At 42.1% G+C, this 72,089-nt stretch overlaps 1 protein-coding gene across 1 annotated transcript; it reads right to left on the bottom strand.

The window, feature by feature from the left end:
• Positions 1 to 7,696: 7,696 nt before the first annotated feature.
• Positions 7,697 to 59,173, bottom strand: LOC118803163 (NACHT, LRR and PYD domains-containing protein 3-like). The gene is made up of 8 exons (XM_036563685.1): positions 59,034 to 59,173; positions 51,240 to 51,320; positions 50,485 to 51,096; positions 47,063 to 49,027; positions 30,929 to 31,102; positions 24,521 to 24,694; positions 10,698 to 10,744; positions 7,697 to 9,833 (listed from the first exon to the last, which is right to left on the bottom strand). Exons 2-8 carry the CDS (start codon positions 51,287 to 51,289, stop codon positions 9,289 to 9,291), a joined length of 3,567 nt encoding a protein of 1,188 aa, XP_036419578.1. The 5' UTR covers positions 51,290 to 51,320; positions 59,034 to 59,173; the 3' UTR covers positions 7,697 to 9,288.
• Between the last annotated feature and the right edge of the window lie 12,916 nt (positions 59,174 to 72,089).

Here is a 72,089-nt window from a genome sequence, read left to right on the forward strand (position 1 = left end):
TTAAAAATGTAAATCTAAATAAAAAAATTAAATATATTTAGTGCTTATATTGTGTATAAATACATGTGATAATATATAATAACATCCAAGCACATTGTCAGCAAAGACATCCCTGAAAAACACCCCTTATCACACAACGTTGCCCTGAGGCAACAAAAAGGAAAACTGAATTTCTGTACTTGCAAAATAAAAAAAAAAAAACTTCATATAACCTGACAAAAGGCTTCTCTATACCTTAATACAGACACATTTTTTATTTAGTTTATTTCGTTTTAAATTAGATTACTAAAGCAAATAATCTTACGTTCTTCTCACACCACGTGCTCCTGTGACCATGCGAATGAAGAGGCAGGAAAACGACACACAAAAGAAACACTGAAAGCAGCTCAAACAAAGGTTGAACTAGGAAGGTGAAATAAAAGAATGAGAGACTAAAATTCACTTCCCCTGTAAGAATGAAGGGAAGGTAGACTTTATGTTTCAGGTGTTTGCTCTTGGTGGAGCAACACCTTCTCTACAGCTCGGAGCCGTTTGTAGCTCAAGCCCTTTTTGTATTGTCAGTAGTTTTGGGGCGGTTTATTCTTTTTAGCCCTCTTTTTCTTCTTTCTTTAGTTTTGGAGCAATTTCTTTTTTCAGCCCTCTGTTCTTCTCTTTTCTTTTTATTTAAATACCCACCTGGGTTAAGTACCGTACCGGTCACCCCTCTACAAAAGTGTGACAAAGTGCTGCTGTTTGCCACAGCCTCAAGTAGAGGAGTCCACAGGTGTGTCAGGTTGGACCTAATCAGCCCAAGGTCTTCTGGGAATTGGAGTTCCCTGAACTTATGGCCACCTTGCTGCCTTCGCCCTCTGCTGGCAGCTGGCGGTGCAGGCTGGGCACTTTGCTGCCATCGCCCTCTGCTGGACCCTTACATCTGTAATGATCTCCACTGCCTACTTCCTGGTTTTTGAAGAGTCTGAGTACTGAAGGGTCAGCAGGGGAGCACCAATGATTTTTTATAACTGTCTTTTCTGTCCATTGCAGTCCGTTCCTGCCCATTCCTATCTGTTTTATAGCTGCTCCGAACCAGACTGTGATGGATGTGCGCAGGACACATATTGAGGACTGCAGTGTAGAACTAGCTTAATGTGTCTTATAATAACAATTTAAATATAATTTCCAAATGTGGACCACGCCTTGATTAGAGGAAAATGAGGAGAGGAGAGGAGCTCTGAGGAACTTAGGCTGGAGTTCTTCACAGCCTCTGCAGTTTATCCAGATTAAATAAAGTCAATTTAAAAAACTGGCATCTTGTTTGACCAAATATTTTCAGTGAATTTGTTTGCATTTATCCAAAAGCATTAATTCACTTTCTCAGTCTGCTGTGGACGAGGAAACATCCAGCACACGCTACAATTTCAGCAATAGTGCAGATTATCATGTGGAAGGCAGAGTAATTAATGGTCAGGTACTAAATATAGAAGTGCAGATTCTGTTTTCTGTTCATCCTTATATGTAATTTTAATAAAACACATTAACAGACCTTACAATGTGATCATCATAATGTAATTTAGAGACTTTGTGCTTTGTTCAGAAAGACTCGTGAGGAAAAGAGCAGGTGTCTCTCTACTTTCCTGCTAAACATCATGACTCATTAAATGTATTAATTACTGACCTTATGGGTTAATAATGCACCCACCAAATGGTTTGATGTGTTAGAGGGCAGGAAAGCACAGCATCAGGCAGGACTGCAGGACAGTGACATCACACAGCTGGAGTTACACACATCTGTTTCAGGGAAATCCTGTTTGAGTCATATAAACTTGTTTATAAACTGTTGTTGTGTGCATCTACTGTACTTGTGTAACAGATAAATAGAGTATTAATGGAGAGTTTGTCCCCCTTAGCAATGCTTTATACCCCTTAGGATCATGTGCAGCTGTTCCAGAGTGTCCCATTCTATTGGTCAGTGCTTTTCTATGGAGATTATAGCTGTGTGGGTAACTGAATGCCTGTGTCAGCAATGAGTGACCTTAAAGTAACTGAATTCACTCATTAGAAAAGGGTGTCTGTTGTTTCTGTATATATAATATAAATAAATAAATGCATATACTTATTATTTTGTGACCTTTAAACTACCGATAAAACTGGCTGGTGTACAAAAGTTATTTGAATTGTAATGTGAATCCATACAGCGATGTTAATCTTTAAAATAATAGTCTGGTATGGTGCTCGTTGTGTATCAGGCACAGCAGTGTTACTGGGGGTTTTAAACACTGTGTAACACTTAATAACCTCTTTATTAGAAACACCTATCTTGTTGGTACAGTTTAGAGACTGTACTACATTTTGTCCACACACTGGTTCAGGCAATCATCAGCTTCAGTGTTCAGTCTCTGATCTCAGAGCTGCTCTTGTCTGGATATTTTTGGGTGGTGGTCCATTCTCAGTCTAGCAGTGACTCTGATGTGTCTGATACACTCATATCAACACCACACTACTATAAGGGTCCACCCCCTGGTCAGAACCTACAAAATGCACCTATATTCACCAAATAGACAAAAGTATGTGGACACCCCTCCTAATTATTGAGTTCAAGTGTTTTAGACACACCTATCGCTAACAGGTATATAAAAAAGCACATAGCACTGCAATCTTCAAGGACAAACACTTGCAGTAGAGGGTCGTACTGAAAAGCTCAGTGAGTTTAAACACGGCACAACATAACATGCTACCTCTGCAAGTCGGTTTGTGAAATTTCTGCCTTGGTAGATCTGCCCTGACCAACTTAAAGTACTATTACGGTTAAATAGACATGTCTAGGAGCAACAACACCTCAGCCACAAAGCAGTAGACTAAACAAACTATGTGGGGCTGCTGTCTCTGGAAGCAACATCAGCACAAGAACTGAGCACCAGGAGCTTCATGAAATGGGTTTCCATGGCTGAGTAGCTGCACACAAGCCTAAGATCACTATGCGCAATGCCAAGCGTCGGCTGGAGTGGTGTAAAGTTTGGGGAAGAGCCTTTCCTGTTCCAGCATGACTGAGCCCTGGAGCACAAAGCAGCTCCATAAAGACATGGAGTGACCAGTTTGGTGTGGAGGAACTTCAGTGGCCCTCACAGAGCCCTGACCTCAACCCCACTGAACACCTTTGGGATGAACTAGAACGTCAACTGTGAGCCAGGCCCTCTCATCCAACATTATTGCCTCACCTTATAAAAGCTCTTTTGATCAAAGACACTGAAATCTTGTGGAAAGCTCCCCAGAAGAGTAGAAGCTACTATAACCACAAACAGGGGGCTAACTCCATATTAATGAGCATGATTTTGGAATGGGACGTCCAACAAGCTTAGACAGGTATGTTGGTCAGGTGTCCACATACTTTTGGCCACATTATATAGGTGTTTCTGACTAGTATGAATGTTTCATGTTGTGTTTCTATGGTTTTGTACACTCTCTTATATTTGTGTTTAAATCTAGGATATACACAATATATCATTATGAGTCATTTTATTTCACATCTATGAGAAACTGATACTTTCACTATACATGCTACATTAGCTTGTTATTTAACAGATTCATTAGAGGGGAGATCACCCTTTATTTTTGTTTCTGTTTTTTATATGGAGCTGAACAGTGGTGATGAACCTGTCAATCCTGGGGGTCCAATTACAAAGACACAGAGCTTAGTGTGGTTGATGGTATACGTCCTAAAACACAGCTGTGCTGAACAAGATCTGGAACATGTCTTTACAGTGTTTACTGTGTATTTTCCAGCTACTGTGCCTGAAACAGAGCATCTCTTTCACAAAGCTTATGGTGAATAAAGACAATATGAGCCACATATTAACTGCTCATCATGTTTGAACTTCTTGGGACCTTTACAGAGTTGCCCTTCACAGTGTGACATTTGACATATATCTTTTGATGCTGACTTGGACCAATCAGTAACTTTGCTTATTAAGTTTAGAGCAGGTAATATAACTAATGACATTCAGAAAGGAGCACCAAACCAAAGACTGAACATGAATGGTGATTTAAGTGAAGATGATCTGACTTTGTTTTCGAGTGTTGCCCCTTGCAACTGAGTTACAGGGTAGTGGTTGAAATCTTCCCTCTGAAATGGGACCCTCAAATAAAAAGAGCATCACTTCATTAAAAGCTACCAGCGCTGCTCTGTAGGCGACCCTGCCAGTCTGCAGTGACAGCAGAGGAGGGTAAAGTTCAGCTCCTCACTGCTGGGCTGAAACTCTATAACGCTGGTGTTGTGGACACAATCAAAATCAGACCCTGTAAATCATTAATGAATGTCTTTGTGTTTTTCACCATCATATCAGTAGACTGTCACTCTTTTTCAGTAGACTGGTCAGTCCTAATCTTGGGTACAGCTTGTGTTAGCTTTACTCTCACCAATCACAACACTGATATGGCTTTAACTGAAACTGTGTGTTCCCACTGTAACAGTCCCATCCTTACAGATTGAGCAACACTGAATGAAACTGTCAGACAGTAAATGTACATCATCACTAGTCTAGTCTAAGGTCACCTTGAAAATGAGAAACTGTGCTCTGATTACACCTGAGTAGACATGAATAAATCAAGAAGTACGTAAAATGTATCTATATTGTATATTTAGACCAGGTAATGATCAAAGTACTGTACATTTCCACTCATTAATTAATTCCACCCATTGATCTAATATATAGAAACGTACACTTACAGAAATACAATGTTTTGTTTTAATATAAATAAGGAAAAAGAAATTCAATGTTGCTTCAGAGTGTCATGTATTCAGCCAGCCAGACTCAGAACTACGATTCCCAGAATCCTCCACCTCATCACCTGACTCCAGGAAGATCATCCGCAGCCTATCACCGCTCTAGTTCTCCTGAATATTGATCAGTTTCACCTGTATGTTTTCTCACATGACCTGTTTTAGTTAGTATATTAGCCCGGGCTATAGTCAGGTTCAGTGCGAGGTATTGCTTTCCTAGTGAAACTACTGAGCGTTCCTTCTGGTTTGGATCTCCCGTGTTTTGACCTTGTGTTTTGACTTTGTTTCTCGTGTTCACTGATTTTCGGATTTACTGTTGCCTGGTTTGTTGGATATTCGGTTTTTGACTTTTGCCTGTGTTTTGGACTTACATACTGGTTGCATGTTACACAGAGCTGAAAAAGTTGATCTATTTAACTGCTTTACATTGTTTTAAAATTGTATCTGTGGGTCAAAAATGAGATCCTGAGATTTTAGGGAAGAATCATGACAGAAGGAGTAAAAAAGCCCTCCTAGAACTCTTAGAAATGTTTGAGTAGATTTAGAATGACTGAACAGAATGAGTTTCGCTGTAGTTGAGTAAAATGACTTGTCATTTAGTTTTTTTTACATCCACAGCACTCTGAGTACTTTAATCCTCTTTAAGCTCTGACAACCAGCTCTCAGTAGAATATAAAGCTTTAATCATCACTGATGCTCGTTGTGTGACTGTGTGTGTGTGTGTGAGTGTGTGCGTGAGAGTGTGTGCGTGTGCGAGAGAGAGGGTGTGTGTGTGCATGTGTAGAGTGTGTATGTGCGTGTGTGTGTGTGTGTAGAGTGTGTGTGTGTGTGAGTGAGTGTGTGTGTGTAGAGTATGTGTGTGTGTGTGTGAGTGTGTGCGTGAGAGTGTGTGCGTGTGCGAGAGAGAGGGTGTGTGTGTGCGTGTGTAGAGTGTGTGTGTGTGTGAGTGAGTGTGTGTGTAGAGTATGTGTGTGTGTGTGTGAGTGAGTGTGTGTGTAGAGTATGTGTGTGTGAGGAGGTTTTCAGTTCAGTCCTTGTGAGTTTAAAAACCTGATCGTTTGAGGAACAAAGCTGTTGCAGAGTCTGGCAGTGATGGCACGAATGCTCCGGTAGCTTCTGCCAGACGGCAGCAGTGAGAAAAGTCAGTGTGAGGGATGGATGGGGTCGTTCACGATGCTGGTGGCTTTGCGGATGCAGCATGTGGTGTAGATGTCCATGATGGAGGGGAGAGAGACCCTGATGATCTTCTCAGCTGTCCTCACTATGCGCTGTAGGGTCTTGTGGTCAGAGGCAGTGCAGTTCCCAAACCAGGTGATGATGCAGCTGCTCAGGATGCTCTCCACAGTCCCCCTGTAGAACATGGTGAGGATGGGAGGGGGGAGATGAGTCTTCTTCAGTCTCCGTATGAAGTAGAGGCGCTGCTGGGCTCTCTTGGTTATGGAGTTGGTGTTGAGGGACCAGGTGAGGTTCTCTGTGATGTGGACACCGAGGAATGTGCTCCTGTTGATGTTAAGTGGGGGGTGGTCATCTCGCACTAGTAATAAAAAGTAGTAGTGAGTCAGTAATAAACAGCAGTAGTAAATCAATAATAAGCAGTAGCATTTAGTAAACAGCAGTAGCAGTTAGTCAGTAATAAGTATGTCAGTAATAAGCAGTAGTCAGTAAGAAGCAGTAGTAGTAAAGCAGTAATAAGCAGGAGTAATAAGTCAGTAATATGCAGTAGTAATAAGCCAGTAATAAACAGTTAAAATAGTTGTAAGTCGTTAATAAAAAGTAGCAAGACATTAATAAGCAGTAGTAGTAAGTCAGTAATAAGCAGTGGTACTAAATGAATAATAAGAAGTATTAATAAGTCAGTAATATGCAGTAGTAATAAGCCAGTAATCAACAGTCGTAGTAAGTCAATAAAAAAGTAGTCATTCACAAGCAGCAGTAATAAGTCATTAATAAGCAGTATTAGTAAGTCAATAATGAGCAGTAGTAGTAAATCAGTAATAAGCAGTAGTCATAAGTCAGTAATATGCAATAATAATAAGTCAATAATAAACAGTAGTAATTTGTCAGTAATAAGTCTATAATAAGCAGTGGTAGTAAGTCAATAATGAGCAGATTATCTGAATCTTTTGATGATATTTTGTACCATAGATGATGAAAAGCAGAAGTTCTTTGCTAGTTTATGTTGAGAATGTTATTCTTGAATTGTTGCACTATTTACTCGTGCAGTCTTTCACAGAGTGGTGAACCCCTCCTCACCTTCACTTCTGAAACACTCAGCCTCTCTGAGATGCTCTTTATACCCAATCATGTTACTGACTTTAAACTTTAAACACATGTAAAAAATAAATAAATAAATAAATAAAATAAAATGTCTCAGATTCAATAATAGATATATTAGTAAATATAGGGTTTAAATGATTTGCACATCATTCCATTTTGTTTTTATTCACATTTTGCACAGCATCCCAACTTTTTTGGAAACGGGGTTGTATTTGATTAAACACTATGTCCTGTATGAAATATGAGTTCACACTAATACTTTCATGTATCTACTGGATTATTATATATAGCCTGAAATCCTATGGGATTAAGGGAATTTTGTTTCAGAAGTATAATTTTTCACCATACATTGTTTTACAATTTACTTATTCCTTCAAGTTGAGCGAGTTGAAGTCACATACCTTTATGAAGTGTGTACAGAAGTCATATTTCATTGTAAGCATACGCTGTTAAGCATTTTTCTGACATGAAATTAATATAAACTTTTCAAAGATGTTATTTTACAATATAGTTTTAACAAAAAATATAAAAATACATCTTCCTAATACATAATTTTTCATAGCACAGTATATTGTAAGCATTACTTGAAGCTCATCACAAATTCATATAAAGTTTTCAATTATACTTCATTAAAGCACCGCAAAACACAGAAATAAACAATCCTTATAAATGCTTTGATGCTTTACTGTGAGATTGAGAATCCAGAGTCGTGGTCACAAAACAGACAGGGATCAAATCCAATAGGCAAAGCAAGTACAAACAGATGAAGATATCACAAGGCGAACAGTCCAAAAGGGAGAGGTAAAAAGGTGTAGTAGTGCAAACAATCCAAGGGGCAAAGCAAAAGGCAGAGTCGAGAGGACAAAAGGCAGGGGTCATACACAGAATGCAAACAATACATAGAACGCTCAGTAGGTCACAAATGGATACAATACCTTACAACTACCTAAGGCTAAAGCCTGGGCTTATACACTAAACTAAATAGGTCATGTGACCAACAACACTGGTGACAAACATTAGTACTCTGGAGATCTAGAGTGCTGATTGGAGTGCATGGTCATGTCATTAGTCAGGTGATCTCCCGGAGGATTCTGGGAGATGGAGTCCGTGTGAGTGTCTGATTGTGAAGGAAAGTCGAAAGTCATGTGATCTCCCAGAGGAGTCTGGGACTCAGTGGATGTGTGACATTTAGCACAAAATTAGCACAGTTCATTAGAAGTACAGTTTGTAATAGTTTATAAAAGCAATGTTTCAGCATGTTTTGCAAGCATACTTAGAGTAGTTTTATTGCTTTTTAATCATAAAAAACACATTTGCTAAGTATATATTTTTATGAAGTATATCACCAGAACCAAATTAGCAAAGCCGAATATTTTTTCAAAGTATACTAAAATACAGATTATGTAGATAAAAGAGTAAAAATAAAGTAAATATAAAGTGAAAAAATATGTTAAAATATTGATTTTTATACACTTTATATATTCACATCCTAGTACTGGTCGTATCACAAGATTGGGGGAGACCTAGCTAAATTTGGGAGAAAATTGGGAAAAAAATATATAATAAAATTTTATTTAGATTATCGATTTCTAAATGGCACAAAGAGAAAAAATTATGTGATGTTTCCACAGAGTATGTTTTATTATTCATTATCAGTATTTAAAACACATGCACAGACACTAAAACCCAGGGAACATAAATCCATGACTGCATGATGTTGGTGTTGTGGGCGTACAATCCAGGAGCAGGACCTGTAATAATTAACACGTCTGTGTGATTTTCACCATCAATTTTCCTCTTTTTCAGTAAACCGGTCAGACCTAATCTTGGGTAAGAGTCTCTGACCAGCAACCACTAAACCATGATCATCCTTCAGCTTTAGCTGGACTGAAGAACAGTCAGCAGTGGGAGGAAGACTTTAAGGGTTTAGATGAAGTGTATATACAAAGCATATCTGCAGTGTGAGGAGGACAGAGGATGGATGACTTTTGATGTTTCAGTGTTTAGAAACATGTATCCAACTGCCTATATTAATTTATTTTTTGAATTTTATCACTTGGTCAAAAATTACCCCCAGATTTTAGGGATGGAGGATGAGATAAGGATTATAAGAGTCCAAGTATACCTGTGATGTATATTACTAATGTTATAAAGTGAACCTAAATCTAATTATATAATTTATTTACAGAAAATCTACCATGTAGTACAGTAGTGTGTGTTTCTGGAGGTTTAGTTCTACTCCAGAATTCAGGAGGTTAGTCTATCTCACACAGTCTCACTGAGTCATAATTATAAACTCTAAGCCCAGTGTAGAGCGGCTCAGTGAATGTGGTGGTGAGTGTGTGTAGGTGGGTCAGTGTGTGTGTGTCAGGGCAGACGCTGTAGAAGGACAGAGTGCCGGACTCCCAGTCCAGATACACTCCTACTCTGGTAGAAGGGTTTGGGGGGTAAGGTATGGCAGTTAACTGATTATTGTGCCTGAGAGTGTAACGGTTATTAGAGTGGATGAAAGCCCAGGACTGATTACTACTTCCAAACTGACAGTCATTACTGCCTCCTTTCCTCCTGATTCCTCTGTAGGACACAGCTACAATACCCCCCCACCTCCGGCCCCACTCAGCCTCCCAGTAACAGCGTCCAGTCAGACTCTCCGCACTCAGAGCCTGCAGACAGTCCTCAAATCTGTCTGGATGATCTGGATACGACTGATCTTCTCCCTCATTCTTCACCTTTCTGTTCCCCTCAGACAGAGAGAGGAGTCTGTTCACTGTGTTTGGATCCAGAGTGAGACGAACAGCATCTGTACACACACACACACACACACACACACACACACACACACAGACACACACACACACACACACACACACACACACATACACACACACACACACACACAGACACACAGATACACACAGACACACACACACACACACACACACAGACACACAAACACACACACAGTTACACACACACACACAGACACACACACACACACACACACACACAGACACACAAACACACACAGTTACACACACACACAGACACACACACACACACACACACACACACACAGATACACACACACACACAGACACACACAGATACACACATACACACACAGATACGCATACACAGTTACACACACACACACAGACACACACACACACACAGTTACACACACACACACACAGATACACACACACACACAAGCACACAGATACACACACACACACACACAGATACACACACAGATACGCATACACAGTTACACAGACACACACACACACACACACACAAAGACACACACAGACACACACACGCACACACACACACACACAGACACACACACAGATTGGAAGATACACAAGCAGAATGTGTGTGTATGTGTGTGTGCGTCTGTGTGTGTCTGTGTGTGTCTTTGTGTGTGTGTGTGTGTGTGTGTCTGTGTAACTGTGTATGCGTATCTGTGTGTGTATCTGTGTGTGTGTGAATGTGTGTAAATGTGTTTGTGTGAATGTAACTGTGTGTGTTTGTGTGAGAATGTAACCGTGTGTGTGTGTGTGTGGTACTGTGTGTGTGTGTGTGTGTAACTGTGTGTGTGTGTGTGTGTGTGTGTGTGTGTGTGTGTGTGTGTGTGTGTGTGTGTGTGTGTGTATCTTACATTTCTTCAGTCCTGGTTTGATCCTGTTCTCCCCTCCATGATCCACCCTGAAAAACAAAGTCAGTAATAAGCAGTAATAGTGAGTCAGTAATAAGCAGTAATAGTGAGTCAGTAATAAGCAGTAATATTGAGTCAGTAATAAACAGCAGTAGAAGTAAGTCAGTAATAAGCAGCAATAGTGAGTCAGTAATAAGCAATAGTAGTAAGTTAGTAATAACCAGTAGTAGTGAGTCAGTAATAAGCAGTAATAGTGAGTCAGCAATAAACAGTAGTAGTAAGTCAGTAATAAGCAGTAATGGTGAGTCAGTAATAAGCAGTAATAGTGAGTCAGTAATAAGCAGTAATAGTGAGTCAGTAATAAGCAGTAATGGTGAGTCAGTAATAAGCAGTAATAGTGAATCAGTAATAAGCAGTAATAGTGAGTCAGTAATAAGCAGTAATAGTGAGTCAGTAATAAGCAGTAATAGTGAGTCAGTAATAAGCAGTATTAGTAAGTCAGTAATTAGCAGTAATAGGGAGTCAGTAATAAGCAGTAATAGTGAGTCAGTGATTCCCACCAGAAGTTAAAGAACTGAATGCTTTGCTGAACTAAATGTGTTCAGAGTCAGTGAGAACATTATTAGACTGAAGTTGGTCTTCACTTATTCTTTGAAGAGAAAAATAAAATAAAATAACACAACAGTATAAAATACAGTTAAATAGCGATGCACCAATATGGAATGTTCAAACATGAAAACTGATATTGTGTCTGTCACCAATGTAAACAACCAAAATGTACTTTTTACATTTGTTTTAACTGGAAACTGTAATGCTAGGCTAGCTACCTACCAGTGTGACACTGTTAACAGTTAGTAACCAAAACTAAATTTTTAGCAGCACAGAGAACTTATATTAGCCAGCAGATAGCAACAGTAAAATACAGCTGCAAGGTTCAGGAATATAGCTAACATTAGCAATAGCTTTAAGCTTTAAACAGTTCCTGCTTTGGCAGATGGAGCAGATCAGTATATCCACATCAGTGTGTAGGACAGACCCTTTGATGGCATGAAGCTTTTCTCTCTCCATGCTGAAAACAGGATGTGAGACTGTTTATTATTTTACAGTAATGTACTATTACTTTATTAGTACTTTATTTTACAGTAAGTAACCAGTATGTAATGGGTATTTATGTGCTGATGTGTATCATACAGGGCTGTTAGCAATCAGGACCGGAGTTGACAATTATGTACAGAACACTGAGACCTTTACAGAACACTGGATATATTTTTGATTTGTGCGTCAGTTCCCCATGAATAAAGTATGTCAGGTTAACACATTTTTCTTTCAGTTTACTCTTTTTTTGGCAAGAACTGAGTTGCTACACATTTGAAACCAGTAAACTCAGCATTATTTGTATTCAGTGTTGGTGAGATGTGAGTTTTCATCTGTTTGAGGGAATTTAAAAGCTCTGCTCAGAGGTGGGACTGTATCTCATGATCAGAGAGTGGGAGCGCAGTGGGAGTTTGGGAGAGCAGAGCTGCTCTGTGTGTCTAAGGAACCTCAGGTTAAACTGCAGCCTGTTTGACTAAATTACAGTCAGTGTTTCAAATTATCCATCATCATGTTGCCGTGTGCATTTAATATTGTGCTTTATCAAATTACTGAAAACAGCCACATATCTAATCAGTGCACAAGTGTTCACCATTACCACAATAAAGACTATCTGTACTTTCATTTATCTATATATTCTACCATGTTAGGATATCATAAGCATTTTACTGTTTACACTTCACCGTACGCTTTTGTCCATAAATCACTCATAGCATTAACAGGAACAGCACAGTCTACTGATAAAGCATTTATTGTAGATTTTAATATTCATTTTGATAAAGATTCCCTGAGAAAAGCATTTGTGTCCAACTTAGTACAAGGATGTTCACACATTTGGACCATTTCAGCGTTTGAAGTGGTCTCTGATCGCTGAGTCACTTTTTTCTGAGCATATGTGAACATTTCAAATGAACTCTGATGATTTTACCTTAGTCAATGGGTGAAGCTACAGATGATGCAACATAGAATTAAATCCCCTACCTGTGGTGAAATCACTGTAGCACACAGCCTGCAGTGGTATACTGCTTTTATAAATTGCCACCAAATAATATAAAGTTTAATGACATACAATATAATAAAACACAATGTTAAATAAAAATAAACAATTGAGATAAAAGATTCCATGAACAAAGCTACTTAATGGTCTGTACCAGCTTGGCGTTACTGGAGTATTTTACAGTTGGAGGAAAAACATCAGATTCAAAACATCAGATTCTCCACCATATTTAACAGTGGAGATAAAGTTCTTTTTGCATATATCCATCTTTATATACACCAGTCCCACCTTAGGTGTTTATAATAAACTTTATTTTTTATCTTCTGACCTAGAACCCAGTTCCATTCTAAGTTCCAGTAGCATCTAGTGTGTCTAGGTGGTTTCTTCCTTCTTGCTGCTTTATCCCTGGCTTCACACTTTCTTCCTGCTCTCTGCTACCTTTTAGTTTTCGTACTCTTTTCCTTAAATATTTCATCATTTCCTTAGTTCCTGGACACTTGTCTACCATCCATCAGAACTTCAGGACTATCAACCAGTGGACAAACAACGGACTAAGGTTTCTAGGGCTTATGATGGCAGGTTCCTCATGCAGCTCCAACTGCTACAGACGTAACAAACATAAAGGACCAGAGAAATGGATTCAGCATCATCCCACTTGCACTCAAAAGGCGAGTGTTAATGTCTTCCACACATTGGCTTGAAAAGTGAATGGTATTGCTGTTGCTGAAAAAGCTACCTTAGCTAGCGCTGCTGTATCCCGTGGAAAAGGAGCAATAATGCAGCTGCAAATGCTAAGGAATCGGGGGAGGGTATTCCCAGATGGAATGGAACAAAATCAGTGAAGTTGACTGTGAACAGGGACTCAAAGCGGACAAGCAAAGACACAAGGCCTAACAAGCAGCAGCTCTAGGCTGACAGCACCGCACTGAGCACTCTGATCATGGGTGATGACACTATCAGGAACATCAGCACCAAATCAGTGCTAACATGCTGTCTTGGAATTAAATGAGGAACTTCCCAACATGCTCTCCCTGCACTGGGCAATCAATTATTTAGCATGTAGGCAAAAATCCTAAAAAAGTGAGTTCACTGACCTGTTTAATATACCTGAGAAGTTAAAAGCTCAAAGGCTCCTCAATATGTGGCTGAGGAGAACCTGAATTAAGGACTTAATTATATTGATCATTTCATTCTATTCTGAGGGTGCAGAGAATTTTTAGGCTGGACGGTGTCCAGCTAAGCAGAACTGGAGTGACCGCATTAAAGGACAACCTTCACTTTGCTCTTTATTACTCATTACTCATCTACCTTTGAAATGATACTTTAAATCATAATAGAACTTGATTGTGTTCAGTTTTATGAATATGTGCTGACCTGATAAGAAAGGAGGAGGAGTAGCTGCTTTATTTAAAGATACATTCCAGTGCAAAGACTTGATCAAAGACTTGGTAACTTGATCTCTTTTTAATTGCTTTTCATATTTTCCTTCCCAAAATCTCATTTTAATCATTTAAATTTTATTGATGTGTTTGCTGAACTAGTGTCAGTTATCTCCATTGAGTACAACTTTATCATAACATAGATAATAAATCATATCATAGATAATAAAATGGACAATAATGTCAAATAACTTTTGGTAGCACTTTACAGGTCAGCAATACGTGGGTAATAATAAGGTAATATGAAACAATAGCTGTACTAGCCCAAAAATTACATGCTATTTTTTTTAGTTGTTACTAAATAATAGGTTGGTAAATATAGGAGTAACAAGTTGGTACTAAAATGGTAAAATAAAGGCAACAAGCTATAATAACCTAAAAATTACATGGTTAAGTTGTTAATATAAGTTGTTAATGAATAATGATATATTATGTTTATAATTGAAGCGCTAACAAGCTGTTAATAACATGGTAAAGTTATGGTAATAAGTTATTCTAACCTAAAAAAATAACATGCTAATTTTCTAAATGTTAATAGATAATGAGTTACTAGTTATATTAACATATAATTACCTGCTTATTACGTTCTTTAAAGTGCTACCTAATGTTTTGTACATGATGCTTTTGGTTTCTCGCAGCATGTGAAAGAGCCTGCAGACACTTGAGGCCACTTTGTGGATCTGATTATTTCTACAAGCCTTGACATTTAATCTGTTATGGTCAAAACCTGGTCCTTTCTGATCATTTCTGTGTCTCACTCACTGATCTGGACTTTCAAATAAGCTCCGTTCCTGTTAAGGAAAGGTATATAAATGAGAACATGAGTGTTCAGTTTGTACAGTTCATAGCTATGTCACCAACCATGAGTGCAGAGTCAGTTGATGTACTGCTAGATAATTTTAAGTTTCTAATGTCATAGATGTTGTTGCGAGAGAATTCAGGAAAGCTGAACGTAAGTGAAAATAAACTAAACTTGAAATTCACTATGACCTCTATTAACAAAGTCTGTAGTTTTAACTGAGTTATGTAGCGCTAGACAGTTTCACTTCTTCACCACCTTCACTCTATTTGTCAAGGCTAACAACCTTACAATCCCCCAGAACTTCTTTCCACAGAGACTTGTAATGAATTTGCTCACTCTTTTAGTGAAAAAAATCAAACATATCAACAAAAATCAGTCAAATAATGAAAGTATGCCATTTCTACAATGGCCTAGACCTTTTTGGAACAATTTTCTTAATTGGTTCTGGTCTTATTTAGAAGGCCACAGTTACTTTGTCAACACTGGCAGTTATGGATGTGATAGGGAGGCTCTGACATGCGGAATCCCCCAGGGACACAGGTAAGACTGTGGTTTTGCGAGTGTGTACTCTATAGAGCGTAGGTGGTGATTTTGTAACTCTGTAAGACTGATCTCAGCTTGTCTGATTTCCTAAATTTTTTTTATCAAGGCACTTTATATCACCAAAAAGAAAAAACAAGTTCTAACTAGTTCTGTTTGAGCTGTAATTGCTCTGCTTGATTTTACTTGCTTTCTTTTACAGCCAATGAAACCTAAATGTAACCCATTATAGAACTATTTCCGCTCTTGGCATCTTCAGGTATGATACTCTACACCCAGTATAAAACATGCTAATATATTTTTCTAAAACATATGAATGCCTGCCACCGCCACTAGGAGCTGTGTGCTTTGATCCTTTTAGAGTTTAAGACGTTTGTAGCGTGCAGTGGTTTCTTTCAGCAGTTTCAAACTTTAATCTAAGGCCTTCTTTGTTGTAGTACCACTGCACCCTATCTCCCCCCCATGTTGAGTGTTTTTATTGACTCAAGTCAGGTCATATTGCTTCTGATTGTCCTGTGCAAACAGAGAAAACAAGCTGGTGCAGGTGAGGTTCAGAAAGAGGTGCACTGTAAAAATTATGCAAATTTTTATTAAAAAGTATATAACCTGGTTAACTTATGAACAGGCAGAACTTTCCTTTTGTGGGTCATATGCATTGTGCCAGGGCACTGACACATTGTACATGAAGGCACCTTTACATGACATTGCTTTACTGTCAGATTTGACTACTGCTATGGGGAAGTGGAAGTATGTTCAGCTTTACCGGTTAAAGGGCTGCATCTCACTTTAGAGAATGTCATAGCAGGAGGCAAAAGTGTTCTGTGCTAAAAGTGCTGGATAAGCCAAGTCATGTGTTGAGTTTAATGGGCTGGGTGAACAATGCAGCTCTAATGAAAAATGTCCTGTGTGTGTTCTTACTCAAATATACATTATCTAATGTGTTCTTGGTGAATACTTGGTCAGTTTCCAGTTAGGTTGACCCAAATCAACAAGAATTCCAGTGTTTAGCTGTAAGTGAATTCACAGTGTGCCATGAACATTTGATAAAGCTCAGCAAACTAATTTCAGCTGAGAAGTATTTGTTTTTAGTGTTTTTTGCAATGGCTTTGTAAAACATAGCTGTATGCAGTTCAGGCAGAGTGGCACCACACCTCCAAAAGTGGTGGGGCAAAATATATTGTTTCAAAAACAGTTGGCTGAGTGACACAATGCAGTTAGGCCACTGACTAAAACTACCTTTCATGTCATGCTAATGATTTGTCCTTATAAATCATTTCAGCGTTTGTTGATGGATTTTTACTGTTCTGAAATTATTTCTACTAAGGTGAGTAAAGGAATATTACATTTTAGCCATTAGTATTTAGATACCAAGTCCTTTTTTGTGTATGCTCAGTATGTTTTGATGATGGCAATACCTGTACTGCTTTGTGATTGGTTACATCTCTGACTTTGGAGCTTTGTATTTTAGATTAAAAAGATTCCCAAAAAGAGAAGAACAGAGCTGCACAGTCTTCAGTTCGTGTGCTGATAAATGCTGGATGTAGTAGAAGTTCCACTGCAGTACAGTACTTAAGTAGATTTTCATCCTGCTTCTTTTTTGTATTTCTACTCAAGATGTTTTGGGGAAGGTACTTATTTTATGAAAGTATCAGAACTTTTATAGCTTCAGTAAGTGCAGCCTTAGATAACAGTATTTGTTATACTCTGAAGAACATCAGACAGTTTTCACGCCCAGTTTATTTTCTAAAGACGCACCATGTCACACATCAACTCATGTCACTAGAAAACTCGGACTTCAGTTCCCAGAACCCTCAGGAGGATCACGTGACAACGCAACTTCCCTCCAACTCGGAAAACTCAACAGACTGCATTACCCACAATACAATGAGGAATCACATGACCTCCGAGGAGATTCCGCGCTCCTATCAGAGGTCGCGCTCACCTAAGTACTAAATGTTTGCACCTGTGTTTTGAAGCACATGACTCAGTCAGACTAGCATTTAAGCCCGGGCTTTAGTTTAGTTTGTTGGGAGGTATTGTTTCTCTACGAGCATACTGAGCGTTTTTTCCCAAGTGTTATTTGATGTACGTTGTTTGACCTTTATTTCGTTCTTTGACTTTGCCTTTTGCCTTTCCCTTTTGTACTTTTGCCTCTCTCTCCTGATCAGTGTTTTTGGACCTTTGCCTGTTTTTTGACTTTGTTTTTGCCTTGCCCCTTTTTGGACTTTGTCTGCTCGGTGATATGATCACCACCTTAGTTATAGTTTATCTTCTGGATTTGACCCACGCCTGCCTTCTGACCTTGCCTCTGCCTAGCCCGATTAAAGAACCTTTTGTCCTTTTAATCCGCGAGTGTCTGGTTTGTGACGAATCCTTACAGAATACCTCACCTAACATGCAGACGGCAGAACAAGAAGCCTTTCATAAGGCTCTCACAGAGCAAGGACAACTTCTGGGTCATCATCAGCAAGTACTATCTGGAGTAACACACTCCTTGGAGTCACTCGCTCAACAGCAGGCTGAACAACAGACTCAGTTGGCTCAGCTGGTCACCAGTGTAAAGGATTTAATGGGACAGTTACAGCATATGACCCTCACAGACCCAGTGGTAAGCCCAGTTCCCTCTCCAGCGATTGTGGAAAACTCAGGGGCATGTTTTCCTGTTAGTAAGCCTGATAAGTATGAAAGTGATTCTGATAAATTTCGGGTTTTTTTGCTACAGTGCTCTATGTTTTTTGAAAATTTCCCTCGTAGCTCAGATCAAGCACGAATTTCATTTGTGGTATCTCGCTTAGCGGGTAAGGCACTGGAATGGGCTACTGCCAGTTGGACTGATATTCATCGTCTGTCGTATGCTCAGTTCGTTACACAATTCAAAACGGTGTTCGACCATCCCTATGAAGGTTAGTGGAGAACACTTGTGCAAGCTACGTCAAGGAAATCGCTCAGTGGTTGATTACTCGCTAGAATTTAGAACTCTTGCTGCCAGTAGCAGCTGGAATGAGGCTGCACTTCTGGTTATATTTCGTCAAGGGCTAAATCCAGAGATTCTCAATGAACTGGCCAGTAAAGATGACAATTTAACACTTGATCAGCTCATCACGTTAGCGATTAAATTAGATCATTTATTACATCACCGTTCACGACCCAGACCCAGTAGAGAATACAAAAGAGCTCTCCCGCGAGGAAAAACTCCTTCTGACAACAACGATTCCTCTGAACCCATGCAATGTGACTCCTCACGGTTATCACAGGAAGAAAGGCAAGGCAGGACATCGGCTTCATGAATGCCGAGCACGGCCACAAAAACCGAATGCACCGACCCCTGGACAGCACGTGGAGTGAACTGTGTGTGGTGAGTGTGCCCACAAAGGGGTTGGTCTCTAAATCAGTATTGTTGCCTGTGATTCTGTACTGCCAACCCAATTCTCTTGTCCTTTCAGCACTGATCGACTCGGGGGCCGAAGGAAACTTTATCCACGCGAGACTGGTAGAACAACTGCAGATCCCAGTGGAGCCTCTCGAATCGAAACTGAAAGTAGTGGCCCTGGATAGCGGACCGGTCGTCGTGGGTAATATCTCCAAGATCACAACGCCGGTGGAGCTACAGACAAGTGCACTCTACAAAGAGACTCTTTCGCTCCTCGTCTTAGAACAATCTGAATTCAGTATCGTTCTAGGACTCTCTTGGTTAGAGAAGCACAACCCTATAATCTCCTGGCCCAAACATACCATTACCAAATGGTCTGATTTTTGTGTAGAAACCTGCCTCGCCCCTCCTGCCCTATCCCTGTTATCTACATCTGTAGAAAGCCCTCACGCAGAAACTGACTTTGTGATTCCCCCTGACTATATCAACCTTAAAGAGGTTTTCAGTAAGAAAAACGCCACCAAGCTACCACCTCATCGCCCATATGACTGTGCGATAGATCTAGTAGAAAACCCTGTATTTCCCAAGTCTAGAGTATACCCACTCACACAGGAAGAACAAAAAGCCCTTGATGTTTACATTCAAGAGGCCCTAGATCAGGGATTCATCAGACCTTCTACGTCCCCTATAGCGTCTAGTTTTTTCTTCATAAAGAAGAAGGATGGAGGATTGCGTCCATGTATTGATTACCGGTTCCTTTAATCAAATTTCTAAATCATATCCATATCCCCTTCCACTAGTACCCGTGGCAGTAGAACAGCTAAAAGGCGCTAAGTTTTTCACTAAATTAGATCTCCGTAGTACTTATAACTTGGTTAGAGTGAGGGAAGGAGATGAGTGGAAGACAGCATTTTTGACCACCAGGGGGCACTATGAGTACCTGGTGATGCCCTTCTGGCTCTCTATCGCCCCCTCTGTGTTCCAAGCTTTCATTAATGACACACTCAGAGACATGTTAGGACAAAATGTGATGGCATACTTGGACGATATCCTGGTTTACTCTCCTGACTTTGAGACCCATGTGAAACATGTTCGTTTAGTTCTACAAATGCTGCTAGACAACAATCTGTTTTTAAAAGCCGAAAAGTGTGAATTCCATCTACAGTCCGTATCCTTTTTGGGATACATAATAAGCCATCAGGGAGTCATCATGGATGACCAGAAAGTCAACGCCGTAACTCAATGGCCTACCCCTAGTTCTGTCAAAGAACTCCAGAGATTTTGGGGTTTTGCAAACTTTTATAGACGTTTTATCAGGAACTTTAGTAGCATTGCCGCTCCTCTGACATCCCTGCTTAAAGGTAACCCCAAGAAGATAAAATGGACCGAAGTAGCAGAACAGGCATTCCAGGCTCTCAAAGTAGCTTTCACAACTGCACCCATCCTGAAACACCCTGATCCAGAACAGCCTTTTGTGGTAGAAGTAGATGCCTCCGAAACCGGAGTTGGGGCAGTTCTATCACAGAGAACTGGAGTTCCACCTAAACTACATCCTGTTGCTTTTTATTCTCATAAGTTGTCTCCGGCAGAAAAGAATTACGGGATAGGTGATCGTGAGCTATTAGCAGTTAAGTTAGCCCTTGAAGAGTGGCGGCATTGGCTGGAAGGTGCCAACCACCCCTTTACAGTCCTTACCGACCAGAAAAACCTTGAATATCTTCGTACTGTGCAGCGAATTAATGCACGACAGGCCCGGTAGTTCCTTTTTTTTGCGAGGTTCCGTTTTAATATAACCTATAGACCAGGCTCCCGAAATACGAAGACAGACGCTTTGTCTCGAATCAACGAAGGAGAAAAGGGCGTGGCCGATGCTAAAACTCCTAAACCCATGCTGCCCCCCAACGTAACCATCTCTTCCGTACGATGGCAGATAGATGAAGACATCGAAAAGGCCCTTAGTAACCGAGCTATACCCAGTCAATGTCCACCGGACAAAATGTATGTCCCGCAAGCATTTCGCACCCAGCTTATTACTTGGGCACATTCCTCCCTCACCGCCGGGCATCCGGGAGAGACACGCACTCATAAATTGTTAGCCCAGCGTTATTGGTGGGAGTCTATGATGAAAGACATTCATTTCTTTGTTTCGTCATGTTCAACGTGTTCGCAGTGTAAAACCCCAAAGACTCTCCCAGGGAACATAACAGGGAAGTTAATGCCCTTGCCAGTACCCAACAGGCCTTGGTCCCACATAGCAGTAGATTTCGTTACAGATTTACCTGAATCACAGGGATTTACGACCATATTGACAGTGGTGGATAGGTTTTCCCGGGCTGTGAGGTTTATACCTTTCGCAGCACTACCTAGTGCCTTTCAGACTGCTCAAGCTTTATTCCAACATGTGTTTCGCATTTTGGTATTCCTGAAGATATCCTCTTGGACAGAGGCCCGCAGTTCACGTCCCAATTGTGGGCAGCTTTCTTTCAGCACCTCGGAGTTTCTGTCAGCCTGTCATCTGGTTATCATCCCCAGACGAATGGACAATGTGAACACGTGAACCAGGAACTGGGAAAATTTCTAAGGATATATTGTCACGACAATCCCTCTGATTGGGTGAAATATCTGCTATGGGCAGAACTTGCACAGAACTCACTGTTAAGCTCCACTACCGGTTTGACTCCTTTCCAGTGTGGTCAAGTTAAATAAAAATAGTAAATATAATACATTTAAATAAAGTTATCTTAACTCAGAATATGCTGAAAACAGTCTTATTCAAAATGACTGAGTTACTATCTCAACATTCATTTTTATTTTCAATTTTTCAGATTAAGTTACTACAACTTTCTGTAGTATTTAAGTTGTGTTAACATAATTCTTTCATTAAGATGTGCAGTAAGTTTTACAGTGTGGGGGCTCATGTTCAGTAAACTGGGAGTGTTGGTGCTGTCGTCCCGCTGCTCTCACTCACTCACTCAGGTTTGTTGATGGTGGAGTGGAGGGGCTGAAACTCTACCTGTCTTCTTACAGCTCTTTAAAAAGTCTTATTGTCATATATTATAAATATTAAGCATTAAAGGTAATTAAGTAGTAAACGTTTAAATTGAAGGGCTCTTAATTACAACATAAACATTAATTTAATTAATTCATTCATCTATTCTTTTTCTTCTTTATCCCAAAATAAGCTCATTAGAGTTGCATTTCTGACATAAAACAAAACCTCACACGGCCATTAGACTGACATGCTACACTGACCTGCTGGGACAGTTTATTACAGTAGCTGTTTCTGTCTGAACTAAAGGAAACTTAAAATGATGGTTCCTCGAACTGACCTCTGCACTGGACAAAATATTTAGCACTAACCTTTATACACAAACAGTACAAACTGTCTTATGAGCTATGTCTTAGCCATAATACATGTATGTCCCCTCGCTATTCTACAAAGCGCACAATAAACCCATTTACCGCCCTACAATTGGGAGAAAACCTCCCAGAACTAACAACCCTAGTCTCCACTCCATCAGACCCAATGGAGCTAGATGTATTAACTGACTATTTAAAAAATACCTTCCGATCTACTTTAGAAAATGTGGCGCCACTTAAATTCAAAAGGATAAGACAGAAAAAGCTCGCCCCATGGTACAATGATAAAACCCGTACCTTAAAACAAACAGTACGGAAACTAGAGCGGAAATGGTGATCAACCAAGCTAGAAGTGTTCCACTTTGCCTGGAAGGAAAGCCTTATAGAGTATAGAAATGCTCTCACTAAAGCTCGCTCAGCATATCTGGCCTCGCTGATCGAGAATAATAAACATAATCCTAGAGTACTGTTTAGTGTGATTTCCAGAATTACAAAAAATCAGGCAGGTATTGAACCACAAATTCCGGCAACTCTCACCAGTGATGTTTTTATGGACTTTTTAATAGTAAAATTGAAAATATTAGACAACAAATTCAACTCACAGTATTAAATCCAACTTGGCTGATGTAAAACATAACATAGTTGCAGAAGTTGCTTGAAAATTTCTACCCACTCACACAGCCAGAATTAGAGAAGATTATCTCCTCTGCAAATTGCACAACCTGCACACTTGATGCAATTCCCTCAAAATTACTCAAAGAAGTACTACCCATTATCATAAATATTCTTTTAACTGTAGTTAATAGCCTGGGCCATGTACCGAAAGCTTTTAAACTAGCAGTTATTAAACCTCTGATCAAGACACCAAACCTTGATGCTGCGTATTGTCTAATTACAGGCCTATTTCTAACCTACCATTTATATCTAAGATCTTAGAAAAAGCTGTAGCCCAACAACTTAGTTCATATCTACATAAGAACCTCATATATGAAAAATTCCAATCTGGATTCAGGCCACAGCACAGCACTGAGACAGCTCTAGTTAAGATAACAAATTATCTTCTTGCCTCTGATCAAGGCTACATATCCCTGTTGGTACTACTTGACCTCAGCACAGCTTTCGATACGATAGACCACAATATTCTCCTAGAAAGGTTAGAAAACATGGTTGGAATCACAGGGAAATTGACTTGACTTGTTTGTGTACCTAGAAAATTGTTGCTTCTTTTTATGTTCTGCCAGATAGAACCTTAAGCAGAACTCCAAGCAGAAAGTGAGTTCTCAGGAGTTCTTGGCTGGATGTCATGTCATGGAGACTTTAGTGAACAGTCCACTTTCCCTTGAACTCTTGCTAGAGTCTGTGTTTTAGGCAAGAGAAGGAGGAATCCCTGCATGGACTAACTTGTACACTTGCACCACGCTACGCTTCCTTGAGTTCCTTGCTCGTTCATACTAACTTGTCCTTACAGTCATGGACTTAATTCTTATTCTCATTGTTCTGCATGATGTGTGCATAATGACCAAAAGCAGAGCCTTTTTTAAACTGAGATACATGTTCTCCAAAACTGCAAAAGTGCCTGTGAATAACCTATGTCAAATGGTTTTCAAACTTGCGCTGATCTACAGTGCATGTGTACTAATGATGTAGCACCACTCAAACCCAGTGGTAAAGCAAAGCAGCAGTGTGTGCTCAGCTTCAAGGTGAGCGAAGCACAAAATGCTTTTCATCTGAAAGCTCCCTTACTGTCATTGCTTTGTGATTATTTTGCTATCGGGTGTCAACCAAAGTCAGATGTGTTCCCTTTTTGAATCTTGGTTCCTCGGAAAGTTTTGAGAGTTTTCCTTCAAACTGTCACCCTTGACTTGCTCACATGGGGCTTGGACCAGGATATCTGTGAAGCTGCTTTATATCAGTACTCAATATAAAAGGTGCTACACAAAGAAATTTGAATTTGAATGTATTTTGTACATGAGTCTCTTAGCAGACCACTCAGAAAAGCAGTAAAAAACACTTGAATGTGCACAGCCGGAACTGTTTAAAACCAACCATTTAAGAGCTGTAGGTTGAAATAACTCAAAGCCTAAACATCATTGGCAAAGACATGCCAGTAATGTACCGGGTTTTGAGAGTGCAAATGTTCACACACACACACACAGACACACACACACACACACACACACACACACACACACACACACACACACACACACACACACACACACACACCTGAGTTTCTCCAGTGCACAGTGTGGATCCTCCTTTATATCAGACAGCAGCTTCACTCCAGACTCTCCTGGGTGATTATAGCTCAGATCTAGTTCTCTCAGGTGGGAGGGGTTTGACTTCATAGCAGATGCCAGAGAAGAACAGCCTTCAGCTGTAACCATACAACCAGACAATCTGCAGAAAGAAAGGAAAAAGAGGGACAGATGTTATTTACATGGAACAAAAACAGATGTGGTTCAAACTGTTGATTTCACATGCTGTGAAATCAACAGTTTGATTTTACCAATCAAAGCAATTTAAAAAACATAATAGTAAAACTGACTAGGGTGGTCATTAACATTCTCAGTTGACTGTAAATCTGTCCCTTGACTAATTCATCAACATCAAATCATTCAGTAACCCCTAATGCTCTGTGGATGGGGGCTCCTCCCATTAGAATACAAATGCGTCATCATAACATAAAAGGCACTCAGTCAGAATAACTCTGAATAATAATTCAAAATAATAATCTCTAGTGACTTCTAAGGGGACAAGTGGCCGCAAACCATGCCAGAAACCAGACCCCCGCACTGTAGAGGTCCAGCATTCAGGCCTGTACTGTTCTCTTGGTGTACACTGCAGATATGTTCTCCACCCCCTTGTGGAGAACATAGTGGAGGATGACTCATCTGACTATATCACTGTTCTGCACATCTCTGTAGACCAGTGCTGATGGTTTATACCACTACACAGCTGTCCTCTCAGATGAACATTTGTCTTTGTAATAAGGGGTTTCTGCACCACAGCTTTATAATAATATCCCTCTCTGTATAGTTGTGGACAGACTGTTCTTGCCGACAGTCTGATCATGTCCTGCATTGATATTCTCAGTCAACTGAGAAACAGCTGTTCTTACATACAAGCATCAAGATTACTCATTGTACAGTTTTCCAGCGCCGTTTACCATTATGTTATTCCCACAGATTTAAATGCAGTTACTTTAAACATTGTTTACCAGATTTATCAATCATCCCTGCCCCATTGGACTTGGATGATCTTGAAAACATTACTGAAATTCTGCAATCCACACATCAGTCATCTCTTGATAAGCTCGTACCATGATACAACAAGCATACACACACAGTAAAACAAAAAGCTGGTAGTCTGGAACGTAAATGACGTATATGAAAACTAGATTGTTTCCAAACTGAATGGAAAAACAGCATCATAGAATATAAGCATACACTAAACGCAGGCAAAAAATCCTATATTTCATCACTAATTGAAAATAACAAAAATCATTCTAAGATCTTGTTCACAACTATATCCAAACTAACTGGTAATATTGAACAATTTAAAGACAATATTCAAACAACCTACAGCAGCAATGATTTTATCAGATTCTTCAATGATAAAACAGAAAATATTAGACTACAAATCCAAAATCTGCCTATAGATCTAATATCACAATATGATGGGTGCCCTGCCAGCCCAAAAGTACAGTTGCTATCTTTTAGTCTTATCCAACCAAATGAATGTCACAGTAAGTAGCTCATCCAAATCATCAACATACACTCTTGACACAGTACCCACAAAACTGCTCAAACAGGTTGTCCCCTGTGTTGTCAAACCCCTGCAGTCTATAATAAATTTGTCCCTCAATCTGGGACAAGTACCAGTCGTTAAACCCCTAATTAAAAAGCAAGATCTTGATCCCAATGTACTCACCAACTATAGACCAATTTCCAATCGCCCCTTCGTTGCTAAGATCTTACAAAAAGTGATCTCACATCAACTGTGCTCCTATCTACAAGAAAACTCTTTCCATGAGATGTTTCAGTCTGGCTTTAGACTCTTTCACAGTCCTGAAACAGCATTCACTACAGTAGTAAATGATCTCCTTGTCTCTCTCAATAGTGGCCATATTTGCATACTAGTCCTTCTAGATCTCAGTGGAGCGTTCGATATCATCAACCACAAAATCCTCCTTGATAGACTGGAAAATCTGGTTGGTATCAAAGGACAGGCTTTTCCGATCTTATCTGACAGACCATTATCAGTTTGTCAGTGTTAACAATAAACACTCTGATCACACGCTAGTAAAATATAGCGTCCCCCAAGTATCAGATTTTTCTGTAAAGCTGCTTTGTGACAACACCCGTTGTAAAAAGTTCTATATAAATAAACTTTGATTTGACTTGACTAATGAAAGCTTGGAAAATGGAAGGGGCAATAGAAAGGCCGAAAAGCATTACCAAGTACTCATAAAAGGATTTTGAAACCAACCCCTTTGTGGGAACCCTCATCACTCCACGTGCTTTCCACAAGTCGGTGCCAAAGTTTTGTGTGGACAGGCTCTGCAGTCACTGAGGAGATGACCAGCAACACCACAATACAGGAGTAGGCCTCTTGTCAGCCAACGGAGCCTTTCCTCTTTGGACAGACGTGAAGTCACACTGCATGGGTTCATCGACTGTCCATGTTCTTGTAGCCATTCTATTGTTTGTGTTTGCCACACTTAAGAGTTCATCTAGACATATAGATAGAGTTATAAGTTGATCTAATGTCAGGTCATCATCTCTACATGCCATTTCAGTCATGATATCAGAATTCAGTCCTTGACGATACATAGTCAAAAGAGCAGCCTCATTCCACCCACTACCAGCTGCCAGGGTGCGGAATTCTAATGCAACAGAGTGATTACCCTGTCGTAGCTTACACAAAAATTCTCCACTTAACTTGCCTTCATTGGGGTGATCAAAAACTCCTTCAAAAACTGAGTATGAGTGGATTCTTTGCCAGCTCGCAGTAGCCCACTCTAGTGGTCTATCGAACAAACATGAGACTAAAAATGAAATTTTAGCCTGATCTCAGCTACCTGGAGTGTTATCAAAAAAAGTAGAGCACTGCAACAAAAATCCCTGGCACTTATCTGGGTTACCATCAAATTTATCAGGTTTACTTACTGAAAACCATGAAGCCACTAGTTGTGCCAGCTGGGCTTGTTGCTCAGACTGTTGTTGAGCAAGCGACTCAAGTGAATGTGTTACCCTGTTAATACTTTCTGGTGATGACCAAGTAACTGGCACTGCTTGTTAAGAGCTTTCTGAAAAGCCTCCGTATCCGCCATCGGCATTTTCGGCTGAATAACTTGACACTTGTGGATAAAAAGAGAAAGTGAGGCTTTAATATTAGAATCACAGTCCAAAAACATGGTCAGCAAACAGGCAAAGGTAAAATCCAGAAATGTCAAAAAACACAAGAACACAAACATAACCTGGCAACCAGAGTACAAGGGGCAAAGGCAAAAAGGGCAGAAATGCCAAAAGTACCAAAATACAGTCAGAACCGGAAAAATCACAAAACAGATAAAGAACACTCAGTAGCTCTTAGGAGAAGCAATACCTTGCAACAAACTAGTCTACAAGCTCGGGCTTTATACTAACACTAATCATACAAAAACAGGTGTAACAAGTTACAGTCTCAGTTGTTGCTGTTTGCTTCAAACTGGCCACCATGGTGTCAGTTCCAGGGTATATACTCTAAATGACTGGCGCCTGGTTGCTCTGACCTCCATCATAAGCAAGTGCTTTGAGAAGTTGGTCAGATACTTTATCTGCTCCTCACTACCTGCCACTCTGGACCTGCTGCAGTTTGCTTACAGACAGAACAAATCCACTGATGATGTAATAGCCCTGCCTCTACACACTGCCCCCTCCTATCTAGACAAAAAGAACACATATGTGAGAATGCAGCTCAGCATTCAACACCATCGTGCCCTCAAGGCTCGACATTAAGCTTCGGGATCTGGGTCTGAACAGTTCTCTGTACTGCTGGATCCTAAACTTCCTGACGGGCTGACGCCAGGTGGTTAGGATGGGCAACATCACCTCCTCCTCACTGATCCTTAATACCGGAGCTCCTCAGGGCTGTATGCTCAGCCCTCTTTTGTACTCCCTGTACACCCACGACTGTTCAGCCAGACACAGCTCCAATGTCATCATCACATTTGCAGATGACACCACGATTGTAGGTCCAATCTCCAATGACAACGAGGAGGCATACAGAGAGAAGGTCAGCTTTCTGACACACTGGTGCCAGAAGAACAACCTCTCTCTAAATGTTGACAAGACCAAGGAGCTCATAGTGGACTTCAGGAAGCAAGAGAGAGTGCACACCCCCATCACTATCAATAGAGCCACTGTAGAGAGGGTCAGCAGCTTAAAATTCCTCTGTGTTCACATCTCAGAGGAGCTGACATGGAGCGAACACACCACACGGGTGGTGAAGAAGGCACAACAGGGCCTCATCCACCTCAGGTGGCTGAGGAGGTTTGGCATGAACTCCCACATCCTCAGAACCTTCTACACATGTACTATGGAGAGCATTCTAACACCTCCATCACCACCTGGTATGGGAACTGCACTGCCATGAAGCAGAAGGCTCTGCAGAGGGTGGCGCGGACAGTCCAGAACATCACCTGGGTCCTGCTCCCAAACCTCCTGGATTTAGAGCCACTGTTTGTTCTCACAGCTGTCAAACGGGAGGAGGTACAGAAGCATAAAGTCCAGAACCTGCCAGTTCCGAGACAGGGCCATCAGGCTGCTGAACAGCCTGTAGTGCTGGTGTATCAGTCTATAGGCCTTTCACTACACCTCTGAATCATCATGATGATCTCCATGGACAATCTACACCTCATCCACATCAAAATAGATTTACTCTGATCTTACTGCACCTCCAATCTAGCAAATCTATACTACACATATAAACTGATATGTTGCTGTATACATATCTTCTACCTAGGATTTCTGCACAAATATTCTATCCCCTGTGCACCCTACATCTCATTTGTTTATCTACCTCAGACTCTGCACATATCGAAATGTGTATAACAGTACATATCAGTTTCATTTCATATCTTATTACTGTACAACTGTACATTGGAAACTGCAGTACTAGTGTATATTGAGTATATGTGTATATATTTAGAGTCTTTGTTTATATATCTTATATATATTTATTTACTTATTTTGGATTTAAGTTCTACAAGAGGGCTACTGACATTTTTGCTGACATTGTAAGCTGAGTTTGGAACTCAGTATTGACTGCTACAGCCAGATGATTTCAATATGCTACATGCTTCAACATTCCACTGTCCCATTCTGTTAGTGGTGTGGCTCAGTGCTTCAAAGCTGAGCTATCATTGCACCTACACATTTCCACATCACAGTAACAGCACTTACAGTTAACCAGGGAAGACCTAATAAGGCAGAATTGTGATCAACTGACACGATGCTATCTTCTGAGAGAGCCACATTGAAAGTAACCGAGCGCTACAGCATGGCCAGTTCTACTGCGAGTGTGTGTAAGGTTATGGCTGCATACTGGATTTTATTCACTTATTAGCAATGAGAGTGTCTGAAATAGCTAAAACCACTAATTATAAGGGATGTTCACAGACACAAACAAGACTGCCAGAATCATACTTGTCCTAAAGAAATCCACGCTAGACACCTGCAATGTCACCAACTACTAACCTGCATGTCTCCTTTCCTACCTTTTAAAAATCCTTGAACGCTCTATAATCAGCTATCTCTCTTTCTTACTCAGAATCAGCTCCATGATCCCAATAAGTCTAGTGTCAAACTGACACACTGCAGTTTGGCATCATAGATAGCAGCCCTCACCTGAAGCTGAATCCCAGCAAGACTGAGCTGCTATGCCTGCATGTAAATAAAGCTCCTCACTTTGATCTCCACTGAGAACTTTTGTCATGCCATCTTCCTTTTGTAGTCCTGAAGAATCAGTTATCTTTTTAGCACATGTTGCAAACCTGACTTGGTTACACAGATTTCTGCTCTAAAACATCCAGAAGATTTGACCCCCACCCCCCAAAGAGGCTACAGCATGAACTTCCCTTGCTGTCCTCAAGCACAGACTGAAGATCATAAAACTGTTATACTCTTTTTAATTGTTACGTGCCAACAAGATTCAGACACTTGCAGTTTGAAAACACAACAGAGACTTTACTAGCAGAATCAAAGTCTAGAATCTTAGTCTTCTAATACCTCGCAACTATCTCTACCTAAAGCCAGGGCTTTTAAACTAAACTATGAAAGTCATATGACCAATGCACAGTGACATCAATATCAATGTTCTGGAGATCCAGAGCGCTGATAGGAGCGCGAGAAAAGGTCAGGAGTCATGTGATTCCCCAGAGAAATCTGGGTAATGGAGTCCAAGTTAGGTCCCGAGTGTGAGGGAAGCACAGCAGTCATGTGATCTCCCAGAGGTTTCTCTGAAAGCTCGACGGATGCGTGACATTAACTGAACCTTTTGTCACCATTTTGTTATCTATGCATTTCTGAATGTTATGGAATGTCAGATCTTACTAATTTTAGTTTAATGTCTAATTTATACAGTACTTACCTGAGTATCTCCAGTTTACAGTGCGAACTCTTCAGTCCAACAGAGAGCACTTGCACACCTGAATCCTGCAGGTCATTGTTACTGAGGTCTAGTTCTTTCAGGGAGGAATTTGCTGATTGAAGAGCAGAGCAAAGAGTCTCACAGGATTTCTTTGTGAGATTACAGTGAACTAGTCTGCAAAGGAATAACAAACACAGCACAAAGAACAGTTAAAATGGGGCTTAAGAGATCCAGTGTCACAGGAGTTAAGTGGTTTTCTTTAATGACTTAATCTCTGGGTTTTGAATCTGGCCAAATGTCAAACTCAGCAGTAAACACACTATGCAACACAAAATTTCCAGTGCAGTAATGAATTTATTCATGAAAACACCACACTTTTGATTACAACACCCATCTGCTCATACCATTGTAGCAGTTCAATGTCCTAGGTATAACCTGAACTAAACAACCATGTTAATCTAATGTATTTTAATGATCCATGTTCCCCACCTGCTTGGGTACCAAAATGGACACACTACACAAAGGAAATGATTAAAAATAAGAGCTACAGATAAAGTATCCTGGTAGAAATTTAGCAGCAATACAAAACAATTACCACAGTTAAAAGGAGAAACCATGATAGAAAAGATTGTTCTGTCAGTCCACATTGGCTTGTTCAGGTGGTCTTTTAACAGACCAGTGTTTTGTAATTAATCATTATTAATACATGCAAACATTGGGAGAGGGGTGGTACTGTCAGATATCCTATATGCGTTCTATTAATCTTGACCATTACTTGTCATTACCTGTGTAATGAAACTCTTTTCATCAGAATCAGAATCAGAATCAAGCTTTATTGGCCAGGTATGCTTACGCATACAAGGAATTTGGTTTTGGTTACAGGAGCTCACAGTGCACAGTATCAGACAGACATTTACATGTAGTGAATAAAATAAAATAAATATAAAATATAACAAAATAAAATAAAATAAAATAAAACATGCATTCCTACCATCACTCACTCAAACACACACACACAGTCATACCTGTAAACCTTACATTGTGCAAAATATGGGTCTAAAGTTAAAGTGCTGAGTGCAGCAGCAGTTAAAGGGTGTAAAGAAAGAGAAAGGGATCAGTGAAGTAACAGTCCGATAAGTGGCGTAATAAGGCAGGTAAGTAAGATGCTAGAATAAAACACTGGTTTGAGGCGGCAGTTCCACAGGATGGAGTTGACTCAGATACTACAGTGGTGTGAAAAAGTGTTTGCCCCCTTCCTGATTTCTTATTCTTTTGCATGTTTGTCACACTTAAATGTTTCAGATCACCAAACAATTTTAAATATTAGACAAAGACAACACAAGTAAACACAAAATGCAGTTTATAAATGAAGGTCTTTATTATTAAGGGAAAAAGAAATCCAAACCTACAGGGACCTGTGTGAAAAAGTGATTGCCCCCTAAACCTAATAACTGGTTGGGCCACCCTTAGCAGCAACAACTGCAATCAAGCGTTTGCGATAACTGGCAATGAGTCTTTTACAGTGCTGTGGAGCAAATTGGGCCCACTCATCTTTGCAGAATTGTTGTAATTCAGCCACATTGGAGGGTTTCCGAGCATGAACCGCCTTTTTGAGGTCATGCCACAGCATCTCAATCGGCTTCAGGGCAGGACTTTGACTAGGCCACTCCAAAGTCTTAATTTTATTTTTCTTAAGCCATTCAGAGGTGGACTTGCTGGTGTGTTTTGGATCATTGTCCTGCTGCAGAAACCAAGTGCGCTTCAGCTCGAGGTCACGAACAGATGACCGGACATTCTCCTTCAGGATTTTTGAGTAGACAGCAGAATTCATGGTTCCATTTACCACAGCAAGTCTTCCAGGTCTTGAAGCAGCAAAACAGCCCCAGACCATCACACTACCACCACCATATTTTACTGTTGGTAGGATGTTCCTTTTCTGAAATGCTATGTTACTTCTACGCCAGATGTAATGGGACATACGCCAGATGTAATGGGACATACACCTTCCAAAAACTTTTGTCTCTGCAGTAAAAACCTCACACCTCCAACTGCAGCATCTGCCTCTCCAGCCCCTGTTACCTTATTACCCTGTGTGGTGTTGATGTGTGTGTTACTCAGTGGTCTGGTGGACCCACCGCATTATTGTTATTTAAATCAATGCAGCCATAACAGTTTATGTAAAAATACCAGATGTTTAAAATATCACAAGTGTCCAGCGTATGGTTCTCCTTTAGCAGCTGTAGCCAGTCAGCAGCCTGTCCATGCTGTCCACCCTCACACACACACACACACACACACACAGACACTCTCACACAAACAGCAGGCCATGTAGGAGGAGAACAGAGTGAAGGACACAGCACCTGACATGACGCACTGAACACTCTCTCGTGAGACCCTGTGCGAGAATCAAGATGGTGGCTCCCTGCTGCTAGTCAACCAGCCAAACAAAGCTAGCTCCTAAAAAAAAAGTTCTGAAAGTGATACATTTACTTATCAACTTGTCGTCCTGGAATCCCTCGAGGAATACATCAACCACCACTACTACAACGTTGTCATCATGAATAAGGACAAAAAAGAAGATAAAACCAAAGGTAAACAACTCCAAACACCCAACGGTAAATGACCCCGACCCCCCCAGCTCACCGGGAGACACAGAGGTCAGTCCTATCCTGCTCTCCATTAACAGCGAGCTCTCAGCACTAGATGCCATGGACTATCCCTGGTCGAAATACTTCACAAAGAATTCCAAGCAATCCATGAAAGTTTAGAGTTCAGCCAGGAACAAATCCTGACACTAACTAAAGAAAACAAAACACTGCAGCACCGTCAGCGAACTCACAACCCAAATATCTTCAGTCATGAAAGACAACAAACAAATAAAAGAAACAATCCTGGACTTACAGGCTTGTAGTATGAGAGACAACATCGTCTTCTCTGGCATTCCCGAACACACACCGGAAAACCCCGAAGATCTCCTAAAGGATTTCATGGTCACTAAACTCAAAATCTCACCGGAATTAGCCTCATCTATTACACTTGACCGTGCAAACCGATTAGGAGATAAAAACAGGTAAACAAGCGACCGCGACCCATCGGCGCTAAAGTCCAACACTATAAACACAAAGAGCTCATCATAGTAAAGGAAGAGAACTCAGAGGAACATTCTTTTTTTTCTCTGAAAAAAACAAACACTAAACAAGACCTCTCTTATCACTGCCATATATTCCGGATATTAAAGATGTATCTCTGCTCACATACACAACACTCTACACCACACACACCAGAAGACAAGCACAAACATCTTCACACCCATTTAACAGCTTTAATACACACAACTGAATTCTACGCTACACACGTCGTCACTTAAGTCTGTTACCTGGAACATTCATGGTTTTGGCACACAGGCTAAACAGACCAAGGTACTACACCTTCTGTCTTCTTTAAAGGCAGATATCTGTTTATTACAGGAAACACATCTATCTGAAACAAATCATCACAAACTGAAGTCAGCACAGTTCAGTCACATATTCTCAGCTAACTACAACTCCAAACAAAGAGGTGTTTCCATCCTAATAAATCAAAAAAATTTCAAACATAACATCACGATATCAGACCCAGAAGGAAGGTATATCATAATCAACATTAGCAGCTCCAACATCTCCTTAACTACTGCAAATATATATGGCCCAAATACTGATGACCTGCCCTTTTTCCAGGAGTTTTTCAGTCATCTTTATAATATCTCAGATTCCGCAGTTATAATTGGAGGTGACTTCAATACCATCATGAATCCATATCTAGACAGAAAAACCAGTGCACACTCCACCCGTAATTGGCAATCAATAGATACCATTAAATACTTTATGAATGATTTGGGGCTCAGCGATGGTTGGCGCCTCAAACATCCAATGAAAGAATTCTCTTTTTATTCACCAGTTCACGGCTCACATTCTCACATTGATTTTTTTCTAACCAGTAACTCTATTACATCTAACATCTCAGACATAATATACCACCCTATAATTATTAGTGACCATAGCCCTGTTTCACTCAAGTGGAATATAAATCACGTACATAAATCTTTCAGATGGCGCCTAAATACTTCTCTCCTAAAAGATCTAGAATTTGATAGTTATATCAGGAAAGAGTGGCATCCTTCCTAGAAATAAATGACTCTCCAGAAACTCCACCAACACTACTTTGGGAAACCGGGAAAGCCGTACTAAGAGGCAAAATAATATCCTACTCCTCCCATAAGAAAAAGAAAGATACAGAAAACGAATCTAATTCACAACAAAAAATTAAGGAATTATCAAATAAGATGTTAAACAACCCAAAAGACAAAACTGAAAATGAGCTAAGGAAATGTAACATACAATACAACGAACTCATAAATAAGAAGACTCAATTCCTAATACAACAATTAAGACACAAACATTTTGAACACAGCAACAAATCTGGAAAACTCTTGGCTAATCTAGTAAAACATAACAAAGAAAAAACAACAGTACCAGTAATCAAGGATGAGACAGGAAATATTATGCAAACACCAGAGGAGATCAATCAGGTATTCAGAAATTTTTATAAAAATCTATACTCACTATCACGATCCAGAAACAGAGGACATCTGCACTTTTCTTAATAACATAAACCTTCCAAGACTGACCAAAGAACAAACACAAATACTGGAAAATCCAATAACATCAATAGAACTTTATAATGCCCTTCACCACATGTCTAATAATAAAGCACCTGGTCCTGACGGCTTTCCCACTGAATTTTATAAACACTTCTGGACAATACTCGCCCCAATACTCGCCCCAATACTCACCCCAATACTCGCCCCAATACTCGCTCCAATACCCACCCCAATACTCGCCCCACTATTCAACAGAATGACAGCTAAAATAAAACATAACAAGATTTTACCATCTGAAATGAATACCGCTATAATCTCACTTTGTCTCAAACCTAACAAAGACCCCACCCTACCCTCCAGCTACCGTCCAGTACCTTGGCGACTAGATTAGAAACAGTTATCCCATCACTTGTACACCCCGATCAGACCGGCTTCATCAAAGGAAGACATTCAACCACTAACATGCGCAGACTGCTTAACTTGATACATCACACATCGATTCACAAATCAGAAACTGCAATAGTCACATTAGATGAAGAGAAAGCTTTTGATGAAGTCAATTGGAAATTCTTTTTCACCACGTTGCACAAAATAGGGTTCGGAGAATTAATTGGATAAAAATTCTTTACACCGCACCCAAAGCCACAATCAATACTAATAGACTAATATCTCCAAATTTCACACTGCACAGAGGTACTAGGCAAGGATGCCGCCTCTCACCCCTCCTATTCTCAGTCTTTATAGAACCGTTGGCAGCAGCTATACGACAAAACACAAACATAAAAGGTATCCAAACCCAAACCGTAGAACACAAAATCAGTTTATATGCAGATGACATTCTACTGTTTTTGCAGAATCCCCCCACATCAATCCCTCAAACCATACAAATTAAAAATACTCCAAAATCTCCAATTACTCTATTAACTGGACTAAATCCACCATACTACCAATCAACAGGAACTTATCAGACACAGCAGGACAGTCTCTTCCTACCCCCTTGAGCACCCAATACGTCACATATCTGGGCATCAGAATTTCCTCCCAGCTGTCAGAGCTGCCTAAACTCAATCTTAACCCATTACTCTCAACTATAAACAATGACCTCAAATGCTGGACGAACTTTCCACTGTCTCTTATTGGCAGGATATCTACAATCAAAATGACCGTATTACCAAAAGTAAACTTTTATCAATGATTCCAATTCAACCTCACTCTACCTGGTTCAAAACCTTAGACTCTATTATCTCCAAATTGTACTGGAAAAATAAACCACCTAGGATCAAATTAGTTACATCACAGAAGCACAGAACCCAGGGAGGCCTCGAAGCCCCCACTTTCCAACAATCCTTCCTAGCAAATCAATTACAACACATAAAAAATGGATAAAGCCTAGTCAAACAGATGAATCATGGAGAGCAGTAGAACAAGCTTCAAGTAATGAAATACAACTTTCAGACCTACCATTCATTAGTACAACACTCAAACGCCACTCCTGTTTCAAAAACCCAATGATAGCATCAACACTGACAGCTTGGTGGAAACTGCACAAGAGCACTGACACTATAATTTCACCCTCCAAACACTCACCCATATGGCACAACCCCAACGTCCCTGCCATCAAAAAAACAACAACTCTACACAAATGGAAAGACAAAGGTATTACTCATCTACATCACATCCTACAGAATAAACACTTTGAACCATTTCACATTTAACCCAGGCATACGGCATTGAGAGTAACCAGTTTCTGGAATATCATCAGCTTAGATCCAAACTAAACTCCGAAATTAAAGACAAAAAAGATAAACTAGAATTAAGTCCACCAATTACAGAATTCCTAAACATCTCCTCCTCAAAAAAATATTATCTGAATTAGACCAAACAGTTTATGTACCACGGAAAAAGTGGGAAGAAGATCTCTTGGTTACTCCCTCTACCGACCTCTGGACAACCATTCTGGGAAACACATTTAGCATGACTAACAATGCTAACCTCCACCTCATACAATATAAGGTAATTCACAGAGCACACTACACTGGGCAAAGGCTCTATAAAATGGGACTAATAGACTCTGAAATCTGTACACACTGTTCACTAAACACTCCTGACAGTTATATACATGCCTTGTGGCTTTGCACACCAGTCAAGCACTTCTGGCAACTTGTTATGAATCAACTAACTCCATTGTTAAAACAACCCATCTCCCCATCCCCATCAGTCTGTCTGTTAGGTGACACATCATCAGTCCATCTAAAAAGAAAGAATACAGAACACTTTCGGTGGCGCTGACCATCACGAAAAAGACCATTCTGACAAACTGGAAAACAAGGAAAAAGATTACGATCAATGGAAAACCTTTCTAACAGAACACAAAGCTACGGAGAAAATCTCAGCATCTATCAAAAACAAATCTCAGGAATACGGAAAAACATGGTCAACACTTAATAGCGTTCTACACCCACCTTAACTTCTACAGGCTTTTATACCTGCCTGTGGTGCCTCTACCCGAATGTTCCTGATCACATATTAATACACACACACACACACCACGCACACCACACACACACACACCACACACCACACACACACGCACCACACACACACACACACACACACACACACACAAATAAATAAAAAATGATTTTATCTTTTATCTTTAATAAAGGAAAATGTATTTAAGCTATGAGATTTCAATATTTTATTCCTAATTATGAACATCATTAGGGGGGTCTTTAGGGTTTAATATTAGCCCAAAAAAATTTGTACAGCACATGTTTATTAAAACAGTGCACAGTCCTTAACTACAGCTCTAACTTTAATAATTACATCACAGAATGTAATTATCTTTTATTTTATCTTTTATGGCAGATATTATAAATATCTATAGCTCAATTCATTGTCTGAGGGTACAAATATTATAATTACCGTTTTTTTTTGTTTTTTTGTCTGTTTTACATGTTCTATATGTTTGTTTGTTTTTTCCTTCCAATTTCTATCCTTTTTTTTTCTTTATTCCCCCTTGCAATTTTTTTTGCTTGTATGTTTGCAGTTTGTTGTCCTCCCTCTACACGATGACAGTATATACTAAAATAAATTTGTAGTAACAATAATAAAGAAAAAATTGGTCCTCCGAAGAGGGATAATATCTGAAGGTACTAAATGGACTACTTGATTATGAAGTGAAATATAAACAGATAGTAAGACTGTAAATAGATAAACACTGGGTCTCAAAAAATAACCTGTATCACGTTTCAGAAGGTCTGTATCCTTCGCTGAGAGCTGATATGTGTTTGCATTTCTTGTTTTTGGGGTGAACTATGATGCACAGAATCTCTCACAGAGACACAAGTTTGTTGTCTTACTAGTCCTCAAAATAAATGTCCTGTGAGATACAAACATTAAAAATGATCTAATGTTTCAGAATCAGCACTAGCCACCATTTCCCATCATATAAAGTCAGTGTTCTTCTGTGCTACACACTGTCTCTGCTGATTTCATCTGAACTCTCAGGTTCTGCTGCTGGAGTCAGATGTTTTTAAGACCTGGATGAGGTAAAAGTGTTTCTCCTGATATTCTCAGAATGTTCAAGTACAAAGATAATGACTTTCTATGAATATGATGTCTATAAATAGTGACACAAATAACTAGTAACACATTGATAACATTATATTATCAGTACCAATGATCAAAGAAACTCGGCTTTCTGTGATGTAATTATTAAAGTTAGAGCTGTAGTTAAGGACTGTGCACTGTTTTAATACATATGTGCTGTACAAATTTTTTTTGGGCTAATATTAAACTCCAAATTATCGATGTTCGTCTTAAATCTCTCTCTTTGTCGTTTCGTTAGCTACTAGCTAGGCGAGTTTGTCTGCCTCACTGCATGACCAGGTTGTCTGCCTCACTGCATGACCAGCAGTCTGCACTGATCTTCAGGGTTAAAGGGTGAATCAGCAGTTCTACATTAACTCTAGTGTTTAAGACCATTTATTGTTAAACCGTGTTGAACGATCAGCAGAGCTTTATTTTACTGTAAAGGATAATTATGTTATTTTACCTAAAAATCTAGTTCAGCTGTGGAGCCACAACAGTGAAAAGTTTGACTGCAGAGCCGCAGATTTACAGCCACAGTTTCACTCCAGGTTTCAGGCCCGTGGAACACATGCACTAAAGCTTAAAATGTAACGTTAGCCCAATGAAAATTTATCAAAAACTTTTATTGGAAACCCACCTAAAAAGACTGCAATGTTAAATAGCCTAACACTCGCTAAGAAAGACCAAAACAAGTGTCAGCACATGGCGTCCGCCAAAGAACGAGCCCTCCAGACCCTGAGCTCAGCAAAGCCGGACTGAAGAAGCAGGATGAGCTCCTTCGGTGGAAGTCGATCCTCGAAGCCGCCCGGGAAGTTTCCCCCTCGGTGGTTGCGCCTGCCTCGTCTTTTCGTACACTGGGAGACGCCGTTCTTACGCCAGCCCCACATGGTCCCTGGGAACCCCAGCACCGAGTGGATCCCAGCGCTTCAGCAGGCTCTTCGCGCTGCCGTCCTGGCTCTGTGGCTGGTGCGCCCTCAACGGCTTGGGCTACGTGGACAACTGGGCCTCGTTTTGGGAACAGCCAGCGCTCTACCGGAGGGATGGCCTCCACCCCAGTCATGCTGGATCTGTTGTTCTCTCCCAGAACATCGAGAGGGCCATCTGCTGACTCCAGAGTGAAGGCCACGTAAGTAGTGGCAAAAATAGAAACGCTACAGCTCATAATGCTAGTGTTACTGCTGAAGATAATGCGACTGCCAGCATTTATACTGTAAATAGAGCAAGTGCTAAAACAAATAGTTATTCTAAGTACAAATGCTCATATGTTTCTCCCGATAGAGACTGTGTCTGTTCCCCGAATAAAACAAAACATCAAAAAGCCTCAAAGTTTGCTTTAGTAACTTGATTGATATCAGACCAGTTATACCAGTTTGCAGTGACAGCACCTTTGGTCTAAAACTAGGACTGCTTAACATAAGATCCCTTACTCCTAAAGCCGTCGCTGTAAATGAAATTATTACCGATCACAGCTTTGATGCTCTGTGCCTCTTAGAAACGTGGATTAGACCCGAGGACTACTTTAGTCTAAACAAAGCCACACCCCCAGGCTACAACTATGCACATAGCCCTCGTTTAAGCAGCCGAGGTGGAGGTATAGCAACCATCAAAAAAAACCTTCCAAAATTATCAGCTTCTGTCAGCTGTCCATCTAATCATACCGAATTAGATTTTATGACCAAGCTCTTAGAGGATAATTTTCGATCTACTCTAGATAATGTGGCTCCATTAAAAAGTAGAATAGTAACGCAGAAAAAACTCGCCCCTTGGTATAATGACCACACTCGGGCTTTAAAACAGACCGCCAGACAACTAGAGCGAAAATGGCGCCTGACTAAGCTAGAAGTGTTCCAGTCCGTCTGGATGGAGAGTCTTACAGACTATAGAAGAGCACTTACTGCAGCACGCTCAGCCTCTCTCTCCTCTCTCATAGAAAACAATAAGAATAATCCTAGATTACTTTTCAGCACAATCTCTAAACTAACAGAGAACAAAACAGTTAGTGAACGCCAGATGCCACCAGCCTATAGCAGCAACGATTTTATGAACTTCTTTAGGGATAAAATTGAAAAAATTTGGCAGAAAATTCAGAATACACAACTAAACTCTACAAACCTGCTGCGTGTACTCATTCAGGGCAGGTCCCCAAGCTCTAATCCACAGCCATCTTGACCCACACTCCTCTATCTGTTGTTTTTTCATCCCTTATTCCTCCCATAAAGTCCCATTCATTTTCTTTCACAACAAAGCCCTAATCTGTCATTTTCCAAACAGCCACCAAGTACATGCACTCATTCAGGTCAGGTCTCCAAGCTCTAATTCACCGCCTTACTGATCCACACTCCTCTATGTGTAGTTTTTTCATCCCTCGTTCCTCCTATAAACTTCCATAGTAACCGCTGCAAAACCAAGTCAAGTCAAGTCAAGTCAAATTTATTTATATAGCGCCTTTTACAACAGATGTTGTCACAAAGCAGCTTTATAGAGAATCCGGGTCCACGCCGGGTTTTTGATACACTATCTCAGGGCAGCCCCCCGAGCATGAATCCACTGTCGTTCTGACCCGCACTCATCCGTTTGTCGTTTTATTCCATCATTTGTTTCTCTCATAGACTTACATTGAGTGGACTGTTGGCAGCATGCCAGACATGATGTCACAATGGCCACCTCTCTCACACACCCATCCGAACTCACGCACTGAGCCCAATGTCTCACCCACTCCCAGCCTAATGCTCAGCAGTGTCCGCACATAGAATGATTTTTTAAGGTGGAACTGCTCTTAAGGTGGAATTGCACTTAGATAGCACTGAATTTAAGGTGGAACTTCAATTAGCATAATATTAAATTTAAGGTGGAACTTCAATTAACATAGCACTAAATTTAAGATGGCGCAGTGGGTAGCGCTGTCGCCTCACAGCAAGAATGGCCTGGGATCGATTCCTGGCCGGGTGACCAGGGTCATTTCTGTGTGGAGTTTGCATGTTCTCCCCGTGTCTGCGTGGGTTTCCTCCCACAGTCCAAAAACATGCATTCAGGCCAACTGGACATGCTGAATTGCCCCTAGGTGTGAGTGTGTGATTGTATATGTATATGTGTATGTCTGTCTGTCTGCCCTGCAATGGACTGGAGACCTGTCCAGGGTGTATCTTGCCTTCCGCCCGATGACAGCTGGGATAGGCTCCAGCACCCCACCGTGACCCAGAAGGATAAGCGGTTTAGATGATGTATGTATGTAAATTTAAGATGGCAGAAAATTTAAGGTGGAACCTCAATTAACATAACCTTATGTTTAAGGTGGAGCTGTTATTCATATAGCACTAAATTTAAGATGGAACAGAATTTAAGGTGGAACTTCAATTAACATAGCACTAAACTTAAGATGGCACTGAATTTAAGGTGCAACTTCAATTAACATAGCAATAAATTTAAGGTGGAGCTGCTATCAACATGTCACTAAATTTATGGAAGAACAGAATTTAAGGTGGAACGAAATTTAAGGTGGAACTTCAATCAACATAGCACTACAATTAAGGTGGAATAGAATTTAAGGTGGAACTCTCTTTATGGTGGCACAAAATTTAAGGTGGAACTTTCCTTAACATAGCAATCAAATTAAATGGCACAGAATTTAAAGTCGAATTTCTTTTAAGGTGGCACAGAATTTAAGGTACAACTCTCCTTAAGGAAGCACTAAAATTAAGGTAGCACTATATTTAAGGTGGAACTTCAATCAACATATCACTAAAATAAAGGTGGCACAGAATTTAAGGTGGAACTTCAATTAACATAGCATTAAAGGTGGAACTGCTATTAACATATCACTAAATTTAAGGTGGAACAGAATTTAAGGTGGAATTTCAATCAACATAGCACTAGAACTAAGGTGGAACTCTCTTTAAGGTAACACTTAAATTAAGGTGGCACAGAATTTAAGGTGGAACTCTCTTTAAGGTGGCACAGAATTTAAGGTGGAACTCTCCTTAAAGTAGTACTAAAATTAAGGTGGCACAGAATTTAAAGTGGAACTTCAATTAATGTAGCACTAAATTCAGGATGGTACCAAATTTAAGGTGGAACTCTCTTTAAGGTAGCACTAAAATTAAGGTGGCATTGAATTTAACTTCATTCACAGTAGCACCTAGCAACGAATTACCGTCCACCACAGATACTGCAGCTTCTCCTTCACAACATTTTGGCAACATTTTAACAGCTATCAGCAGTCTTCAACCATTTTAACGTTTTAACGTCATTAACTGGCTTTTTCAAGGCAACTTAGTTCGTTCACGAACTTTTCCTGTCTAGTTATTATTATTATTCTACGCTCAAAATATAAAATGCTACTCCTCCCACAGTTTTCGAGCTAGAAAATGAAACTTTGCAGGATCGTGTGCTTGTGCTTTTCTAAGCGATCCGACATACGGTTTTCCGAAAATTAACGTTCAAAGTCGATATTTTTTCCCATAGGGAATGAATGGGTGGAATGTTGGCAGCATGCCACACATGATGTCACAATGGCCACCTCTCTCACACACACATCCAAACTCACGCACGGAGCCCAATGTCTCACCCACTCCCAGCCTAATGCTCAGCAGTGTCAGCACACATAATGATTTCTTAAGGTGGAACTGCTTTTAAGGTGGATTTCCCCTAGGTAGCACTGAATTTTAAGGTGGAACTTCTTTCAAGGTAGCACTGAGTTTACATTGACACTGAAATTAAGGTGGAACTGCATTTATGTTGGCACTGAATTTAAGGTGGAACTTCAATTAACATAGCACTAAATTTAAGGAGGCACAGAATTTAAGGTGCAACGTCTGTCAAGGTGGCACAGAATTTAACGTGGACCTTTATTTAAGGTGGAGCTACATTAAGGTTAGCAGTAATTTAAGGTGGCAGTGAATTTAGCACCACATTTAAGGTGGAACTGCTTTTAAGGTAGCACTAAATTTAAGGTGGAACTCCAATCAAAATAGCACTAAAATTAAGGTGGCATGGGATTTCAGGTCTCTTTAAGGTAGCACTAAATTTAAGGTTGCGCAGACTTCAAGGTGGAACTTCATTGACGGTAGCACCTAGCAATGAATTACCGTCCACCACAGATACTGCAGCTTCTGCTTAGCAACATTTGGCAACATTTTAACAACTATCAGCAGTCTTCAACCATTTTAACGTTTTAACGTTATTAACTGGCTTTTTCAAGCCAACTTAAAGTTTGTTCACAAACTTTCCCTTTCTAGCTAAAAATGTTTTCTGTTTATATCACATTTTTTTACATTTCTCCTGATCTGTTCTCCACAACACAAACACTGATGGGTAACTGACAGTCTGTCATGCTGTTTAAAATACTAACTCTAAACTATCAGGAGATCTGCTTCCTCATCACTGCACAGCAGAGGAGCTCAATCCTGGTCCTGCAGATCTAAAACCCTGGAGAGCTCAGATCCAGAACACCTGACTGTAATATTCAGATGATCCTGAAGGTCGTCTCCTGGGTCAGGTGTGTGTTTAGGGGTGAAGCTAAACTCTGCAGGGTGGTAGAACATCAGGACTGAGACTGGCCTCCCCAGCTGTGTGTGATGTTATGTTTATATGTTGTATCTGTAGTTTATGTGTCTGTTTACAGGAAGTCATTAAGGATGATATAAACAACAGCTTTGTTCAACATGAAGATCATAGTGATGACGTCAGCAGTGAAGGGCCCACTGACAGTGTTACTGCTGAAGGGACTAAGGTGACGGCAGACTGTAAAAATGGGGCCAAAGCTCACACACTGCTGAGGAGACTCATGTGTCCTGAATTTGAGCTGAATTTAAGCTGAATTTGAGCTCTTTCTCTGGTAGGAGCTCCTTTAGTGACTGTTCTCAGGCGGTTCTATCAGGGATCTCGTGAAGCTCTCCTGCTGATCAGTGTTTCACTGAAAGGACTTCAGACTCAAAGCTAAATCATGAGTGTGTTTAAGTCTTTGTAGGTGCTGTTTGTTGTGAAGGAAGCAGTCGCTGACTGAGGGAAAGTGGATGTTGGAATTCTATTATATGGCCTTGTAGAACTTCACTTCTAGGAATCAGCTAAAATGTATATATATAGTGTCTCTCAGGCGTGAGATATAAAATACTCCTCTTAGATTTTGTGAGGGTTTGGATTCAAGCAACAGTTATTAAAGCTGTTTTAAATGTGGTAGATTTATAAAAAATATGTAAACTCTTTGTACAGTGTCATACAGCAATAAACAGTCAATTTTATCTTAAAGTAAACTTTTGTGTCTTCTTTTCAATAATAGCCCATTTGCATTTTAGTGACTATATTTAACAATATCATGGTCTAAATAATCCAGAGCTCTGGAGAAACTGAACCCTGTGAGAACCTTATTTCTGGTTCTGTTACATGGAAACACTGAGAAAAGGGAAGAATATTTACAAGTACTGTAATCACTGATGACTGTCACAGCAACGGGATTTACTAACTTTACAAAGTCACAGTATTTGGTGTAGTTTTATATCACACTATCATATATACATACCACACACACCCACACACACACAGCACACACTCAAACAGACACACACACACTCAGTCAGCTCAGTGAGGCCTACTGCAGGAGTTTGAGTTTATATCTCAGAGACAGAAGATCAATGACAGGAGTCAGAGTTTATTAAATGACCTCTGTCTGGCTGAACTGATGATCTGGGTCTTCATAGATGATATATGATAAAGTTCATACACACTGACCTTTTGACCATCTACATATGAGACACTGTGGAACCTTTTCACCCAGTTTTATTCAGGTGGGGTCAAACACACCACTCTGATTTTATTCATACTAAAATATACCTTTCAGTGTAAATAACTGAGCATGAGTTTAAATACACACACACACACACACATATATATATATATATATATATATATATATACATACATACATATATATATATATATATATATATATATATATATATATATATATATGTATAATTTTATCAACGTTCACCAGTATCCCTTTAAACAGTACGGTTAGTTGAGAATGAGAGCAGTGAAGACGTCTCATTCTCTGATGTGAAACTTGATTCAGAGAAAGACAGAGTTTATAACACTCAGTGTGTGTGTATGTGTGTGTGTGTGTATGTGTGTGTGTGAGTGTGTGTGTGTGTGTGTGTGTGTATGTGTGTGTGAGTGTGTGTGTGTGAGTGTGTGTGTGTATGTGTGTGTGAGTGTGGATAGAATCAATAGTACAGAAAGTTACTGGTGTTGTTTCAAATTTTCACAATCAATAAATATAATAATAATAGTAATATTATTTCTGAATTTGTGTGACCATTTCTATGTAAAGCCATTAAACGTCTGGCTCCAATCACACATGAATTTCCCCACTTAATATCAGAAACATTATTTATTTATTTATTTATGATTTTCCACTATTTTCCATCATCAACATTCATATAAACTCAGAAGACTCGTGTAGGTTCACTGGTGGTTCTGGATAGTAAATAAAATGTCTATATTTGTGTTGTAGTCATGGCGACCCCTGGTTCCTATCACCACCACTGTAAAGACCTCTGAACCATTTCACACCAAACCTCTCTGAATCTCTCTGAATCTCTCTGAATACATCTCACACACTGAATTATGGGGGATTTTGAAAAAATGGTGGAATTTCTCTAACTATAAACTGAACTTTGATCTTTCATATAATACCATAACACAGATTATACACACTGGCCACTTTATTAGAAACACTGTGAGCTACAGTCTCTAACTGAACACTCGGAAGGCGGAGCTACAAGGTCTATATTCTAAATACTAAATAACTGAACACTGATTTGTAGATTTGTAACTGATATGAGGTCAATTATTAATCAGTTATTAAATATTAATATATGTTGTATTAATGTAGATAAAACACTCACCGAGCTTTTCTGCAGACAGTCACAGCTGGGATCAGTCTCCTATAACCCTCCTCTGATGTGTTGTACTTCTTCAGGTCCAGCTCATCCAGAACCTCCTCTGAGCTCAGGATCATATAGGCTACTGCTGAACACTGTCCAGGAGAGAGTCTCACATCTGACTGTCTCTCTGAGTTTAGATACTCCTGAATCTCTCTGGAGAGAGACTGGTCATTCACTTCAGACAGACAGAGGAACAGATTGATGCATCTCTCAGTGGAGATGTGATGATTATCTCCTTTGATTAAACTCTTGATGCGCCCTCTGGTTCTGTCTGAGCTGCTCTGTGCTGGGGTCAGTAGACCCTGTAGGAGTCTCTGATTGGACTCCACTGAGATGCCCAGCAGGAAACGGAGGAAAAGATCCAGGTGTCCGTTTGGACTCTCTACAGATTTATCCACTGTTCCCTCCAGCAGTTCATCCAGTGGAACATTCTCAAACCACTTACTGTCCCATGGGTTAAGTATGTGCAGTTCCTTCATGTTTTTGTTCTCGTAGCAGAGAATCACATAAACAGCAGCCAGAAACTCCTGAAAGCTCAGATGAACAAAGCAGTAGACCTTCCTCTGGTGAAGCACACATTCCTCCCTAAAGATCTCAGTGAAAATCCCAGAATACACCGAGGCCTCAGTGACATCAATGCTGCTCTCTCTCAGGTCCTCTTCATAGAACATCATATTGCCCTTCATCAGCTGTTTGAAAGCCAGTTCAGCCAGTTTCAGAAGAACGGTTCTGTTGGACTCCAGCAGGTTCTTTGGGTTTCTCTCATCTTCCTCCTCATACTTCTCGTTCTTCATGTTGGTCTGAGTGATCAGGAAGTGTGAGTACATTTCTATCAGAGTTTTAGGGATTTCTGTATGAGGCTGTTTCATGATTCTCTGAAGAACAGTGGCTGAGATCCAGCAGAAGACTGGAATGTGGCACATGATGTGGAGGCTCCTCGCTGTCTTAATGTGGGAGATGATTCTCTGGGCTTGGTCTTCATCACTGATCCTCTTCCTGAAGTACTCCTCCTTCTGTGGGTCACTGAATCCCTGAATTTCTGTCACACGGTTGATGTATTTAGGAGGGATCTGATTGGCTGCTGCTGGTCGGCAGGTTATCCAGATCAGAGCAGAGGGAAGCAGCTCTCCTTTGATGAGGTTTGTCATCAACACTCCCACCGATGATGTCATGGTGATGTCAGATACTTTCTTACACTTTTTAAAGTCCAGTGGAATTCTGCTTTCATCCAGACCATCAAATATAAACACAGCTTTGATCTGATCATAAATCTCTGGGTCCAGATCTTTGAGCTCAGGATGGAAGTCACACAGAAGTCCATGAAGACTGTATTGATCATCTCTAATCAGGTTCAGCTCCCGGAACGGAAGCACAATCATGATCTCTACATCCTGATTGGCTTTTCCTTCAGCCCAGTCCAGAATGAACTTCTGCACAGAGACAGTTTTTCCAATTCCAGCGATGCCTTTAGTCAGAACAGCTCTGAGCTCTGGCTCTTCTGGTCTGTGATCTTCTTTTCTTTCTCTGTGTCTGAGTCTGTCAGCCTCCACAGCTCTGATGGTCTCTTCTCGTGTTTCTCCTTCAGGACCTTGGAGAGGTTTAAAAATATCTACGCAGTTGATTGGAGAGTCTTGAAAGCATCTCCTGGGTGTTTTCTCCATCTGTAAAACCTCATGTTCTTCATTCACTCCTTCACTCTCTCCCTCTATGATGTAGAGCTGAGTGTAAATCCTGTTCAGGAGGGTTTTATTCTCTTCTGTTCTGATTCCCTCAAATAAGCTCTCGTACTTGTTCTTCATGCTGGTTTTGTGTCTCTGTAAGACTCTGTGTAGATCATCATCCACTGGTTGGTAAGAATCCTGATTCAGGTCTCCAGTTTCCTCCAACAGAGTGTTTATCTGCAGTGCAGGTTCTGTGGAGCTCAGCCTGATGGGGTCAAACACAGTAACACAAACATCAACACAAATAACCACAATAACTGCTCACAATGCAGCTCACTGATGGAAATACTTGACACATGTAATATTTTCATATATTTATTACTAAACTATACTTTAATGTAATTTGTACCTGATTGAATTCTGTAAGTTTGAGTCGAGTTCTTACAATGAACTTCATATCTTGCTTAAATCAACAAACTGTGTTCCAGATGCTGAAGGCTGAGTCAGCACATATCCATTCAGGCTCTGCTGGGTAGCCGAGATAACTTACTCACCAAAATACGATTTTCAGACCATTCAAATGCACATATCACATATTTATCTGCATCTCTGTGGAAACTGATTGGATTGTCTGAGCTGAAGTCCACAGTCAGAGGTTTCCCACAGCAGGTCTGGAGCGACTCTCCAGCTGCAGCTCTGTCTGATTGGACACTTATACCTTTCTAATGTGGTCAGTTGTGCAGCAACACTCTGTCTGTCTCTCTTTACTGGTTGAGCTGTTTGTTTTAGAGAAAGACACTCTGGTCATCATATTTAAGCTTTTATATCAGAGCCAACTGGTACTGAACTCTAGAACACAACTGAGCGTGGAGTCCAGTTCTCTAACTTATTTACAGTGACTAACAGCCAGGCTGTAGGGGTGCCATTTCTTTTGAATGTACCTTTTCTCCTGTGTGTGATTCAGCTACAGAGATAGAGAAGAGTGTTTGTACTGATTTGCTTAGATTATTTATCTTTCCTGACCTCCTCTGGTCAGATTTAAGTTCTGTTTACTGTTTCGTTGTTATCTTACGTCTTTCCTGTGCTGAGCTAAAAAAACGTAACGCTGTAAGGAAATGAAAAGAAGAAACAACATGACCCAAAGCTTTTCTTGAAACATGGCTCTTTGTCTCTCCTTCTTTTTTCACGTTGATATTAAGACGAGTAGTTTACAGGCTGAAACATTTATAATGAACTACTTCTAAACTAGAACAGAGCATTAATAGTTTACATTTCATACATCTGTAAACAAACTGTAAACGCATAATGATTGGCTGTCTAACACATCGTCTCTGGATTATATGAATATTTCTCTTACCCGTATATAAACATACTTATCTTATTATAAAATTCTACAGATTACTAATTATACCATATGGTCAGTGACTGGACATGCTGGACTCTCCTTCTGCTGAGGTTTAAAGTTCAGCCAGGACCACTTCAAAGAAAATATCTTGTTTGCATTTACAGTAAGTTATATTTGGCAGTATGGCTCAGTTCTGGGGGAGCAGCAAAAAGACCCCCAGAGCAATGAGAACAGCTTAAATCAGTGCCCTGACTAATTAAGCCAATCGTAGCCATAGCATCCGATTAGCTGATCTAACAGCTGACTGAGATCAGCCAGTAACTGCTGTGCTCAATTTCTTTAACTGTTCATTATTCAGTAAAAGGACAACAACTCACTCAGAGGGAACAGCTCCTCTGCTGAATCCAGGATGCTCAGGCATGGACTGGTCACTCTTCATAGACACATGGCTGGGTTCTCCTCCTCCTCTGCTGAATCCAGGAGGGACAGGCAATGACTGGTCACTCTTCATAGACACACGGCTGGGTTCTCCTCCTCCTCTGCTGAATCCAGGAGGGACAGGCAATGACTGGTCACTCTTCATAGACACACGGCTGGGTTCTCCTCCTCCTCTGCTGAATCCAGGAGGGACAGGCAATGACTGGTCACTCTTCATAGACACACGGCTGGGTTCTCCTCCTCCTCTGCTGAATCCAGGAGGGACAGGCAATGACTGGTCACTCTTCATAGACACACGGCTGGGTTCTCCTCCTCCTCCTCTGCTGAATCCAGGAGGGACAGGCAATGACTGGTCACTCTTCATAGACACACGGCTGGGTTCTCCTCCTCCTCTGCTGAATCCAGGAGGGACAGGCAATGACTGGTCACTCTTCATAGACACATGGCTGGGTTCTCCTCCTCCTCCTCTGCTGAATCCAGGAGAGTCAGATGTGGACCGGTATCTCTTCTCAGACACACAGCTGGGATCTGGAGATCCTGCACGCTTTAACCTGACAGCATGATGAGAGTTGAGTAAATACTTTATTTACTAAACCTCATTTAACACAAACATAACTGAGAATCATTTTGTAAATCTTTTTTATACATTTTAATTTTTTCTTTGCATAAAAACTGCTGATATAAAGTTACTCACTTTAGATCAGAGGCTCCTGCTCCACTGCTGGAGTGATGAAGCTCCATCATGGAGCTGTTCCTCTGGATTTCTCTCTGAGATCTATTAAGACACACAAAACACACACAGGATGATGATCACACTGACTGTACACTCATGAGTTTGTTGTCACTGCAGCATCATGCAGTGCTACAAATAACACACAAAGCTAGAGCATTTGAGGAGAACATGTAGGAAGAGTGAAATCAATGGTTAAATGGTGCCGTTGTCTTGAGTTTGCTGCACCCATAACCTGAGAGCTCCTGACCGATTGCTTCATTGTGTGACCTCTGTAGTGCCTCTTTATTTTGTTGTAGTATAAGTATTTAAAAACTATAAAATGCCATTTAAGACCAACATTAAATACAGAAATATGTCATTAAAGATAGGAAATCATATGAATAAATTCAGAAATAATATAAAATGTACGTTTTTTATATTATTAATAAAACTCTAATAGAAATATTAATAATAATGCACCTGTCAGTACAGTTATTGATGGTGCACAGCATGACTTTCCCTCCCTGTTTTAAACTGTTTCTGTTGGTTATTCCACACCAGCTCACCTGGGGCCCTGCAGGTCACCTCACTGATTTCTACTAAAAACCAAGCCTGGTTTTGTCAGGCTGTCTGCACTCTCCTCTGAAACTGTAGTGACTGCTGTAAAGCCTGTAGCAGTGTGTGAGGCAGAAATACACAGCAGGAGGATTCAGACTAGAGGCGCCTGAATGTGACTGCTGCGCCATTTAAGGTGGAATGGGAGAATCTGAAAAAGAGGTTTCTCTACTGATGAAACACCCCTCAGATATAAAACACGGCTCTTCACCATTGTTTCTCGGCCATCTGTACTACTTTACTAAGCGTGGAGTTCAGCGTGTAGCCCCTCCCCTTCCCCCTTTCCTGAGCTCGAGTGCCCCCTGATGCTGACTGGCTGGAACAGTGTTGTGTCGTTCGGTCCGAGCCTCTTTGTTTCCTGTTTACAGAGTCAGGGCTGTGCTGCACCAACAGCAGTGCACCCAGAACAGAGAGCTAGTGGACCGTGAGGAGATATTCAGGGAACTGGACAAAGAGTGTCTTTAACTGAAATCACTTACTGCACCTTTAAGTGACCGAGTAAACAGGGAATGAAGTGTTAGACTCAGTATTAGATCATTCTTTAAAATTTCACTGAAATAGCAAATAACGGCCTACTGTCCTCATTTCCTTCTGCAGTGCATCCTACCGCCAGGTCCTACTGCTGCTCTGTTAGCACAGCGCCGCCGGGTCCTACTGCCGCTCTGTTAACCACAGCCCCGACGGGTCCTACTGCCGCTCTGTAACCACAGCCCCGCCGGGTCCTACTGCCGCTATGTTCGCCCACCGCATTAGTGGGTCTACTGCCGCTCTGTTAACCACAGCGCCGCCGGGTCCTACTGCCGCTCTGTTAACCACAGCGCCGCCGGGTCCTACTGCCGCTCTGTTAGCCACAGCGCCGCTGGGTCCTACTGCCTCTCTCTTACCCACAGCGCCGCTGGGTCCTACTGCCTCTCTGTTAACCACAGCGCCGCTGGGTTCTACTGCCGCTCTGTTAGCCACAGCGTCACTGGGTCCTACTGAGCGCTCTCTTACCCACAGCGCCGCTGGGTTCTACTGCCGCTCCGTTAGCCACAGCGCCACTGGGGTTCTACTGCCTCTCCGTTAGACACAGCGCCGCTGGGTCCTACGGCCGCTCTCTTACCAACCAGCGCCGCTGGCTCCTACTGCCTCTCGTTAGCCACATCGGCCGTGGCTCCTACTGCCTCTCCGTTAGCCACAGCGCCGCAGGGTCCTATTGCCGCTCTGTTAGCCACAGCGCCGCTGGCTCCTACTGCCTCTCCGTTAGCCACAGCGCCGCAGGGTCCTACTGCCGCTCTGTTAGCCACAGCGCCGCCGGGTCCTACTGCCGCTCTGTTAACCACAGCGCCGCCGGGTCCTACTGCTGCTCTGTTAGCCACAGTGCCGCTGGGTCCTACTGCCTCTCTCTTACCCACAGCGCCGCTGGGTCCTACTGCCTCTCTGTTAGCCACAGCGCCGCTGGGTTCTACTGCCGCTCTGTTAGCCACAGCGTCACTGGGTCCTACTGCCGCTCTCTTACCCACAGCGCCGCTGGGTCCTACTGCCGCTCCGTTAGCCACAGCGCCACTGGGTTCTACTGCCTCTCCGTTAGCCACAGCGCCGCTGGGTCCTACTGCCGCTCTCTTACCCACAGCGCAGCTGGCTCCTACTGCCTCTCCGTTAGCCACAGGGCCGCTGGCTCCTACTGCCTCTCCGTTAGCCACAGCGCCACAGGGTCCTACTGCCGCTCTGTTACCCACAGCGCCGCTGGGTCCTACTGCCGCTCTGTTAGCCACAGCGCCGCTGGGTCCTACTGCTGCTCTGTTAGCCACAGCATCCCTGGGTCCTACTGCCTCTCCATTAGCCACAGCGCCGCAGGGTCCTACTGCCGCTCTGTTAGCCACAGTGTCGCTGGGTCCTACTGCCTCTCTGTTAGCCACAACGCCGCTGGCTCCTACTGCCTCTCCGTTGGCCACAGGGCCGCTGGCTCCTACTGCCTCTCCGTTGGCCACAGGGCCGCTGGCTCCTACTGCCTCTCCGTTAGCCACAGCGCCGCTGGGTCCTACTGCCGCTCCGTTAGCCACAGCGCCGCAGGGTCCTACTGCCGCTCCGTTAGCCACAGCGCCGCTGGATCCTACTGCCGCTCTGTTAGCCACAGCATCCCTGGGTCCTACTGCCGCTCTCTTACCCACAGGGCCGCTGGCTCCTACTGCCGCTCTCTTACCCACAGCGCCGCTGGGTCCTACTGCTGCTCTGTTAGCCACAGTGTCGCTGGGTCCTACTGCCTCTCTGTTAACCACAGCGCCGCTGGGTCCTACTGCCGCTCTGTTAGCCACAGCGTCGCTGGGTCCTACTGCCACTCTCTTACCCACAGCGCCGCTGGGTCCTACTGCCGCTCCGTTAGCCACAGCGCCACTGGGTCCTACTGCCTCTCCGTTAGCCACAGCGCCGCTGGGTCCTACTGCCGCTCTCTTACCCACAGCGCCGCTGGGTCCTACTGCCGCTCTCATACCCACAGCGCCGCTGGGTACTACTGCCGCTCCGTTAGCCACAGCGCCGCTGGCTCCTACTGCCTCTCCGTTAGCCACAGGGCCGCTGGGTACTACTGCCTCTCCGTTAGCCCCAGCGCCGCTGGGTCCTACTGCCGCTCCGTTAGCCACAGCGTCGCTGGGTCCTACTGCCGCTCAGTTAACCACAGAGCCGCTGGGTACTACTGCCTCTCCATTAGCCACAGCGCCGCAGGGTCCTACTGCCGCTCTGTTAGCCACAGTGTCGCTGGGTCCTACTGCCTCTCTGTTAACCACAACGCCGCTGGCTCCTACGGCCTCTCCGTTAGCCACAGGGCCGCTGGCTCCTACTGCCTCTCCGTTAGCCACAGCGCCGCTGGATCCTACTTCCGCTCCGTTAGCCACAGCGTCGCTGGGTCCTACTGCCGCTCACTTAACCACAGAGCCGCTGGGTACTACTGCCGCTCCATTAGCCACAGCGCCGCAGGGTCCTACTGCCGCTCTGTTAGCCACAGCGCCGCTGGATCCTACTGCCGCTCTGTTAGCCACAGCGCCGCTGGATCCTACTGCCGCTCTGTTAGCCACAGCGCCGCTGGATCCTACTGCCGCTCTGTTAGCCACAGCATCCCTGGGTCCTACTGCCGCTCTGTTAGCCACAGCATCCCTGGGTCCTACTGCCGCTCTCTTACCCACAGCGCCGCTGGGTCCTACTGCCGCTCTCATACCCACAGCGCCGCTGGGTACTACTGCCGCTCCGTTAGCCACAGCGCCGCTGGCTCCTACTGCCTCTCCGTTAGCCACAGGGCCGCTGGGTACTACTGCCTCTCCGTTAGCCACAGGGCCGCTGGGTACTACTGCCTCTCCGTTAGCCCCAGCGCCGCTGGGTCCTACTGCCGCTCCGTTAGCCACAGCGTCGCTGGGTCCTACTGCCGCTCACTTAACCACAGAGCCGCTGGGTACTACTGCCTCTCCATTAGCCACAGCGCCGCAGGGTCCTACTGCCGCTCTGTTAGCCACAGCGCCGCAGGGTCCTACTGCCGCTCTGTTAGCCACAGTGTCGCTGGGTCCTACTGCCTCTCTGTTAACCACAACGCCGCTGGCTCCTACGGCCTCTCCGTTAGCCACAGGGCCGCTGGCTCCTACTGCCTCTCCGTTAGCCACAGCGCCGCTGGATCCTACTGCCGCTCCGTTAGCCACAGCGTCGCTGGGTCCTACTGCCGCTCACTTAACCACAGAGCCGCTGGGTACTACTGCCGCTCCATTAGCCACAGCGCCGCTGGGTCCTACTGCCGCTCCGTTAGCCACAGCGCCGCTGGATCCTACTGCCGCTCTGTTAGCCACAGCATCCCTGGGTCCTACTGCCGCTCTCTTACCCACAGCGCCGCAGGGTCCTACTGCCGCTCTCTTACCCACAGCGCCGCTGGGTCCTACTGCCGCTCTGTTAGCCACAGTGTCGTTGGGTCCTACTGCCTCTCTGTTAACCACAGCGCTGCTGGGTCCTACTGCCGCTCTGTTAGCCACAGCGTCGCTGGGTCCTACTGCCGCTCTGTTAGCCACAGCGTCGCTGGGTCCTACTGCCGCTCTCTTACCCACAGCGCCGCTGGGTCCTACTGCCGCTCTGTTAGCCACAGCGCCGCTGGGTCCTACTGCCGCTCTCTTACCCACAGCGCCGCTGGGTCCTACTGCCGCTCTCTTACCCACAGCGCCGCTGGGTCCTACTGCCTCTCTGTTAGCCACAGCGCCGCTGGGTCCTACTGCCGCTCTCATACCCACAGCGCCGCTGGGTCCTACTGCCGCTCCGTTAGCCACAGGGCCGCTGGGTACTACCGCCTCTCCGTTAGCCCCAGCGCCGCTGGGTCCTACCGCCGCTCCGTTAGCCACAGCGTCGCTGGGTCCTACTGCCGCTCTGTTAACCACAGCGCTGCTGGGTCCTACTGCCGCTCTGTTAGCCACAGCGTCGCTGGGTCCTACTGCCGCTCCGTTAGCCACAGTGTCGCTGGGTCCTACTGCCTCTCTGTTAACCACAGCGCTGCTGGGTCCTACTGCCGCTCTGTTAGCCACAGCGTCGCTGGGTCCTACTGCCGCTCTCTTACCCACAGCACCGCTGGGTCCTACTGCCGCTCCGTTAGCCACAGCGCCGCTGGGTCCTACTGCCGCTCCGTTAGCCACAGCGCCGCTGGGTCCTACTGCCGCTCCGTTAGCCACAGCGCCGCTGGCTCCTACTGCCTCTCTGTTAGCCACAGGGCCGCAGGGTCCTACTGCCGCTCTGTTAGCCACAGCGCCGCTGTGGAGATTCCCTCATTTGGGGAGTTGCAGCACAACCGAAATGCAATGGCCGAACAAATTCCTACTTAAGAAGCCTCAATAAAACAGTACTGTGCTTAAATTCAGTCAAATTAACCACTGATCAAAAAAATTATGAAAATATATGAATGTAAACTGATGATCAGTCTTTTGATATTACACTGAAGATTAATAACCAACACAGTTTACAGTTCCTACTTTACATTCACTCTTACAGTGTTCATGTTTATACATTTTAAAACAAAAACATTTTAGATTTTTAACCTCAAGTTTCCACACGACTAGAACCGCAATCTTAATTCATTAATTACATCCTGCAGTTCACCTGCACTCGTTATGCTTCTCCACTCATTTATTCAGGTTCTTCTTTAATGTGTCACTCGTCTGTACGTGTAACAGAAAAAGTCTATAATACAGACAGAATTCACAGATTTCCTGATTTAAAAAATGGATAAATTCTACAGTTTTTTAACAAACGTAAAACCTTCTAGAAGAACACTTTTCCAGGTAATCATGCTTTCCATACATTTTTATTGTAGTAATTTGAAGTAATGTGATCTCATCTCCACTAACAGAAAGGAGAAAATCCCGTTATTCCGTATTCCTACAGTAAAATGCAGGTGAGTCGTCAGTTGGTGGGCAGGTGTTCTTCAGTAATATTGAGGTAATCATATTCAGTTTGTTGAAAACAGTTTGACAGTTAATTTTATGGAATTTTATAACGTGTCATAAATAGAACTGAACGACTATTCGGAATTCTATCCCATCCCATCTCATTTTCTACCTCAGAGTCAGAGTCAGTATTCAGTTCACACAAGGAGAGAGTCTGGATTTCAGCAGATCTCACAGCAGAACTACAGCAAACAGAACAAACCATAACACTCAGTCTGATCACTGGAGCTGATATTGATCATGTATCGATCAACAGTGTATTTTGTTCATAAACTGTAAATCAAATCCACGTCTTGGTTTCTGAGCTTGTTTTTGTTCAGGCAGGTTCTTTTTGGAGTGTTAGAGCTCAGAAACCCAGTTCTTTTAGATTTCTCAACATCTGAACTCAAAGCACGAGCAGCGTTTTTCTCTCTTAAACGGTTTACCGTAAAATCCAGAGTAGATGAGCTCAAAGCACGAGCAGTGTTTTTAACCATCATTAATTTAGTTTTAGTCTCTATAGAGATATTTCACCAGTAGAGGGCAACATTTAACTGATTCATAATGTAAAGACTTGCAGTACTGAGAGCGCGATTGCTTGTCGACGATCAGATTATCTGTTAATCTCACACTAAATTATGAGAATCAATTAAACTGAACTTTAAAAGCACAGATTATAATAAAAGTACCTTTGTTTATCCTCAGCTGCTGAACATGATATGAGACTGTGAGAACTGAACTCTTACTGGATGTTTTTGATCAATCAGTCAGTTAAATCTGATAATCTAGTCTGACACACGGAGCAGAGCTGGATTACAGTACTGGAGTAGATCATCATTTACAGTAGCATGTTTACACTGTGACCCTCTAAATATCACCATCAGCCTTTATACACAACCAAAGAGTGACTGTACAGTGAGTGAGTCTGAAGACCAAACTCCTCATTATCAAACAGTCTGGAATCTGATATGAAGATATGATTCACATATTAATACTATATTATATTCCTGAAGTATAAGAACTCTTACAGTGATACTTCATTACTGTAACTCACTGATCATCACAAATCAGCCTTTATAAACAAAGGCTTTCCTCGTAGATCAGAATCTGATCTATTTAAGCCTAACTCTACGTTATCAAACAGTCTGTAGATTCGGACTTTACAAAATAACAGACTAAAACTACATCATAACACTGAATTATAATGAAATATACAGTAGCATTGTTTCTTTGATCCTCTGAATAAACAGTATCAGAATAAACCACAAGCCAACTGCACTTTAAAGCATTTCCATTTGGCCTGTAACTCCAGATCTTTTCATTTCAGACCAGTTAAACACCGCCCCCTTAAGGGAAAATATTAAAACTGCAGTGTTTTAAGGTGGACTGGAAAATTTCAATAAGAAGCCAACTTCAGCCTCGAAGATCAGATTTTACTGAAGCTCATTCTGATCTGTATCATAATGAATGATGACTAAAATGAACACAGTTCTCTGTTCATCATGTAAATACAGGATTACTTAGTTTCTCTACAGCCGTTTTCTCCATTTCACTGCTCGGTTATCTGTTATAATGGTTCACTGTTGGCCAACTTACACCCTGATCAAGAACCTTTACGACTGAACCATCACTTCTACTAGAGCTTTAATCCTCCACTGAGTTTAGTTATAAACTATAAAACACGTATTCTTTCTTTAATCTACACATCAGTGTTGAATGTGTGTGTTTATGATGAACTTACCGTGTTTAATAAAGTCTCTGTTGCTGTGTAATATCTCTCTCTCTCTCTCTCTCTCTCTCTCCCTCTCCTTCTTCTCCTGCTCCTCCACTTTACTTTCAGCTTTGATTCAGGGAGTGTTCAGCTGTGGAGCAGCGTAATTCCTGTTAAAGTGACAGTAGCACTCATAAAGCAGCTCAGATTCAACAGAGAATACAGACCGTTTATGACTTTATGATGTTATTATTGTGTCTGAGTGAACTAGCTGCACACAGACCGTTTATGACTTTATGATGTTATTATTGTGTCTGTGAGTGAACTAGCTGCACACAGACCGTTTATGACTTTATGATGTTATTATTGTGTCTGAGTGAACTAGCTGCACACAGACCGTTTATGACTTCATGATGTTATTATTGTGTCTGAGTGAACTAGCTGCACACAGACCGTTTATGACTTCATGATGTTATTATTGTGTCTGTGAGTGAACTAGCTGCACACAGACCGTTTATGACTTTATGATGTTATTATTGTGTCTGTGAGTGAACTAGCTGCACACAGACCGTTTATGACTTTATGATGTTATTATTGTGTCTGAGTGAACTAGCTGCACACAGACCGTTTATGACTATGATGTTATTATTGTGTCTGTGAGTGAACTAGCTGCACACAGACCGTTTATGACTTCATGATGTTATTATTGTGTCTGTGAGTGAACTAGCTGCACACAGACCGTTTATGACTTTATGATGTTATTATTGTGTCTGAGTGAACTAGCTGCATACAGACCGTTTATGACTTCATGATGTTATTATTGTGTCTTGAGTGAACTAGCTGCATACAGACCGTTTATGACTTCATGATGTTATTATTGTGTCTGAGTGAACTAGCTGCACACAGACCGTTTATGACTTTATGATGTTATTATTGTGTCTGAGTGAACTAGCTGCACACAGACCGTTTATGACTTTATGATGTTACTTCTCACAGAACAGTCAAACCGTGACAGTGTGCAGGGTGCTCCTTTTTGGAAAAGCTAAAGGAGAACAGAGGGTTTCTCCACCTCATTCAGGAGCTGAAACTCTCTTATAATCTGTTATAATCTCTGACTCTGTACATATAAACTCCTGAATCAAGACACTGTCCTCTCTCGAGTTATTATTCTAGCTCAGTGTAGAAGCCATCTCAGTCTATAGAGCATGGATTAAGATGAACTAGGGCACAACTTCACATGCAAATACATGAACTGTATTTCTGCAGTCAAATAGTGTGGGATAGGAATATGAGTGATTAACTGCAGGGTTGACACAACATTGTACTTTGCAGATTGAAATTTCACCTCTAACACAATTTACAGGTTGATGGGTAATTAAATAATTCATAGAAAAGGTTGAAAAACACAAAGAGCAGGAAGGACTGATAAATTATGTAAATCAGCAGAACAAGAAGAGGAACGCTTTCACAGAATATAAACACAGAAGAGGTGTTTCAGAGAGCAGCTGTGTGACGTCACCCAGTGCTAAAGGAAATGTCATTTAGCCTACATCAGTTTAGCTCCACCATTCAGCTACAGCAGTTTAGCCCCACCATTCAGCCACAGCAGTTTAGCTCCACCATTCAGTCTACAGCAGTATAGCTCCACCATTCAGTCTACAGCAGTTTAGCTCCACCATTCAGCCACAGCAGTTTAGCTCCACCATTCAGTCTACAACAGTTTAGCTCCACCATTCAGTCTACAGCAGTTTAGCTCCACCATTCAGTCTACAGCAGTTTAGCTCCACCATTCAGCTACAGCAGTTTAGCTCCACCGTTCAGCTGCAACAGTTTAGCTCCACCGTTCAGCTGCAACAGTTTAGCTCCACCGTTCAGTCTACAGCAGTTTAGCTCCACCGTTCAGCTACAGCAGTTTAGCTCCACCGTTCAGCTACAGCAGTTTAGCTCCACCGTTCAGTCTACAGCACTTTAGCTCCACCGTTCAGCTGCAACAGTTTAGCTCCACCGTTCAGCTGCAACAGTTTAGCTCCACCGTTCAGCTACAGCAGTTTAGCTCCACCGTTCAGTCTACAGCAGTTTAGCTCCACCGTTCAGTCTACAGCAGTTTAGCTCCACCCATTCAGCTACAGCAGTTTAGCCCCACCCATTCAGCTACAGCAGTTTAACTCCACCATTCAGTCACAGCAGTTTAGCTCCACCATTCAGTCACAGCAGTTTAGCTCCACCATTCAGTCACAGCATTTTAGCTCCACCATTCAGTCTACAGCAGTTTAGCTCCACCCATTCAGTCTACAGCAGTTTAGCTCCACCCATTCAGCTACAGCAGTTTAGCTCCACCATTCAGTCTACAGCAGTTTAGCTCCACCATTCAGTCTACAGCAGTTTAGCTCCACCATTCAGTCTACAGCAGTTTAGCTCCACCATTCAGCTACAGCAGTTTAGCTCCACCCATTCAGCTACAGCAGTTTAGCTCCACCATTCAGCTACAGCAGTTTAGCCCCACCATTCAGTCTACAGCAGTTTAGCCCCACCATTCAGCTACAGCAGTTTAGCCCCACCATTCAGTCTACAGCAGTTTAGCTCCACCATTCAGTCTACAGCAGTTTAGCTCCACCATTCAGTCTACAGCAGTTTAGCTCCATCCATTCAGCTACAGCATTTTAGCCCCACCATTCAGTCTACAGCAGTTTAGCCCCACCATTCAGTCTACAGCAGTTTAGCCCCACCATTCAGCTACAGCAGTTTAGCTCCACCCATTCAGCTACAGCAGTTTAGCTCCACCCATTCAGCTACAGCAGTTTAGCCCCACCATTCAGCTACAGCAGTTTAGCTCCACCCATTCAGCTACAGCAGTTTAGCTCCACCCATTCAGCCTACAGCAGTTTAGCCTCACCATTCAGCTACAGCAGTTTAGCTCCACCATTCAGCTACAGCAGTTTAGCTCCACCATTCAGTCTACAGCAGTTTAGCTCCACCATTCAGCTACAGCAGTTTAGCCCCACCATTCAGTCACAGCAGTTTAGCTCCACCATTCAGTCTACAGCAGTTTAGCTCCACCATTCAGTCTACAGCAGTTTAGCTCCACCATTCAGTCTACAGCAGTTTAGCCCCACCATTCAGTCTACAGCAGTTTAGCTCCACCATTCAGCTACAGCAGTTTAGCTCCACCCATTCAGCTACAGCAGTTTAGCTCCACCATTCAGTCTACAGCAGTTTAGCTCCACCATTCAGCTACAGCAGTTAAGCCCCACCCATTGAGCCTACAACAGTTAAGCCCCACCCATTGAGCCTACAACAGTTAATCCCCACCCATTCAGCCTACAACAGTTTAGCCCCACCCATTCAGCCTACAACAGTTTAGCCCCACCCATTCAAACTACCAGAGAGTTAACGGCTCTACCGGAGAGTTATTGGCTCTACCGGAGAGTTAAGGGCTCTACTGGAGAGTTAACAGCTCTTTTGTAGAGTTAATGGTTCTACGGCAGAGTTACTGGCTCTACTGGGGAGTACATAGTTCTCCTGGGCAGTTATCGGTTCTACTGGGGAATTAACCGCTCTACCGGAGAGTTAGAGGCTCTACTGGAGAGTTACTGGCTCTACCGGAGAGTTTATGGCTCTACTGGAGCGTTAAGGCCTCTACTGGAGAGTACTTAGTTCTACTGGGCAGTTATCCGTTCTACTGGGGAATTAACTGCTCTACCGGAGAGTCAGTGGTTCTACTGGAGAGTTACTGGCTCTACCGGAGAGTAAACAGTTCTATTGGGCAGTTATCAGTTCTACTGGGGAGTTTTTGGCTCCACTGGAGGGGTAACAGTTCTACTGGAGAGTTAACGGTTCTACTGGTGAGTCAACAGCTCTACTGGAGAAATAACTGTTCTGCTCGAGAGCTACTAGTTCTACTGGGGAGCTATTGGCTGTACTGGGGAGTTAATAGTTTTACTGGAGTCTTTTTCAGCACCCTGAGAGAGGAAGTTCATAGAGTTACTGCTCTTTAATGGGATCCAGATGAGGAATCAGGCTCTGATAACATAACTCTGTTCCAGAGGTCCACTGTTTCCGGAGGGGGAGGCATGCTTTCCTGTGGGCGGTGCCACCCCATCCCCCTCTGGCAGTACTGTTAGATTTCCGGTCTCTGTACATGTCTGTTTTCTTGCTCTCCTCCTCAGCTTATCTCCATTCTCTCTAGTGCTTTTCTCCTCAGAGAGACATCAGTCTGAGCATACTTTGCTCAAGTCTTCTGCACTTTTAACTACTATGTAACTGGTCAATTCTGAAAATGTTCCCATCTCCGGCAAAGCCTAAAGTTTTACTGTCCCATTTCTTCAGAAAACCAAACTGGATTACTTGGCTGTTTAACTATTTCTCATAAATTTCCCATAATACCTCGAAACCTCTCCTTCCATATCAGAGAGGAAGCCCTTCAGTTCCTCAGGAGCAGCCCTTTGTGTGTGTGTGTGTGTGGGGGGGGTTCTGTCACATCCTGTCTCACCCTGTCCTCATCTTTCCTTGGTTCTTTTGTGCTCTTGTTACTGTTTTGGTCTCTTTCTAATTTACTTCATGCCTCTGTGTCTTTCGTTTCCATTCTGTTTAAATATTTCTGTCATTAGTGTTCTTCCTCTGTTTAGTCACCTTTGTGGATTTGTTTTCTTCTGTGTTTTCAAAAAATACAAGGACATCCATCCTGCCTCTTCATCTCTCCTAACGTTACGATGGTACAGTGGCTTCTTTGCAGTTCACAAGCTGCTAGAATTGTTTTTTGTTTTGATGTATTTAGTTTAGATTGTTTTTCCTTTAAAAGAACTTTTTTTCTAGTTACTTAACTTGATTAGCATTTTTGAGGGGACCTAATTTGAGACCAAGTACACACACCCACACATGGCATTACATGGTGAAGGATCTGACAAAGGCACTTTGGTTTGGTTTGCACACAACTCTGGCAGTTTTGATTTCTGGGTTATTGTCCACTGATATTAAACATTCAGAGAATATTGTAATCATAAAATTCCTTTAGGAAGTAATGACTTTGTGATTTATTTTCACATTAACACATTTGGACATTCACCAGTTCTTTCTTGGGATTGGTTCTCAGGTAAGAACAGATATAACACACTCAAGAGCACAAAGGTGAGAACAGTTCTGCACTTTAAGAACACGTCATGAATCTGACGTAGACTTTTTCTTAGGATCTTTATCAAGAACACACTTAAGAACAGACTTAGGAAGATGTTGATTAATTGTTCTTAAACTCAACCAGTTCTTGTCATTTTATCTGCTGTTCATTTTGAACTGACATCAATGGTTTACTTGGAAAAAGTATATTTGTGTGTATTTCTATTGCAAAGTTGGTCTAAAATTTTAATGAAAGTGGTATTAAAAATGTCTTAAATTTAACATGTTTATTCCTGTAGACATCCTGTCAAACCTGAAATCACGTTTCAAACAAAGATAATTTGATTTCTGTATTGTTTCAGGAGTTCTGCGGATAAAAGAAAGCAAATACATACTTTCATGATTGGGTATAAAGAGCATCTCAGAGAGGCAGAGTCTTTCAGAAGTAAAGATGAGGAGAGGTTCACCACCGTGCTGCCATTAAGACTTCCTGAAGTTCCCAGGGTTTTGTTTCTGTGTGTGTGTGTGTGTGTGTGTGTGTGTGTGGATAGCACAAAACAATAACACAACAGGAGCGATAAGCATAATTACAGAGATAAGATGTAATCAGAGTCGTTCAGAGCGGTTCAGAGAGGTTCAGAGCAGTTCAGAGTGGTTCAGAGCGGTTCAGAGCGTTCCGAGCAGTTTGGTGTGAAATGCTTTGTTCTAGATAAACTTACCGAGTCTGAACTGTTCACAGTGGTGGTGATAGGAACCAGACGTCCACCTCTAAAAGCTCCCTCACAGAAATGGTTATGAATTCACTGCCTGATGACTGAGACACTGTTTTATGGTAGTTTAGAGAACTTAAACTCCATTCATGGTGGAGGGATACATGCAGGGCGCTGTGAGGCAAAATAGTCCCCAAAGAAAACTTATTATTTCAGATTTTGAAATAAGACCCCTAATCTCTCTGTTTACAGCTCACATACTCAGTTATGTAAACATTCCACTGAAAATTGGGTGGAATTCCCCTTTGACTGCAGCGTTTACAGTCTTTGCTTTTTTATTTTTATTTTACCCTCTTAAAAGACAATAAATAAATAAATAAATATACAGTGTATTTATCACATATATTTGAAATGTAAGACATTTGGTAATAAATACATTTGAGACATAAAACCATGAATAAATAAATTTGTGTTTTATTTATTTAAGCATTTGTGTAATCCTAAATTTGTGCTTATGCATTTATTTTGAGATGTATTCATTTAGGTATTTAAAAGCAAAAAATTGTTTAATAAATCAATAAATTTAGGACATAAAGCCACAAATAAATAAATAAATGCATGTTTTATTTACTTATGCTTTTATATGATAATTCATTTACATATCTATTTATTTCTGGACTTAATTATTTATGTATTAACAAACAAACTTACAAATTAATTTGTGATATGAAACTATAAATAAATGTACATTCTCATTAATTCTGCATTCATGTAATTATAAATTAATGTATTTATTTATTGCTAGATGGCGCAGTGGGTAGCGCTGTTGCCTCACAGCAAGAAGGGTCTGGGTTTTATTCCCCGGCCGGACGGCCAGCGTCCTCTCTGTGAGGAGTTTACATGTTCCCCCGTGTCTGTTTAGGTTTCCTCCCACAGTCCAAAGACATGCAGTCAGGCCAACTGGAGATGCTAAATTGCCCTAGGTTTGAATGTGTGTGTGTCTTGTATGTGTCTGTGTGTCTGACCTGTGGACTGGTGACCTGTCCAGGGTGTTTCTTAGATAAATGTATCAAGATCAAAAAAATGGCAGATGAGACCTGGAAACATGGCTCAGTTTGGAAGGTGGACATGTGACCACACATGGAAAGAGCTTCATGAGGCCCATAACACCAAAACTAGTGCCTTCTACCAGACACTTAACACTGCCTGTGACAGATTCCTCCCTTTGGTAACTATAAAAACACCCAACTGATAAACCCTGGATGAATCACACTATAAAGCACTTGATATATCAGCATCAGAAGGCATTTAGACACAACAGGAATAGTCCCCTGGCTCAGTTCTATTGAAATAAAGTGCAGAGACCCATCAGTAATGCAAAAATGAGGTTTGACTCCACACAGATCTCTTACCTTCAGAATGAAAACCCAAGACATTGGTATAATAAGATTTGGTCTATGGCAGGGATGAAGAGAACAACCTTGAAAATTGACATCCCAGAATATAAATCAGACAACAGTAAAACCGTTGCTGATTATAGTAATCAATGCTTCTCTCATATCAGCCAGTCACAGTCCCCATTAGAAGTATCAGCTTTACCTGCTTTTCTACCATCTCCACAACTCTTCCCCTGGTTAATCCATGGGGGGTGTATGATAAATTGAAAGTGGTTAAAACTAAGAAAGCTCCTGGCCCTGATTGAATACCTCAGAGGGTGTTGAGAGACTGTGCTTGTGAACTCAGCGATCCCTTACGTGATGTTCTTAATACATCTCTCAGAGAAGGGATTGTGCCTTCACAGAGGAAAGAAGCAAATGTTATTCTGATTCCTAAATCTCAACCCCCAACAGCAAATCAACTGAGACCGATATCACTAACTCCTCAGCTCAGTAAAACAGCTGAAGAGTTTGTTTCAACCTGGGTAAAAAGAGATATAACCCCAAATCTTGACCCTGCACAGTTTGGTAGCAGACCAGGAAGATCAGCTACTCATGCCTTAGTCAGTATCCTTCCCACCTTATATAAAGCCTCTGATATTCCATGGACTACTAGTACTTTATCACTCCTGACTTTTCAAAAGCATTTGATAAAGTGGATTTGACTGTTGCTATGAAACGACTGATACAGTTAGGAGTCAGGCCTGCTTTAATGCCTTGGCTCTGTAGCTTTGCGTCTGGTCGTCGGCAAAGAGTTCGGTACCAGAGTTGCTACTCTGATTGGCAAGAACTTACTGGGGGAGTGCCACAAGGTACATTACTGGGGCCTCTTATCTTCCTAGCCCTCGTAAATGAGGCTGCCATCGATTTTGAAAATCACTGGAAGTAAGTGGATGATTTAAACCTTACCCACATGTGTAGAAGGCCCAGTGTAACCTCTCCTCAGATGGCCCTGGATAATCTAGATAGGTGGGTTCATTGTAGTCAAATGATGTTGAATCCAACCAAATGCAACACCATGACAGTGACTTTTAAGAAGAACCCACCTCCCCCTACACCCCTTTACCTGTCCGGACAACAGCTACTATGTTGCAAAATTATCAAGGTACTTGGAGTTTTGATTCAGTCCGATTTACAATGGGACCATCACACACAGGCTATTGTAAAGAAAACAAATACCAGACTTCATTTCTTGAGAAGAGTAAGAAGAACCAGAGTGGCAATCTCTGACCTAACTTTGATATACACAGGTTATATTCACCCCATTTTAGAGTACGCCTGCCCAGCATGGCATGGAAACCATGACACAGTATCTGTCGAACCAGATTGAGACTGTCCAGAAACGTGCATGCCAAATCATCACCGGCAGGGCTTATTCTACAGATCAAGAAGCCCTTCAAGCTCTCGCATCACCAACCCTTAAAGAGAGGAGAGACATACTGTGTAGACGGTTTGCCTTCAGTCTCCTAAACTCCTCTTTCAGAGAGTGGCCACCACCTTCAAGAGCCCAGATATCAGGCTGGAAAACCAGAGACAGAAACAAACTACAGATGAGAACTTCAGAAAGTCACCCATTCCTTTTTTTACAAGAATATTACATGAAGATTTATAGAATGATTGCATTTTTATGAGGCTTACATTGTCTTATTTACTACTTTTTCTTTTCTTTTATAAATGTGTAAGTGAGCATTGTAAGTACTGACGTAATTCAGTTTTGCTTTCTGTAAAACTGCAAAATGGGTGTGAAATAAATTCAAATTCAAAATGTTCAGATTGTGAGTGATCTATTTTAAGGTGTCTACCATGGAGATGAGCTGCATTCTGGATAAGAGGGAGATAAACTGGTCAGTTCTGTCTGTCTAGATTTGATACTGAGAAACTGGATCTTTGTGTCTGTATGAGGGACCCAGTCCCTGGGGGTCCCTGCTGCAGCATGGGCCCTGTGTAATTATTCCTGTTTCTGTCTGTTTGTGGATGCTTGTCCAGTCGGGGTGCTCTGACCATAACACCCTCAAATGAACCAAACACACTAATGAGTAAAGCCTTTAGAAAACAAACTTCCTCAGGTTTTTAAAAATAATCTAATGTAGTATATAAACACTGTACTGTTCACCCCCAGTGCACACTGTCCACATATGGAAACTAAACTGTAGGAACTGTTTTAATTTGACTGTTTTTAATGTAAAGAAAACCAACACCTTTACAAAAACAGCCTGTTTAACTCTAAAGGATGAACAGTGGATGGAGAATAATTATGTGGAAATGATTAAATGTTTTTTGTCTATATGAACCATACAAATGTTATAAAGTGAAGCACAGGGAGAAAATGAGGTACAAGACCAAAGCAGGATGTGGGCTCTTAAATATGAGCCGTGTCCAAAGATTCCTTTGTGCTGAGAGAATCAGGCCAGTAGAAGCATCTACACAACACTGCTGTGGTGCTTTTTCACATTAAACACTAAAACACACCAGAATACAGGCAGAACTTCAGAAACGCAGAACTGAATCTAAACTCGTGCAGAGAAACTAAAGAGAGAGAATCACTCCTTCCTGAAAAACACTGTTCCAGAGGGAGGAGGGTTACATTCCTGTGGGAGGTCCCACCCCATCCCCCACTGGAAGTGACCATCTGGGTTCCCATTTCCATCCATTTCCTGTGTTTGTTGCATGTGTCATTTTTTTTCACTTTTGTACTCTCTCTCTCTCTCTCTCTCTCTCTCTCTCTCTCTCTCTCTCTCTCTCTCCCCTCTCTCTGTTTTTTTTTGAGCTGTTTGGGGTGTGAACCACCACATCTGGCCAATCAGCACACAGAGTCACAACACAGGAGGAGCAGTTTGATCTTAAAAGAACAAAGAACAGTTCTTATCAGCATGGAGCATTCAGGATCACTGCTGAGTTAGTCGCTAGTCTCTCACTGTTGAGTTAGTCTCTAGTCTCTCACTGCTCTGTTAGTCTCTAGTCTCTCTCTGCTGTGTTAGCTCTGTTAGTCTCTAGTCTCTCACTGCTGTGTTAGCTCTGTTAGTCTCTAGTCTCTCTCTGCTGTGTTAGCTCTGTTAGTCTCTAGTCTCTCACTGCTGAATTAGCTCTGTTAGTCTCTAGTCTCTCACTGCTGTGTTAGCTCTGTTAGTCTCTAGTCTCTCGCTGCTCTGTTAGTCTCTAGTCTCTCACTGCTGTGTTAGTCTCTAGTCTCTAACTGCTGAGTTAGTCTCTAGACTCTCGCTGCTCTGTTAGTCTCTAGTCTCTCACTGCTGTGTTAGTCTCTAGTCTCTCGCTGCTGAGTTAGCTCTGTTAGTCTCTAGTCTCTCGTTGCTGTGTTAGCTGTGTTTGTCTATAGTCTCTCTCTGCTGTGTTAGCTGTGTTAGTCTCTAGTCTCTCGCTGGTGAGTTAGCTGTGTTAGTCTCTAGACTCTCGCTGCTCTGTTAGTCTCTAGTCTCTCACTGCTGTGTTAGTCTCTAGTCTCTAACTGCTGAGTTAGTCTCTAGACTCTCGCTGCTCTGTTAGTCTCTAGACTCTCACTGCTGTGTTAGTCTCTAGTCTCTCGCTGCTGTGTTAGCTCTGTTAGTCTCTAGTCTCTCACTGCTGTGTTAGCTCTGTTAGTCTCTAGTCTCTCACTGCTGTGTTAGCTCTGTTAGTCTCTAGTCTCTCTCTGCTGTGTTAGCTCTGTTAGTCTCTAGTCTCTCACTGCTGTGTTAGCTCTGTTAGTCTCTAGTCTCTCTCTGCTGTGTTAGCTCTGTTAGTCTCTAGTCTCTCGCTGCTGAGTTAGCTGTGTTAGTCTCTAGTCTCTCGCTGCTGAGTTAGCTGTGTTAGTCTCTAGTCTCTCGCTGCTGTGTTAGCTCTGTTAGTCTCTAGTCTCTCCCTGCTGTGTTAGCTCTGTTAGTCTCTAGTCTCTCCCTGCTGTGTTAGCTCTGTTAGTCTCTAGTCTCTCGCTGCTGAGTTAGCTCTGTTAGTCTCTAGTCTCTCTGCTGAGTTAGCTCCGTTAGTCTCTAGTCTCTCCCTGCTGTGTTAGCTCTGTTAGTCTCTAGTCTCTCCCTGCTGTGTTAGCTCTGTTAGTCTCTAGACTCTCGCTGCTCTGTTAGTCTCTAGTCTCTCACTGATGTGTTAGTCTCTAGTTTCTCGCTGCTGTGTTAGTCTCTAGTCTCTCGCTGCTGAGTTAGCTCTGTTAGACTCTAGTCTCTCCCTGCTGAGTTAGTGTCTAGTTTCTCGCTGCTGAGTTAGCTCTGTTAGTCTCTAGTCTCTCGCTGCTGTGTTAGTCTCTAGTCTCTCCCTGCTGTGTTAGCTCTGTTAGTCTCTAGTCTCTCGCTGCTGTGGTAGCTGTGTTAGTCTCTAGTCTCTCACTGCTGAGTTAGCTGTGTTAGTCTCTTGTCTCTCACTGCTGTGTTAGCTCTGTTAGTCTCTAGTCTCTCTCTGCTGAGTTAGCTGTGTTAGTCTCAAGTCTCTCACTGCTGTGTTAGTCTCTAGTCTCTCACTGCTGTGTTAGCTGTGTTAGTCTCTAGTCTCTCTCTGCTGTGTTAGCTGTGTTAGTCTCTAGTCTCTCACTGCTGTGTTAGCTCTGCTAGTCTCTAGTCTCTCACTGCTGTGTTAGCTCTGCTAGTCTCTAGTCTCTCGCTGCTGAGATAGCTCTGTTAGTCTCTAGTCTCTCGTTGCTGTGTTAGCTGTGTTTGTCTATAGTCTCTCTCTGCTGTGTTAGCTGTGTTAGTCTCTAGTCTCTCGCTGGTGAGTTAGCTGTGTTAGTCTCTAGTCTCTCACTGCTGTGTTTGTCTCTAGTCTCTCACTGCTGAGTTAGCTGTGTTAGTCTCTAGTCTCTCACTGCTGAGTTAGCTGTGTTAGTCTCTAGTCTCTCACTGCTGTGTTTGTCTCTAGTCTCTCACTGCTGAGTTAGCTGTGTTTGTCTCTAGTCTCTCCCTGCTGAGTTAGCTCTGTTAGTCTCTAGTCTCTCCCTGCTGTGTTAGCTCTGTTAGTCTCTAGTCTCTCGCTGCTGAATTAGCTCTGTTAGTCTCTAGTCTCTCGCTACTGAGTTAGCTCCGTTAGTCTCTAGTCTCTCCCTGCTGTGTTAGCTCTGTTAGTCTCTAGACTCTCGCTGCTCTGTTAGTCTCTAGTCTCTCACTGATGTGTTAGTCTCTAGTTTCTCGCTGCTGTGTTAGTCTCTAGTCTCTCGCTGCTGAGTTAGCTCTGTTAGACTCTAGTCTCTCCCTGCTGAGTTAGTGTCTAGTCTCTCGCTGCTGTGTTAGTCTCTAGTCTCTCGCTGCTGTGTTAGCTCTGTTAGTCTCTAGTCTCTCGCTGCTGTGTTAGTCTCTAGTCTCTCCCTGCTGAGTTAGCTCTGGTAGTCTCTAGTCTCTCTCTGCTGAGTTAGCTGTGTTAGTCTCTAGTCTCTCACTGCTGTGGTAGCTGTGTTAGTCTCTAGTCTCTCTCTGCTGAGTTAGCTGTGTTAGTCTCTAGTCTCTCTCTGCTGTGTTAGCTCTGTTAGTCTCTAGTCTCTCACTGCTGTGTTAGCTCTGTTAGTCTCTAGTCTCTCTCTGCTGTGTTAGCTGTGTTAGTCTCAAGTCTCTCACTGCTGTGTTAGCTGTGTTAGTCTCTAGTCTCTCCCTGCTGTGTTAGCTGTGTTAGTCTCTAGTCTCTCACTGCTGTGTTAGCTCTGTTAGTCTCTAGTCTCTCTCTGCTGTGTTAGCTGTGTTAGTCTCTAGTCTCTCACTGCTGTGTTAGCTGTGTTAGTCTCTAGTCTCTCACTGCTGAGTTAGCTGGGTTTGTCTCTAGTCTCTCACTGCTGAGTTAGCTCTGTTAGTCTCTAGTCTCTCGCTGCTGAGTTAGCTGTGTTAGTCTCTAGTCTCTCGCTG

This window comes from Colossoma macropomum, unplaced genomic scaffold, assembly GCF_904425465.1.
Source record: "Colossoma macropomum unplaced genomic scaffold, Colossoma_macropomum, whole genome shotgun sequence".
Classification (NCBI taxonomy): domain Eukaryota; kingdom Metazoa; phylum Chordata; class Actinopteri; order Characiformes; family Serrasalmidae; genus Colossoma; species Colossoma macropomum.

Coding starts and splice junctions, on each gene's coding strand:
- LOC118803163 (XM_036563685.1), bottom strand. CDS start 51,289: ATGATGGAGCTTCATCACTCCAGCAGTGGAGCAGGAGCCTCTGATCTA. Junction 49,028..50,484: donor AGAGGAGCTGTTCCCTCTGA/GTGAGTTGTTGT, acceptor TGACCCCATCAG/GCTGAGCTCCACAGAACCTG. Junction 9,834..10,697: donor CAAACCAGGACTGAAGAAAT/GTAAGATACACA, acceptor GTGTGTGTACAG/ATGCTGTTCGTCTCACTCTG.